At 40.8% G+C, this 72089-nt stretch overlaps 1 protein-coding gene across 2 annotated transcripts; it reads left to right on the top strand.

Moving 5' to 3' along the window:
- Window positions 1-6048: 6048 nt before the first annotated feature.
- On the top strand, window positions 6049-53917 carry DENND2C (DENN domain containing 2C). 2 transcript variants are annotated; one of them, XM_044288506.1, is made up of 19 exons: window positions 6049-6260; window positions 27230-28341; window positions 30399-30547; window positions 30630-30742; window positions 31190-31360; window positions 32394-32487; window positions 32647-32691; window positions 34005-34192; window positions 34299-34408; window positions 34778-34847; window positions 35686-35763; window positions 36395-36535; window positions 37363-37511; window positions 39005-39182; window positions 40631-40672; window positions 41709-41814; window positions 43032-43268; window positions 49430-49516; window positions 52976-53917. In XM_044288506.1, exons 2-19 carry the CDS (start codon window positions 27500-27502, stop codon window positions 53005-53007), a joined length of 2832 nt encoding a protein of 943 aa, XP_044144441.1. In that variant the 5' UTR covers window positions 6049-6260; window positions 27230-27499; the 3' UTR covers window positions 53008-53917. The 2 variants fall into 2 exon arrangements, with proteins under 2 accessions (XP_044144441.1, XP_044144440.1); XM_044288505.1 differs by having other exon boundaries at window positions 6050-6260; window positions 43029-43268.
- Window positions 53918-72089: the final 18172 nt, after the last annotated feature.

Genomic DNA, 72089 nt, shown 5'->3' on the forward strand with positions numbered 1-72089 from the left:
TTTTTACTATTGAGTTCTCCTGTAACAGGGGCTGACATAGTAGCCCCAGTTACAGGGGAAATATACCGGTAACCTCCAGATAGGCTGTACAGCATAATACAGCACTGTACAACCTCAGTGCAGGGCTGATCGAGGTCTATAGAAGACCCGGCAGCTCCTGCACTCACCCGGCCTCAGCGATCACATGACCACCGGGCCGGGACAGCCTGGAAGCGCATAGCGCTTCCTGATCTGAATAAACAGCGCTCATTGAGCGCTGTGTATACAGCGATCTAGAAGGCAGGGACATTCAGGAATGGTCCCTGTCTTCTCTCTGAGTAGCGTGCAGCTGCGATCTCTGAATGGACGCTCCAGAACATCCATTCAGAGATAAACGACCAGCCCAAGGACGTTTATAGTCAATGGGCAGTCGTGAAGTGGGTAAAGGGGTTTCCTTAGAGAATATGTCATCAATATCTGATCGGTGGGGGTCTGACACCTGGGACTCCAACCGATTAGTTGTTCGAGAAGGCGGTGGCGCTCACAGTATCACTGTGGCATTCTCTTAGCTCACCAAGCATTCAATGGCATGAATACAATCACCATTGTATAGCGCCTGTGCTTGGTCTCGCAGCTCAGCAATATTAGAAAAGAAATCCACATGTATCGCTAGCATAGGCAGTAGCGTAGCTCAGGAAGTTCTCCTGTATACTTCCCACACAATCCAAGCAACAAAAGAGCTTGCTGTATTATATTAACATATTCTTTATTTCAACATTATTCAGAAAGTGTAATCAACACATACCAAAGTCCATGTTTTAAAAGTCCAAATCACAGAGGCAGACAAGGCACAACGTACTACCACAACGTTTCGGGAACGTTCCCCTTCTTCATGTTTTAAAACATGGACTTTGGTATGTGTTGATTACACTTTCTGAATAATGTTGAAATAAAGAAGAAGATGTTAATATAATACAGCAGGCTCTTTTATCACAACTCACCCCTATTCACTTTAATGGGGCTGAACTGCACCAAGGTCGTGTAAACAGTGCCAAACGTTGCTGATCCCTGCCTTAGAGGGACATTCAATTCTGGTTGAGCTTTATGAAATGAAGTGGAGATTGTGGCAGAATAGCTCACGCTTTCCCTGTACAGTAAGTTGAATTCCCTATAAACATGGAAGGCCATGTGCTCCAACTAATACAGTAGTTGCCTCTGTTTATATATCAGCACCTCTGTCCCAGTACACACAGTTATGTCCCGTACATCAGTGACCTGCGGCACATTCCAGTAATTGTGACATTGTGAACACGGGGACACACTGCACGTACAGAAGTTCTGGCTGTGAATATTCTCATTCACGTTTTCTTCACGGGATCAAGTGATGCCATGAATTCACATGCATGTCTACCCACAACACATCGAAGCCACTAAGCTTTGAAATGAGTTATTGCCTGTTAGAAACACGTTTATACCACTGTGATGACATAGTCCCAAAAATGTTAATTCACTGATAACCTGGAATTTTGATAAATAGAAGAAGAATGAGCAAGGCCACCAATACACAAAGGATTTCCCATGAGGGAACATTTGCCATTAGACTAGTTTCACACTGACGCCAAAATGCTCCGGCAGGCTGTTCTGGGCTGACCAGGGAGTTAAATTGTTTTAAAAAACGGACTTCCTGGTCTTTGAGCACAATGGTGAATGATCAGGCAAATTTGGTCTATAATGCCGTAAACATGCAGTTTTAACTGACAACATTTGACATTTACCAGCAGGGCCACAATCGTTCGTGCTAGTTTGTCAATGATAGTCTTATGAAATGTTCAAAATCGGCCATTTTGTCTGACTTTAGTCTCATGTGTATGGCCAGCTATACGATCACTCCAGAGTCCTTTTTCACTCAGTAGCTAAATTAGACACATTTATCTTGTACTAGCAGAAGGACCCGGCTTCGCACGGGTATATTTCAGCTATTTAATTTAATTTATGTGTGTCGTTAAAATATATCAACAGTATCCCCCATAACAGTGACCTCTACAGCACCCCGCCCCCTTAACAATGAACTCCACAGCCCTCCACCCTGTAACACTGACCCCCCCACAGTGCCCTGCCTCCTTAAAATGGGACCTCCACAGCAGCCCACACCCTTAAATTTGACCTTCACAGCAGCCCGCCCCTTTAACAGTGAGTTTCACATCCCCCCACTCCCTTGACAGTGACCTCATCAATGGCCCGTCCCCTTAACAGTGACCTATACAGCACTCTGCCCCTTAACACTGACTTCCATAGGGGACCATCCCCTTATCTGTGACCTTCACTGCTCACTGTCCCCTTAACAGAGACCTCTACAGCACCTGTCCTTTTAACAGTGACTGCCACAGTACCCCATTCCCTTAACAGTGACCTCCACAGTACCCCGCTCCCTTAACAGTGATGTCACAGTACCCTGCCCCCTTAACAGTGATCTTCGCAGTGCCCGCCCCTTTAACAGTGACCTCCACAGCGGCCTGCCCCCGTAACAGTAACATCCACAGTGAACGCCCCTTTAAAAGTGACCTCCACAGTGCCTGCACCTTTAAGGCTACTTAAGTTCTGAACGGATCCGATCATATTAATGCAGACGGAGGCTCCGTTCAGTACGGATCCGTCTGCATTAATAACTTAGAAAAAATTCTAAGTGTGAAAGTAGCCTGAGCGGATCCGTTCAGACTTTCAATGTAAAGTCAATGGGGGACGGATCCGCTTGAAGATTGAGCCATATGGTGACATCTTCAAGTGGATCCGTTCCCATTGACTTACATTGTAAGTCTGAACGGATCCGCTCGCCTCCGCACGGCCAGGCGGACACCCGAACGCTGCAAGCAGCGTTCAGCTGTCCGCCTGTCCGTGCGGAGGCGAGCGGAGCAGAGGCTGAACGCCGCTAGACTGATGCAGTCTGAGCGGATCCGCTCCATTCAGACTGCATCAGGGCTGGACGGAGGCGTTCGGGTCCGCTCGTGAGCTCCTTCAAACGGAGCTCACGAACGGACCTATGAACGCTAGTGTGAAAGGAGCCTAACAGTGTTCTCCACAACAGCTGCCCCTTTATTAGTGGCCCCTGCACCCTTAACAGTGACCTCCACAGCACCCTGCCCCTTTAAGGCTAGGCTACACGATGACATGTGTCGCGCAACAATTTTTATAATGATAGGCTATGGTGTCGCACTGCGACATGCGACAAGCTGCGACTGTCCAAGATGGATTTTTCTGTGACTGTCGCCTCACAGTCGCAGCATGTCGCAGTGCAACACCATAGACTATCATTATAAAAATTGTTGTGCGACATCAATGTCGCAGTGTAGTGCCCTATGTGTCGTGAAACTTATTGTCACATGTCATCATGTAGCCCTAGCCTAAAAGTGACCTATAGTAGTGAAGAAAAATGGCTGGGTTGTTATGTAAACCTGGAAAACTGTGTGTATGTGGAGACTAAGGGCCTGCGAGTTTGTATTGGCTGATAAAGGACATGTGACCGTGTGTATGGCAGTTGGGATATGAGTGAAATACTTGCAGGGTTCTATCGGCTAATGCAGGTCATTTTTTTCACATTTGCATATAGTCCTGAATGGAGATCCATTCATGATGCAAACAGAACACTTCAAAGGGGTCAGTAACACAATAGAAAGCTCCCAGCTTACTCACTATTGCCAGTCTTGTTAGATGAAAGTGCAAATCGGTATATAGGTAACAAGAACGTGACCTTTTATGCATTCAAATATAATTAGATTCCATGTATTATGATAGAAAGTTATACTATTGGATAGTTGTCTGCCGGAGGCATGCAGCCTGACTGTCTCATACATATGCATGCTGGGTTTGGCCGGTTTGCATGACTTTTCAGAAGGGAGAGAGAAATAAGCTTCTACCCGAGGTGGGAACAAAGGATCTATGATATTGAAAGTCAGCATGCTCGATCCTTCTTTCTCCCTCCATGAGAGAAGCAGTTCTGCAGTAACCTGCCCCGGCCACTATATTGTGTAATTCTAGTGCCTTCTTCCGATGCTGGAGATCCGACAAACAGCTGATCAGTGGGGAACCATGAGTCGGACCCATGCCAATCTGATATAGTTGACCTGTCCTAAAGATAGCTCATCAATACTTCAGTCTCAACAGGTATAATTTTTCACGGATCCGTTGTTCTGTATCTGATTTTTTTTCTGATTTAAGTCCTCTTCCGTTCCGTTCTTGCACAAAACATATTTCCGTATTTGATCAGTTTTTTTGCAAAACGGAAACAGTAACTTATTAATCACCAAACACAATATGGGCTGGTCATAGCATTTCTACAGTATGGATCTGAAAATACGGATGAAATACGGATGACAAATACGGATGTGTTCCGTGTGCGTTCCATATTCGTATTTTTTGCAAAACCATTGACTTGAATGGGATCTCGTACCGAGATTTTTCGGACAATAATAGGACATGCACTACTTTTTTGCTGGACGGAAATACGGAAACGGAATGCACACGGAGTAACTCCTGTTGTTTTTGTGGACCCTTTGAAGTGAATGGTTCTGCATACGGTCCGCAAAAAAAAGGCAAAGGAAGCAGATAGAAAATACGTTCGTGTGCAGGAGCCCTTACAGGGAACCTGTCACCGGGATTTTGTGTATAAAGCTGAGGACATGGGTTGCTAGATGGCCACTAGCACATCCGCAATACCCAGTCCCCATAGCTCTGTGTGCTTTTATTGTGTAAAAAAATGATTTGATACATATGCAAATTATCCTGAGATGAGTCCTGTACGTGAGATGAGTCCTGTACGTGAGATGAGTCAGGGACAGGACTCATCTCAGGTTAATTTGCATATGTATCAAATAGGTTTTTTTACACAATAAAAGCACACAGAGCTATGGGGACTGGGTATTGCGGATGTGCTAGTGGCCATCTAGCAACCCATGTCCTCAGCTTTATACACAAAATCCCGGTGACAGGTTCCCTTTAAATGCAGATGAAAGATTACAACCCTCAGTGACCCCTCTCAGCTTGTCAGAATTACTGAAAGTACACACGTGATATCCTTAGACTCCAGCTATACTCATTACATAGCTATTAACAAAAAATCCCTGAATTTTCCCATGAAAATGCACACTCGGCTGAAAGGGCATGTTTACTCAGCAGGGAAGAAGTGAATAAGGTGCTGCTAGACACCTCATCGCAGACAAACCACCTTAAGGACAGTCATGATGAGCAGCTGATCTGGATCTCAAGACCTTCAGCAAACAGATTATCAAAGGTGCATAAGAGCAAAGTCAGCTGAGCTCACCGGGAGATACATTAAGATGCCATCATAGGTGTCTGCCAACAGGGTAAATGTGTATGGTGGTGTTGGTAAGAATTACAATTAGATATTAAAGGTATATGGGCAGCCTCCCTATACATATTGGGCTATTGTTGGCTGACCCAGACATTTTTGGTAGGACTCGCTGACTTTATATTATGTATGGTGAACTTCTGACTTCCCCCCCAGCAGATGATGTTGGCGGAGAGAAGGACTGGGTACTTTTTTACACTTAATATTTTTGTTCTTCTGGGAGATAACCAATCCGAATATGTATGTGTATGGAATAGCTGTCAGCTTTTAGTCTGTGGAGGTTGCTGTTGGCTGCAGGTGAGGAAATGTAACCAATGAAATGCATGGTCGTCCAAGTCATACCTAGATGGTCTAGCTCTGCAGGAGCTATAGCTTTTTTTTTTTTAAAACCTCCTCTCTCTAGTTCCTAGAGGGGTTCTTAAGTGGAATATGCTATGCTTATATAAGCCTATATGATCCAGTAGGGCTTATGGAGCCTTGGGCTTGCTATATTGAGACTCATGGTTCTACTCAAATGATCATTACAAAAGTTTCTCATGAATGGTGAATTCTGACCCATTTTCTATTAATAAGAAAAGCGATAAAAATAAGGGAAGCACGTGAATTGTGACCTCACATTAGAGCTGAGTTCCACGTGGGGGGAGGAATAGATGACAACACTTGGAGTGTTACAAACTTCCTCCCCACATCCACACTGCTATGTCAGGAGTCTCCACCCAACATTTCTCTAACATGTCCCTGCACATCTACACTCCTGACTAATGAGCCATCAACAGGGATTGTACTCAGTGCTCTGCTCTGGAGTGTCATACCCAGGACATTCACGCTGGCTGCATCACAGTATTGAGACTGGATTATTATATCCTCCAGTAATGTGGATTTTATACTGAAGCGTCCCTGTCTTCTGAATGCTACACTGGTAAGTAATGCTCCGCTGCCTATGTGGGGTGGAATGTGCCCAGCTGGGTCTGTTCACACAGATGGTCTCCTATGTGGAGACAATGCCGCCTTCATCAGTAAAATTGCTGACTGTACCTTCATATTGTATAATTTGGGGGGGATCTGTGGTACGGTTTATTTGGGAACTGCACAAACGTTACTCTGATGTATGCTCCGAGCAGTCCTATAAGATATGTGGGGAATCTAAAGTTCAGTATAGCCCTGAGGGTTATCTGATTGCTCCGAATGCAAAACAGGTTTTTCGATAGTTGGAAATTTTAGGGATTTGTTATATACGGTATATGATATTGAGCAACTTAAAGCCACTTTTCACGTGGTCAGTATTTGTAAGCCAAAACCAATAATTGTAATGATTGCTCAGACAGAAATATTCAAAATATTTGCTATATAAAGCGAAGCTTCAGACAATATGCACATACTCGGTCACCTTTTTGCAGATAATTGTAGAAGCATGTACAGGGCCAGCGATTAAAGATCCTCTTCAGGTTTGACCACTTTCGAATGGTCAGTATTTGGTCAGTATTCTTCATCTTCATCAGTCTTTGCAAGCCAAATCTTTCAGTTATACTTTTTCTCTCCAGGTTCCACTCCTGGTTTCGTCTCACAAATACAAATTCAAAATCCTTTACCGTGTGAAAGTGGCCTAAGTTTGATTAGTAGTAGCTCCCTCACTTTTGTTTTACAGCATTTGGTGTGCTTTTGCTGAATACGTTGGTGCTATAAAAATAACTGTGTTTTGTTTTTGACAAGTAGAAGGCTAGCATGCACGTTATGGTTCTCCACTTTTTGAGAAACTACAACTCCCAGCTGCTGTAATGTTTAAGTAGGTGCTAGAGATTAAGCACAAACATTAGTTGCTGGTGTGGGGGTTAAATTATCGGCAATGGATATTGGATGACATTTTTTTTTCATGGGGAACATTACTCAGAGCAAGTAATACGCATACTTTTTTGATATAGTGGCTCAGTTTAGTAGACATGCAAATTGTTTCAACTGATTTATAACTTGGTTCATGGGTAATCCTTATCTGGGGGATTGGCAGCAAAAATATGTGGATGGTTATGTATCAGGGATAATGATAAGATATCGGCTACAAAGGATAACTTAACTAATCTACTTTGAATTACTTGTTATAACTAGTGATGAGCGAACTTGTGCTTCAAGATCGGCGAACATGGTTCGGGTTATCTAAGAATTCCGTTATGGATTTCGCTGCCACAGACCATAACCTATGGTCCGTGATAGTGGAATCCATAACAGAATTTTTAGATAACCCAAACCTTGTACGTCGAACTTGAAACACAAGTTCGTTCATCACTAGTTCTAAGGGTTACTGTATTATGGAGTCCCTACTCTACCTGTATGGTGGCAAATGGACTCCCTGCTGTCCTGTAATACGGAGCTTTAGCCACTCAGTGTGCCTCAGTAAGATGATTCTTCCCTAGAAGCAGTGCTTATTAGTTATTAGAAATGTGGGGCATCCAGTATGAGATTATATTAGAAATATATTGCTGCAGCAAAGTCAAAGCTGACATCGTGCTATTCAATCCACAGGCATCAGGTCATCATTTATTTGGTCTTTCAGGCTTCGGGCCAGTGTACTGGTTTGAAAAGTGAAAGGAATGGCTGTTCCTGTTACATATTGATGAAGCCATTTACAGAAGTGAGTCACCTGGTAGTAAACGGCTAAAAATAATACATTATTCTGCTAAATCTAAAGTAGAAAGTTTTTTTTTTTTTTTTATTCCCCCGGAAGGACAATTCATTTCTAAGGATAGCCGCACATCTGCAGCGGGCTGTTCTGGCAGAGAATGCTGGGAATTGGCTGGAAAAAAACACTCCGTACAGTGATTTTTGTCTGGACGTTTCTTGGCATATTTGCCATGTAGTGGCCGGATCTCTGCCAGACTCCATTATAGTCAGTGGGGTCCAGTGGGCAGGTGGCAGTATCCGGCTATGCTGCCGATGTGAAACTAGCCTAATTCACTACTTAGGCTCCATTCACACGTCCGCAAATGGGTTCGCATTCGTTCCGCAATATTGCTGACCCATTAATTTTCTATGGGGACGGAATGGATGCGGACAGCACACAGTGTGCTGTCCGCATCTGCATTTGCGGAGCGCAGTCCCGATCTTCAGGTCTGCAGCTCTGCAAAAGATAGAATAGGCATTTCTATAGGGGTGCCGGGCAGGTGTGTTGCGGATCTGCAATTTGCGGGTCCCCAACACACCACGGACATGTGAATGGAGCCTTATGATCATCTGATGGAGGGATCACTAATCCCTCCTATTTATAGTATCATAGCTGGATGGTTCTGTTCACATCATGTTAAGAGCCTATGTTACAGGCATATACTCGCCACATATATATCGGATGGAAGGAGGTGATTAGGGATGAGCGAATCGACTTCGGATGAAACATCCAAAGTCGATTTGCATAAAACTTCGTTCTAATACTGTACGGAGCAGGAGCTCCGTACAGTATTAGAATGTATTGGCTCAGATGAGCCGAAGTTATTGCTTCGAACTCTGTACCACTTGGAACCAAATCCGAGTTCGGGAAATGTTTTTTTACAGTACAAATTAATTAATTCGCGAGACTTCGCTAAGCAATAACTTCGGCTCATCGGAACCAATATATTCTAATACTGTATGGAGCTCCTGCTCCGTACAGTATTAGAACGAAGTTTTATGCGAATCAACTTTGGATGTTTCATCCGAAGTCGATTCGCTCATCCCTAGTGGCGATATATCACACTACATAGTCATATAGTGGGATAAGTTTTTTTATTAGACCCCCATTCTAACAAAAAAATATATATGTTTTACTGCGTACCTCTTTATGGAATAATGTAGTCTACTATGTTATTCTATACCCCCAGAAAAGGTATACTGAAGTATACCGGTCCAACGCAGTGGGTGAAAAAAAGCCACATGGATATATTTGGTGTAGGCTCCTAACAGGATGTGAACAGAGCCTATATCCTACATGGTCTTCATGGTCTGGAAGGACTGGTTATCAGTAAAAAACAATCAGTGATCCCGCACATCCCCTCCACCTAACCACCACCAAATGTGACTGCTGCTATAGAGATCTCTGCTAACTATGGTCATGATCTTCACATTGGGAGACTTATAGCTATATAGATATTCTACGAGGACTGGAAGGAATGGTTAGCAGAATGAATATCGATTCCTCCCACTATATATAGTTATCCATCTGGAAAGTTCTTCATTACAGATAGCATCATTCACAAAACTGTATTAACTTCATAGAAAATCATCAGTAAATTACCTTACCTGTCATGTTAAAATGTATTGATTAGATGGCGGACCCGACTATCACTACAGGTCCTGCCAAGTATCTGGATAGTTTTGTAGATACAGGGACATGGGTATTTATTCTGTAATACAAAGTCACAGATCTGTTCTACCCTTGTCACAACTAGAGATGAGCGAAGTTATGAAAAATTTGATTTGGCTGCTTCTCCAATTTTCACAGAGAAATTCAATTTGTGACAAATTCCTTCGTACGTAGTGGGCGCAATGATGGGGAACGGCTATCATGCCGTCTCCCATCATTGTACCCCACAGATGCCACGTTCATCGCCAATCACTGCATCTGAGGCTACAATTTAGGTCTTTTAGGGGTTCACTAATCACAAGGACACAAAACCATGTGGTAAGACCGTCCATCTGCAAACGTTTGCCTGTTAGATGAATTGGTGCAGAATGTGCAGTAGCAGACCATGGTTCTTCATTGCTGAAAGTAGGCCAATTGCAGAAAAGCATGGGAAAAATGAGCAGGGTGACACATTATGAGCTTCAACTGTCAGATTATGCTCTTTAGTGTTCAGGGTGGTGACACCCGGGTGTTTATCTTGCAGACGCTTCCAGTCAGGCCATTGCTGACAGAAGTAAAGAGGGACTGCTCCCAGGGCCTTGGTTCTTAAGCTTTGGTTGCATTATGATTATATCAGTCTAATGACCTGTTAATGGTTGCGGCCTGCATGTCTGTGAATTCCAGTATTCTGCATTATAGTCAGTGCTAAAATTGCTTTATATAGTGGCTTGTGCACACAGGCCTTGTGAGGTTTCTTGCTCGTCACTATGTTCCTTGGACATTGATATATTGCTGGCAAGTCGCACAACTCCTGTGAAATAGACGAAAGAAAGAAATGGTGACTGCGTTTGGCTTTTGTCCACTTACTTCTTTATTATATGCAAATCAGCCAGCAGGCAATAAATACAGTAATTATCCCATTATTGTTTTGCTAATTTCCCCTTAAGTTGTGCATAGCAGACACATCCTCCCTTCATGGTTTGCTTCAATTGTATGTATGGTTTGTTCTTTCTATATCCTCTGCCATAGGGCCTTTTTACACTGGCTGACTGTTGGCAGCACATCTCCACATGTAAACAGGGGATGTGCTGCACACAGTGGTACTAACAATCATTCGTCCAGCAGTTTGCATTGGTTCATTGGTCCTTTAGATGAGATTGTCGATCAGCACTCATTCTGAGCTGTTTAGGCTAATGTAAAAGGACCTGTAAACTAAAGGCCCTCATGCCCATTATTGTCAGCCTGCTAGAGTCAGCTGACGATTTTCAGGGTATCGGGAGTTCCCAACTCTTCCTTGACATGATGGGGGAATTGAGAGAGATAGTTGTATGAGAACAATGCTTGGAAACGTTTGCACATCGATTGCAGGGCCAATCTACTCTCATCATATGACTTTTGAGTTGGACTGCTGTCTTTTTCCTTCCTTTTGCAATGGAAATTATGTATAACTATGATCACTTGTGATTTCTATTGACTTCTATGAGATGCATCTGTTGCACAATCATTATGACTGAAGATCATTGAGTTGCAACATACTGTGTTCTACTTTTTATGTGATTTTTGATAGAATTTGACAGTCCAAACTGTGTCTGTTTGCAAGGCAGAAGTCCTCTTTATTGTTTTCCATCCATAAATCTGTATAGGTCAGGGGTGCACAACCTGTGGCCCTCTATACCATTTTGTGCAGATTTCAACTATCATGTATGTCTTGTGGCTGCTCACGTGTATCTTTCATGTATTGTCCCATTAGATGGGAGTATAAAAGTGTAACTAGACACTTATGATATATACCATAAATACAATATGTTAGTTGGTAATACCCTTTTAAGTTTTATTTTCGGCCCTCGGAATTGGTTTAGTCTGACAATGTGGCCCTCAATCAGAAAAGGTTGTGCAACCCTGGTATAGGTCTTCAAAAGAACCCTATTTATGAGGTATAAATGAGTATGTCTCATATTTAAGGGCTCTTGTTTTACCTTCATTATCTAATTAGGATTTATTTCTGAATGTACCAATAGTGTTTTGTTGGCAGAAGATACAATGTTATTCAGATTTTTTCCTTTGCAATTAGCAATAGGAAACTCTAGGATCATACTAGTACTGTATATGCCTATTGGATCAGATCCCATGTCATTGGCATGGGTGGCTACTTTATTTACAAAGGTGTCCTTTGTATTCAGTGTTCTTTGAGTGTGGCCACTGAATATACCTTGAAACACTGAACGCTCAATGTGTTATTTGAGAACATAAATAGAGTTGAAACTGTTGCCTTTGGCCATGTAAACAGCAACTGTCTGCTTGTAATCTGTGAAAAAACCTTGGAGGTTAATCTTCATTGGGGGATGGAGAACATCAATATGCTGATCACGCTCATTGGTTTCCTGAATACCAATTGTGCACATTTCTATACAAGCTTCTATATACCGTAGTGGATATTTTCCTACTGAATAGTAATCAAGAGCTATCTAACAACTTGTTAATGTACATGGCTGAATTACAAGCATGTATGAGTAGTCTAATTTATATAAAGGTATTAGTGTTGAGCGAATCAAAGTCAAACGAATTGACTTTGATCCGAATTTCATGAAAAATTTGATTCGCTACGAAGCTGAATTTCCTTGCGCTTCTCTTCGTAGTAATGAATCTATTTTTCCTTAAATGATAGTAAAAAAAAACAAATACCATATTCACCTTATCCATTTGCTCGTGAAGAGGCCAACATGGCCATCTTGATTGAAGAATCCTCATGAAGCCTTGCGTGCAGTGATGTGTGACGTCGCCACACTGGCCGGGCGTAGTGACGTCATCAGTGATCATTACATCACTGTGTGAGATTTCGTGGGTTTCTTCAATCAAGATGGCCGCAATGGCCTCACCATGAGCAAATGGAGAAGGTATGCATTTTTATTTATAACCCTGAAAGGCCTCAATTTTAATGTCAGATGCCACGATCAGCGATGAACGAGGCATCTGCGGAACTCAATGATGGGGAGTGGCACGATCGCCGTTCCCAGTCATTGCGCCTGCTATAGACAATGGGATTCGTGACAAAGTAATTCATAACAAATTTAATTTCTTAGTAAAATTCTGCGAAGCAGCCAAATCGAATTCTTGATAACTTTGCTCATCTCTAATCACAACCTTCAAGACAAGCAAGAAATGCCTAATTTTCAACTGATTCAACTGAACTACAGGATTTGTATTATGTATTGCCATGATATGCTTTCAAATGTTAGAACCATCCTTGAATTCTATGGTTGCACCTTTTAAACCAGTCCAGCTTCCAGCCTATACAATACCCATAGTGCCAGATGTAGTCAGTTTACCTTCTTAGACGTTTCCTCTAGTCATGGAGGGGCACCATCTTAGGTGACATACTTCATCTCATGGATGGTTCACCTTGGGTATTAATAAATAGCACTGATACATTAATTCATAATACTTGTGTAATGCAAGGCACCAACAAACAGACCCGTGATGAAAGCAAAAAGGTGTTTATTCACCAGAAACATAAACGTCCAGGACACTTGCTGGTAACAAGGAATAATAACAAAAAACCAGGCAAGGAGATTCCAGGAATAGTCCCAACCAGTGCTGAATGATGCTGTGCACTTGGCAGTCGAGTCACTCCAGATCTTGGGTCCGCTGTAGGACAAAGTTCCTGGCAGTCTTCAGTCACTAGGAGTTGTGACCTATACCTGGTTGAGGGAAAATAACAGTGGGCACTGATCACCCTGAGAGACCTCCTTTTAAATGCCTGCTGACCAATCCCAGGGTGCCAAGTGTCCACTACCATAGGTGAACAAATTGCCCTGCACCTGAGTACAAGGCCTAAGGCAATCACAAGTTGATTAACCCATGGCTGGCTCCCTAATCCACTTTGCTCTTGTGAGTCAGTATAATATGCGCCACTGGTCGACGAAGTGCATAAGAAGCGCGTACTCGCGACCGTGTATCCCTTTGCGAACCTGCCCTCGTGCGTACGCACGGACGCATGATTGACTCAGCGCGAGTATGCGAGCGCGTGGACCCAGATGCGGAAACGGAAGTCGCAGGAGACACCAGAGACAACCCTGGCCGCGGCGTCTTGTCACTCGCCTGGCCACTCTGTCCCCGGGACTCCGACGGTCCTCCCCTCCGATGTCCACGCGAACGCATCTCCGCACTGGCTCGCAAAGGGGTCAGCGCTGGTGCATCAGAGACACGCATAACCTGTCCCGCAACTCCACGAGGACCCCTCTTGGTTCCCCTGGAGTGCAAAGCAGGTGAGGATCTTACAACTTGCTGTTAGTTTGCAGAACATATATGCTGTTTTATGGCAGTCTGTATCTGCAAAGAAATACAGACTACCATAAATTGCTATGATCTTCATAAGAGCGATACACACAGCCATAAATTGGACACTTCCAGGATATTAGCAAATTCCTGTATACGTGATTCACGGCTATACAAGTGTGGGTTCACCAAAGGTAAAAGGATAATCATTTTGCCTTTCAACATCTTCCTTTTCATTTGACTATTATGTGTTATTAGACACATAAAGTTTCTTTAATCCTTACTAAATGCATGCATGGTGTGTTTATTATAGTAGGTGTGTGTTCACTATTTATCTCTGTATAAGGATTTATAAGATGAGCAGCCGGGTAAAGGCTGCAGGCACTTTGAGGGATTTTGGTGTGACGTAGAGAACAAAGTCCCATTAGACAATAGTCTATGTCATAGATATCTTTTGTTGCGTAAAATAAACTAAAAGCCATAAATGCTTACATCTCTAGCGTTAATAATAAGGTTCATTAGATGTCAACCAGATAGCCTGGACCAAAGCTGGAGATTCTTCCTGTTATGATCACACAACAAATACAAATTGTAGAAATCGTGCAATTAACCCCATAAGGAGTCATTGCAATCCACTGTACACTACTGGCAGAAAGGATACTCCAGGAGCCAGAAGGCTCGTCTGATGTGCCCAGCGCTTATTTGTCAAACAGCTAGGTCTGCGAATAGATGTGTACTTTACAACCTAAGTAACTATATATAAATAGGATTACATTTCTAAATATTCCAAAGGGGATGCTTTCCTCCATGGGTTTTATGTTATTGAAGCCACCTCACACTGAAGTGAATAGGACTGAGCTGCAATATCAGATACAGACCATGGACAAGAGTAGCACTTTTTCTCGAAGAAGGCAGCCATCTTTTTCTAAATGGCTACTTTATAAGAATATACCCTAAATGACCATACAGTCCATGCTGTGCCACAATTATAAGACGCTGTTAAGAAGATCCTGACTTCCCATTCAAGGACTATGTAAGCAGAGCATTGTCATAGCCATCCCATCCTTGGTAAGATAAATGGTGACCACTTTCTTAGCTGCCCACTGCTACCTTCTCTTCTGCCCAGACACTGGATGGTACCAGTGCCTGTGCAGAAGAGGATGCCGATGTGGAATGCAGTCACAGTAGTGCCGCCATGTTGCTTTCCATGGACAGGTAGCGCTGTTTACATTGCCCATGGATAGGCAGCCAAGGGCCTTCTTAACAGAAGTTAAGGTGAGCTAAAGGCATTCTGTGAGGTTAATGTGGCACAGCATCGACTGTATAGACATTTAGCGTATATTGGGAGACACAGCCTCTAGGAGCCAACAATGGATTTAAACTTGCTTTCTCTGATCCAATCTCCATGACACATTTGAGGGTGGTTTCTATTTATCTACAGCATGAGTAAATTATAGGTTGTAGATCTCCACTGTATTGAATGGCAATGGGAAAACCTTGAGGCAGATAACCAACTGCAATAAAATATATATTTAACAGTATAAAATAATATTATATAAATGGAAAAGTCTACATAAAACTTGTGTGTTTGCATACAAATTCTAAAGCTGGCCATCCTTTACAAATAACCTAAAGGTCACCAATTTCAGAAGGAATCTGCCAAAGAACTAATGTGTATGGGGGCTTCGTGACTGTCCCCCTACAGAACATGTCTATGCCCACACTCATCTAAACTGGTTGAAAAAAAAAAAACAGGTGACAAGGTGATCATTTTATTACAACCTGTCACCTATTGGCTTTAATGGAACTGTCCGAATTAGATGTCTTAAATAGGTATACTGTCTGGTAGGGCTGATCCCGCTGATTAAAATGATACCTGTCTTGTAAATATCAGTTCTGGCATTCTTGAGAAGAGAATACTTTTATCTGAGGGCTTCAGTGCACTGAGGGATGTGGCTAGCACTGGAAAGCTGAAGAGCAATGAGGAGCTAGGCCCCACCCCTCAGTGCACTGAAGCCTTCAGATGCATAAAGAATAAAAGTCACGTTTCTCAGGAATGCTGCAACTGATTTTCACAAGAAATGTATCATTTTAATCAGCAGGATCAGCCCTACAAGGCGGTATGACTGGTTTAGTATGGTTGATCCTGATGACAGATGCTCTTTAATATGACTGTATATATTACATAAAAGTCATCATCCTATATCTGTGAAGGTTTTTTCCCAAAAAAGAACTGTAGGAGAAAGGGGGAGTTCAACATGCCCAACTCGTTGTTTCTTCACTACATAAGCCACTAGTAGAGGTCGCATGAAAAAGTTTATTATTGACTCTACACTGAAATTAAAAGGATCGTCCCATTAAGACAACTTATCCCCTTTAATGGTACAGTGGTAATGCATGCACGGGCTTTTGTTCTTGTGATCGGCGGGGTTCTGACTGCTGGGATAGGGTATAAGTTGTCTTAATGAGACAACCTCTTTAATTGACACTCAGCCAAGTATGCCTGTTTATAATGGAGTCCAATGAAGCTGTCGGCTGAATGCTCCTTTAGTGTATACTATGCATACTTTTTACAGAGTTATAAAATCTTTAGATTCACACACAAGACAAAAAAACTTTTGACTTCATAATGTACTGATTGCATGTTTTCACACTAGTTTTTGTACACGGTAGCAATTTTGATGGGTCGGGCCTATAATTATGAGTGGGTGTGAAACTTCTACTACAATGGATTCTTCCACAGTGACCAGACCTGATATACTAGGCAATGATAACTGAGTCATTTAAGTCAATAGTCACGTTTTCTAGCACATAATATTGTGATCAACTGTATGGAGACTTAGGCCGAATGCACACAGAACCGCGGCCTGGATTCCTGCTGAGTGCAGGAGCGCACGGCGTCATGGGTTGCTATGACGCCGTGCGCTCCCTGCTGCCGCCACAGTACAGTAATACACTTGTATGATCTATACCAGTGTCTTACTGTAGTGCAGCGGCAGCAGGGAGCGCACGGCGTCATAGCAACCCATGACGCCGTGCGCTCCTGCACTCAGCAGGAATCCAGGCCGCGGTTCCACGGACCGCTCACGGCCGTAAACAACGGCCATGTGCATTCAGCCTAAGGCCCCATGCACACGGCCGTTGTTCACGGCCGTGTGCGGGCCGTGGAACCGCGGCCTGGATCCCTTCCTGAGAGCAGGAGCGCACGGCGTCACTGGTTGCTATGACGCCGTGCGCTCCCTGCTGCCGGCACAGAACAGTAATACACTGGTACGATCTATACCAGTGTATTACTGTACTGTGCCGGCAGCAGGGGGCGCACGGCGTCCTAGCAACCAGTGACGCCGTGCGCTCCAGCTCACAGGAAGGGATCCAGGCCGCGGTTCCACGGCCCGCACACGGCCGTGAACAACGGCCGTGTGCATGGGGCCTAAGGCTGCTTTCACACAGTCAGTGTTTGATCAGTGATTACCATCAGTCATTGTGAGCCAAAACCAGGTCCAGGTAACAAAACAAAGAACAGGTGAGGATCTTTACATTATACCTTACCTCTGTGTAGGCTTCACTCTTGGTTTTGGCTCATAATCACTGGTGGATAACACTGACCAAACACTGACCAAACATTGGCTGTGTGAAAGTGGAGAAGTTGATCATACTAACCAATGAAATAGTACATGCAGATTGCACTATATTTTCATGAGACCCATTGTAGAATTGTTTAAACACAATCTGCAAATTGAAAGCTTTTAGATAAGAAACTCTAATATTAAGACTAGGAAATGTTGGTGGGAAGTGAGAGAAGAGGGTTCTTTTCTCGTGTACTTTAGGGTCTGGCCCTTACAGTAAAAGACATCCAGCTATTTTTAGGAATAAATTAAATAAAATACATGGATCTATAATTTTAGTTTATGCCATTATAGACCGCTATTCCATAATCTATAGAAACGGCAGAAATGATATGGTCTTTTCTCATAAGTTAAACTATTCATGGTGACAACCTCGAATGGTTGCTATCACGGTGTCCATTGAAGTTATTATCCAGGTTTTATTCAGACACAGAATAACATACAAATCTGCATTGTTGTGCAGAGTTACGGTCATCCAACTCCTTGTTTTCTCCGTTTTTTTTTTTTTTTTGTGGCTAGCACACTGACCTATTTATTGCTATGGGAACTGGCACACATCCATATTTTTTGGAGATCCATGTGGCCGTTCTGCAAATTATAGAACATGTCCTATTCTCGCCTCCATTGTGGATGAGAAGTCGGTTCTATTGATGGGAAACTAAAGCATTCGGAGTGCAAATTGATGGCATGTGTATTTTGTGGATCCATGGTTTGTGGACCAAAATATGGAAACCGTTTCTTGTAATCCCATTAACAAAGGTCACTGCAAGTTTAGAGTTGTGCTGGGCACGAATATTCAAATCGTGAATTTTAATCGTGAATATTGCCATTTCGAGAATTTGCAAAGATTTATAATATAGTGCTATATATTCATATTTGCGAATATTTTAGATTTTTTTTAAATCTGAACCCATGATCCCTCCCTGCTTCTTGCTTGTGGGCCAATGAGAAGGCTGCAATATCCCTATCAACCAATAGGAAAGTTGCCTACCCCTTACTATATAAGAACCTCCCCAGCAGCCATTTTCTGTAGTTTTATGAAGTTCTTAGAGAGACAGTAGTGTCATTGCTGTGCTCTGTGCTTTACTGTGTCATTACATTAGATAGTTAGTATATGTGTATATATGTGTATATATATATATATATATATATGTGTGTGTATATATATGTGTATGTATGTGTATATATATATATATATATATATATATATATATATATATATATATATATATATATATATTACAGATAGTTAGTAGGAGATAGTCGGTGTAGGTTAGATCGTGATATAGTGTAGCTGATCCAGTGCAGGGTGTTAGGTTCTGCTGTCCATACATACATGCTACAGACATAGTGCTGTGCTGTCACAAGTTCACAACAATACTTAGTGCACCAATCACTAATATGTAATCAGACCTGCTAAAATGTGAAGTTGCACGTATTGTGTAAAAATATGCGCGTTATTAATTGCCGATTTGTAATGTTCTGCCGTGCCAACCATTTTCCCCAGCCTCAGGAAACTTCTAGCAGCTTGAAAAATGTAGCAAAAGTGACCCACGCCTGTATTGCGAGCGCAATATGCGCATATTACATTGCCGATTTTCGCAATCAAGAAAATAATCGCAAATTCTCAAATGCGCAAATATATGATGAATATTCGCCCAAATATTTGTGAAATATCGCGAATTTGAATATTGCTCCTGGCGCTCATCACTAGTTTAGAGCCACAATTTTCAAGCAAGTTGGAGGACACCGTGCTAGAAGAGGTCGTGGAAGGGCTCCAGGAGGTGGTGGACAAGTGAGACCCCCTCTCTCAATGCCAAAAGCTGCAGAAAAGCCAGCATTTGGCTTTTTATCCCGTCTTCGATAAACACATCTGCCTGCTAACTTTTGTCTCGTTCTGACAAGCCCAGGATCCAGATAGTACTTTTGCTATTTAGGTTGCCCAGGTATTCAACTTTTCGATGCTGTAGGTCAGTTTGATCATTTCAGAGCAGCAATGTTGCACGGCACAGATGATGTACACTCTTCCATTTGTGATTAATGAGGTCTGGTTTACCCATTTGCGGAGAGAATGCATGTTCTGACGGACTAGCTCACTGTCTATCTTCACTTCTTCAAATTTCTTGGTCACACTAACTAGCTTTGGTATTTATAGTGATCCTAGTGACTTGCTTTTTCTGTTTTCAGCTGCTGATCCAATTCCTAGGCAGCTCTTTTGTAATCCAAGATGGCCACACGGCTTCTTAGACTACCTGATCCATACTGTATCAGTAGTCAGACACTTCCTGCTGGGCCAGCCCTACTCTTGGATTGCTCTTTTGAGCAGTACTGGCCAATCCAAGGCAACAGTATTCATCAGGTGGTATGAGGTGTATTGCAGCCATCTAGGATGGAAGAAGAGGAGCCTAGGAATTGGCAGATCTGGAGCTAAAATGACGAAAAGGTAAATGGTTCTGTTCATTCCTGAGGTAATGTGATATTTTTTTACTCAAGGGTCACTTTAACAAACTCAATGCTAGCTTTACAATCAAAATATTTCTTCACTAAGACTATTGTGTGACTCCACTGTTGTGGTTTCTTATGTACAGTATTATCCTATTTCCTTCAAGTGAAATTTGATGGAGCTATGTAGCCTATATAGCTCAAAGAATTTACAAGCCTGAAAGGCCATGTGCTGTTTTAGCACAGATACTCTAATGTACTGAGTGTTATAAATTGTGTTTCAAGCTTATGGTGTCTTTGCAGGATGGTGACACCAGCTAATTATTTACTGACTACTTCTTTTCATCAGCTTCAAAGCATATACCCAATGTCCTTGAGGCTGACAATTGTTTTACGTAAGTCATTGCAGTCTCCTGAAACAAAAGGGGCTTAGTGGGGTGCTGAAAGGCGACATGACAACTGTAAGATCCAAGGAAGTGAAGTATGTCGTCACAAGCAAGGGTTGCATGATGAGTTTATAACACATTATCACTTTTTTATTGCTTGTGAAAGCATGGTCTGCTAGACAACAATGTGTTTTTGGGGTTAAGCAACTGATTTGCTTAACATAACATGTTGATTCTTGGCTGTTTTAAATGGGTTTTACATGATTACGAAACATGACTTAATTCTTCCAGAAACAATGTGGTGTTGCAAATTAAGAGCTGTTTGCAGAAGAAAGCAGCAATTTTTCTCTATTCCTATTCCTCTAAGTCTACATTTGACAATAGTCATGCCTAAGGATCATTGCGGGTGATCTTGCTAAAGTTAAATGATAGACTTGTGCCATAAGACAACACTACTTGAACTAACTAACTAACTGAACTAAGGGGCAAAATAATAGCCAGTAGGTATGCCATAAATGTCTAAAATGGGAATACCCCTTTGAGAGAAACTGTTGCCAGAGGTGTCTGACTTCCAGTGGCCACTACACATTAGAGACATGTTGTCTGATCCTGCCGAATTTGGTGGTACTGATTATCCCCCAATGGCAGATGTTGAAGGACAGAAGGATTTGGGTGTTTGATTTCAACATGACCGGCCCTTTTTGTTTTCAGGAGATAAATCTCCTCCAGAAGTGTCTGGCAGCAGTTTGCTCCACTCTCCCTATTGAGTACGCATACACTTTCAGCAGAGTCAAGCAAGTATCTGTATGGGGATCAGGGGAAGTGGCTGTGGGCAACCGCTATCTAATTAGCTTAAATTCCATCTTTCCATTGATATACCATGCACTTTGGTTGAGCATATATGTTTACGGTGCAGAGAAATAGCTGTGGACCCCCAGCAACCTCATGTGAAAGGCAAAAACCAATGATGACCGATCCTGTTACGTCATTTATGATGATAGAACTAATGAAAAACCGTAGAAATTAATAGAATGAAACTGATTAATTTATTATTTTTTTAAACAAAAGAGATTTTTCTCTACTATTTGTAATTTGGTGTAAATGGATGACTATACTGATACAAGAATTGAGTGTTTTTCTTGGCATTCTAGTGCACAGATTGAAAGCTTTGGCACTTCAGATGGCATTGCTACATGGTTATTTATTTCATTGTATTCAGCTTCTAATGGAATGTGTCACCTAACTGTTAAATGTTACGACATGCTTCAGGCTGTGGATTCCTAATCCATAGGCAAAGTATATCTATGCCTTTATCTTCCACTTTAAGATCCCCACTTACATGAAACAGAGGTATCGTTTTAGAATTATGTAAAATATAACTTGTCTGCCCCTATAGGTAACACATGTGGCATATGCCCATAGAGAGTTCTGGATGTACCCTATGCACAGAGCTGCCTATATAGACAAGCAACTAAAAAAACGAATAATTCCCACAATGACTAGTCATTCTTAGCATTATTATTATTTAGTATTAAATGGCGCTGTACATATGAAAAAGGGTGCAATAAGCATGCACAAGACAAGTTACAAACTGGTACAGAGGGAGAGAGGGCCCTGCCCACGAGGCTTACAAACTACAAGCACTATTCATGAGCACCCTTTTTATTAAAGGGGTTCTGTCAGCAAGATTATGCATATAGACCTGATTACATGTTATTGGAGGTCTCTTATAGCATGTCAGAAATATACTAGTATGTAACTTATCATTGCTGTGGTTTTGCTGAAAAAACTATTTTATATATAAATGCAAATGACTTGTAAAAAGACCCAAGGGGCTGTCCTAACGTCAGTGGAGCCCAGCCACGTCTATTCCGAGTGAGCCCAGCACTTTCCCCTCATCCTTAACTCCCCTCCTAGCTCCTCCGATGTCATTCTGAGGCCACACTGTGATCTTGCGTGATTGTTTAATTGTCACCTAAGCGTCCACATGATCCCTGTGCTGGCATCAGCCTCACGGAAAAAACTGATAATCCGCCAGCTGAAAAGAAAAAAATACCGTAAATCCATTTAAGATATGAACTGCTCCAGCAATCTCTGTTTATTAAGAGACAGAATCCCTTTAAGATATAAAACCCTATAAACTGCTCAGTTTATTAAGAGATACATGTGAACAAATCTCATTTCTTCTACTTCATGTTGAGTGAGTGTAGATCAGTTTATGTGGAATTCATGCAAAGCTTTCAAAGTAGGAAGTAATTCCGGTAATTAGTAATATTTTTTTTTTCTACAGAAAAAAAATATATATCAAAACCATCCTTCCCCTGAGTCACGTCACCCATAGACAGCTGCTGCCACACCTGCCTATTATACTTTGGATTTAACTGGAGGTTTATATCATGTTTTTACTTGTAGTAGATTTATTACTTTCTGTTGAAATTCTCTTTGAAAGCGATTCATGCAGCGCACATCACAAAACAGGAAGCAGCCTGCTGGCTGTCATCTCACATCAGCGGTCTATTGCATAGATATTGCTTACAACAGTTAAAAGCTATTTTCCAGGAAGTGCTATTTTGATGGAACTGCATTCTGAAATGTTACTGAATTCAAATAAAAAAAAATAAAAAATTGGGCTTATCCACTGGCGCCCACTCATACAGGGAAGGCTGTCAATCAACGAGGTCCCATGAAAAATATTCAACTTTTTTTTCAAAACAGCAAATGGAACTGAAAACTTTAGTATTTGCATGGAATTAAAAACCACTGAGTAATTCAATAATACCTATCTATATAGCGCCACCTGTTGTTTGTTCTTTTCCTTTTTTCTCTGTCCACCTCACTGAGGTGGAGGCACATGCTCAGTTGCATCCTTCCACTGCCACCAGATGTATCTATTGTTAGAAGCTGTGACAGTTCCAGGGAGAGAACTGAAGCAGACAGGACACGTCCCCTGAGTAAGTGCACACCCCCACGGCTGCAAGCTTCACATAAATCCAGCACAGCAACTGGAGCAATGAATGGGGAGATCCCTGGACCCATGTGGGGTACAGGTCTGGTTTTAGTTTTGTAAGAAAGAGACTGTCATGTTCTGTATGATGCCTGATTGGGGACTTGGGTGCCTAGGGCCCACCAATAAAATGTACTTTGGGGGCCCACCATATGGATACATTCAAATGTAATAAATGTATAAACAAGTTTTTATATGAACATAGGCTGATTGAGGGGCTGTACATTGAATATGTGTATGTAGTGCAGTAAGTCTACTGTGTTATGTGCCACTTGTGCAGGGGTTGGGAGACTAGGAGCCCACCAGGGGGATTCACCTGTTCCCCTGTGGGCCAGTCCGACACTGATTACTAGAATTGCTTCATGTTCACTTAAAGGAGTTTTCCATGATTTTTATACTCATGACCTATATTCTGGATAGGTCATCAGTATCTGATCGTGGGGGTCCGACACCTGCGACCCCGCCAATCAGCTGTTTGAGAAGGCACTGGCACTCCTGTGGCCAAGTGATGACACGTTCATGTGTCACGTGGCCTAGGAGTAGCTCAGCCGCATTCAAGTGAATGGGGGCTGGGCGCGATACCAATCGCAGACGCTGTACAAGGTAGGGTGCTGTGCTTGGTGAGCTTCGAGAAGGCCTTCTCAAAACAGCTGATCGGCGGAGGTCCTGGGTGTCGAACCACCTCAGATCAGAAACTGATGACCTGTCTAGAGGATAGGTTATCAGTACAAAAATCTTGGAAAACCTTTTTAACTGTGCACAGCAGAAGGGAGAAAAAAAAATTCCCAGTAACTGCTATCCCCTCGACAGAGTAACAACGCTATTTACATAGTATGAATTATGTACACCAGAGGCGCACAAACTTTTCTGTTCTGAGGGCCACAAAGTTAGATTTTTCCAGAGCCAGAATAAAACTGAGATACTCCCATCTGAGTCATTATTGATATATAGACAGTATATATATCTTATAGGGAGTAGTCCCTGAAGTGTGTCGACTCACCTATTGGGAAAATGGGGGTCACCTGCTCCCTTGTTTGGGACTGGAATACTCCTTTAAATGAGCAAGCTAGGTACCTAGTTCAGAGCTTGAATAGATGATATTCAGAGGATTTCAGAGCAGAACATATTCATAACGGTCTGCACTAGAAATGAAGTACCAGTTTAAGTTGCCTAAAGGGAATCTGTCACCTGTAAAATTAGTTTCAAATTTAAGCATACCGCCATGTAGGATAGGTGCCCAGAAACATAACTATAACTTTATTGTGCGAATCCAATCCTCTAATCTTGAAAAACGCTTCTTTTTAATTTTATGCAAATACGGTTTTTAGTGCGCCATGGCCAACTGGCTTTCCTTGGCTACCAGCTCTGAAATATCAAGGGCTGTGAATCAAACAAAAGGGGGAAGCACTAGGTAGCATTATGACAGAGAAGCCCTACCCAAGGTTTCCCAAAAACCTTATTTCCATAAAATAAAAAGGAAGATCCAAAGGTATGATTATGCTTTGGGGCACCTAACCTACATGACGGTATGCTTCACATTACTAATTCTTCTTAGGTGCCAAACCCCTGCAAATGAATTATGAATAACCTGTGGATCTCTTTACTATTTGCAGCAAAAATCATGTGACAACACAGTTTCAGGTCTGGTATTCATGACTGCAACCCTTTAATCTCTCATTTGGATTGACTAACGCATTCAAATGCAACAGATAAATTCTCTCGCTTTCAGAAGCTTTTCAGGAAAGAAAAGCTGAGCTGACATGTTCAGGCCTTTTTGTTTCGTGCTGCCAGGAAAGCAGTTTATGAAACTATTTTAGGGTGTGGGCACAGCGAACATTGTAGGAAGCTGAAAAACATATCTTCTCTTCACATTCAAACCTTTCTTCCTGCCTCTCATATCCCAAGTAGGAACAAACCCTGTTATTACTTGTAGACATTGGTTAAAAGTCTGTGTGACTGTGTAGTCAGATAATTGCTAGCATCTGTCAAGTTGTGGCAGTCAGGCTTCCATAGAATGAATTTGTAATTTTTTTAGATTTTTTTAGATTTTTTTAAAGTAATGATTAGGTTGGCTGCAACAGGTCACTGCTTGTCTGGCCAAACCTTAGGAAATGCCTTATTTGGCCAAATGGAATTGGGCAATGCAAAAACCTAAACCTTTGCTCTGTCTATCTATCTACTTGTATCTATCTGTCTTTGTCTATCATCTATCTAATCTAAATGCAGGTAGGATTAGATTTCATATATTAATTTATTTCTTTTGGGCACATTTCTTAAGACCGGAGTTTTAGACGCATGTCTTAATAAAGCATTGCACTAGCGGTGGATTTGCCGGCGCCGGCCTCTACATAACCTCAGCGGATCCACCGCCACTTCTAAATGTAAAGACAGCTCCCTTGCTGTCTTACATTTTAGACCATTTTCTACGCCTTAAACAGCAGTAGAAAATGGCAATTGAGCCGGGCCGTCTCCTTCCTCACCTACACCCACTTTTTTAGACCTGGCGTGAGCAGGGAAAAGTTGAAGATTGAGGTGCAAAGGACCTTTACACCGTAATCTGCGCTAGAAATATGCCTAGTATTTCTGTTTAATAAATGACCCCCTTATGTTATATATGTCAACCTATGCAGCACCACTGTTGTAATCATTGACATCAGTTTCTATCCCATTATTAGCCGCATGGTTAACTTGTACCTATTTGTAACTTTACACTGTCTTCTTATCTTGAAATCTGCCATCATGAATGCATTATACATATTCTTTTTAGGATATCATGTTTCTGACTTCTAAAAGTAAATTAATAAGAGCATACTGGTATATTCTGTTACTGAAAAAAACAATTGTGCTCTACCGGTGTCCAAAATGCAAACAAAGACCAAATCTCCTCCTCATGATTTCAGAATTACAGTAGTTGGCAATTCAGACCAATGCACAACTCCACTCTGGTGTTTTCAGACAATACGTGAATATGGTAACAATGTAGTAATGAATACAAGTCCACAATGAGTTTGGTCATTAACCATCTGACTCGCATTATAACGCAACTGCCTTCTTCCACGGCAGATGAGTGGAGGCACCTACCAACTAATACCCATCTATATGGCCGTAGTACCTACAGGCCAGTCCTGTAGCCTGCCTGTAGGGTGATGTTCCGGGCATTGGTTTTCCTTTATAAGGAATGACTGATACATAGATGCAGAGTGTTTGGCAAATGGCTGAGCCTCCTTGGCATCAAGGACCTTGTACTAAACCTCTCATATAAAAAAAAATTAAATCCAAAGTTTGTCTTTTCTTTATTTTGGGTGTATTGTTAGGCAGTATGTTGTCCTCATTAAGCAACTGTTGTGGGCGGGGGGTAGTTTTTTAATCTGCCTTTAATTTTTTTTCTGTATTTTCTTTCCTCATGATTATTTATCCTGTTCCTCATCTCCCACACGTGTGACTAGCAAGCCTAGGGTTTTCCAGTCCTCCTGTTTATCCCTGGTCTGGACTGATTCATTCTCAGCTTTCACACCCCATTCCTTTGTTTCCTGAAATAAACTTTACAGATGATGTTTATCTGTTGCATAAATCTATGTTTATGTATATTGTCATCACCAGCTTTGTATACTCTGATTGTAGTCCTATTTATTACTCATGAAATAAAGCTAGTGGGAACATTTTCAGTAGTCAGTCTTACTATGGTCAGTGTTTAACTTCTGTAGCACAATTTTTTTTCTTTTAGAACTTTTGTCCTTCACAATCTATTAAACTTGATGTTCTCCTTGTATTCTGGAACAGTACAGTTATTGTTGCTTCTGCTCCAACCCTTATCTATAGGACACATTGTAACAAGATGCATTTGTTTTTCAGCTGGGGCCCTGGAAGAAAGACCTCAATATGCAAGCTGATGCGAAGCTCCTACGTATGACTTCATAGCTCTGTGAAGTAGTTCAAGATTTACTAGCTGGATGAGGATCTGAGAGATAAAGATAGTAAAGTCACTTCAAATAGTCACTTCATTTTTTTTATTTAAAGAAGCACCAAATACTAAACACAAAAACCTTTTAGGCAATTGGGCAGAAAGTTCCACTGAGTGGAACCAATAGAGGTCTGTCCTTTTTGAGCAATGATGAGGCTTTTATGACTACTGAAATGCCTGTGATGCATACCATGGGGAGCCCAGAATGTGGCTTGACCCGGAGTGCCCAACAAACTCTTTCAAGAAGTCACTGCAAAAATATCAAGCAGAAAATATCCCAGTGGGAAGTTAGGGTCAATAGTGGTTCATGTGGAGATCTGCTTGACCTGAAACCCAAAAGAACTTTTTGTGATCAAAATGGACTTAATAAATCAATAGAGGATGGTTTAAACAACAGCAAATTAGGTGTAAGTCGTGGTAAGAATTTGGCTTTAGATTTCAGGGAAGGTAGTAAGGGCAACTTAATAGATTATGAAAATAACAGGATCATTCCTAGTCAACCAAATTTTTATGAGCACTATGCAGAAAGTCCAACAAATTTTAACACAAAAGCAAGGACATTTTCAGACCACGAAATAGATCTTCCACCTGGAAACTTTTACACCTCAGCTAAGATGTTCAAGAAGAACAGTATGATTTCACAGGAAGATTTGACAGAGATGGTTTTAGAATTTAAAAGAAGAAGGGGTAAAAGCATTTCAACAGAAAGGGAGCTAGATTTGGGGCGCATGATGGATGAAACAATTACAATGAAAAGTACAGAAAACATTTATTATGATACTGAACCCTTTGATCTCAGTCCATCTATAAATCCTATCCCTAAGCCAAGAAGGACATTTCGATATGCTAACTGTAACCACCATGGGGAACGTATGGACAATTATCACAATCACAGGAGGAGAAAGTCTGTGGATGATAGTGACACAGAATCTTCTGACCCTTCTGTCCCACCACCTGAGCCAAAGAAATCTGGAAACAGAAAAATAAGACCCAGATCCAAAAGGTACAATTTTTAGACCTATATAAGACTAATATTTTGTACTGTGTATATTTTATGTCTAGTCTGGTTGAATTGTATTGTTTTATAACCATCACAAGGCTTTTGTGGTGCACTTACTGGTTATATGACTGGTATAATGATCTTATTATTTATGAACTGAAGTTTAACAGGGTTGGACAAATTCCAGGAACCTTTTAGCCAGCGTTCCTAAAGATTTGCTATTTTTGCACATGGTCCAACTTTTTGTTTTTTAACCTAGCTACTACAAAACCCCATCAAAGTGCCATCATTGACACCAACACACTTTCTGCTGTAACAAGCACCGATCGACGATCAGCACTTATTGATCTTCATTTGCATGGCAAAACCATTGTCATTGTATGTGCCCAAATAATTATTACTGCGTACTAACAGTTTCATTGTTGTTGGCAGCATATTCCAATTTAGACAGGACGATGTGCTGCCAGTAAGCAATGCTTTTAATGTCTAGATATAAGATGCAATCAGCTGACAAATGAGCAATTTGCTTGTTTGTCCACTTCTTACACAGGGCAGGTGATCTGGACCAAATGTTTGTAGAAACATACGCACAGGCATCGGTGTGTGTAAATGAGACTTAACACAGTAAAATCATTTAGACTGTAAGCTTTTATGGGCAGGGAGCTCTCTCATTTAATACCATTGATAGATCATTTGTCGTCATTACAATTGGGGAGGTAACAGTAAAATGAGGTAAAGTGATGCTAAATAAATAAAGATTATTATTATAAATGACAGGTAGAAAGAACAGGGTTGACTAGTTTAAAACCCCATTTACAAATACTATGTTAGAGTTTTCTAAGGTAATAAAAGGAGGTGACTTATGCAGTATCTTATTCAAACAGCTATTTTGTGGAACGGGTGCAGACACAAAAGCTCTATTCAGACAACCATTGGCCTTAGCAGTCACCTGCTTTACCCACTGATTGGTTGAGAAGGTCTTTCTTGGCATTTTACTCTTTTTATGTGGTTGCCCTATAGGGAAATTAAACACTACCTGCCAAGTTTCCCCACAAATTACAGTGGCCCATGCAGAATCCTTATAACAAAAATGGATTGACTAAAGCAGACAACCCTTTTAAGCCAGGTATACACTTCAGATGACTATCGACTGAAATCTCAGCTCCCCCATAAACACGCACGCTCAGATCAGACATAAATATATATGTCCTATGTGGAGAAAAATGTAATCTAATCTGATCAAGCATATCTGGGACTATATGCAGTATGCAAAGAATTCTGCAGCATTTTTGTGTACAATCTAGTAACCCATTTCACAACACTAGAAAAAAATGCATTACTAATTATATTATTATATCCACTAAGAGGATTTGAGTTTCGTTGGGGCAATTTAATGGTAAATGATATTTTACTTGAATAAATACTATGCAGCATAAGTATAAGCCAAACGATTTGATAGAGATTTATATAATTTAAACATTTTCATTTAAAATGGGCAAAAATGAATAATCATATTAAGCTGTAAAGTAATCTATATGCATTTTTGAGGAGTGACTTGTGTATATTGGCGATAAGGGGGGAATTATATTTTTTGCCTGTATTTTCCTTATTTATATATTGACAAATATAAATAAATACTTTATGATATAGTCAACTTATGCCTTGAGAATCTTACTATATAGATTACTTTTATGGTTTTGAACTGGTCTGTAGGCACCAGACAGGTGCATAATTGGTTTTGATGATATTATTATTATTATTATTATTATTATTATTATAATTATTATTATCATTATTATCCATATATATCACTGAGACATCCATTACTTGTGAGTCATATAAAGCTGTGTCTTTAATTTAGTGAATGAAAGGAAGGTGTCAGTTGCTATTTAACAGTATGAGGGTGCCTAGTGGCATTTCATTTTGCTCTTCAATGATAAAACCATATCAGTTAATTTCAAAACATGGACTTTTGTGTAAACCAGCCTTTCATCTTTGTCGATATTGCCTTTCCAGCATGGAATGCTGTGACTGATCTCTTGGCATCTGTTTGTTTCTAGGAAATCCTTTGAATATGAAGATGTTCAAACATTCAGGCGCTTCATACAACAAACAAACCACCCTCAGATCTCTGAAGAACCTATTGAGCCCTCACGATCCGCTCTCTACCACACAGTATCAGAGGACAATATCTATGAGGAAGTTGCATGTAGGTTTCCCAATACTTAGTACCTATTACACTTTGCTTACTATTTTTGCAGTTTTTCCATTAACTCCACTATTTTCTTTAGTTCCCCAGAAAGAAAATCCATATGAAGATATCAAAATATCTCCTATGCCTGTCTGGAGAGTCCCATCATCATGGAAGATCCCTCCTCCAAGATGTACAATTAAAACACCTAAGGTTGATTATTATATTCCACAATTCATAGGCATAGGCTATACCATAAGATCACCCTTCCATGATAATTTTAAATCGTTCTACTAGAAACTAGTGTTCAGAATGATGATGTCAGTAAATACCAAACAAAGCTGTAGAAAAGTAATAGAGGGAATACATTATACACCACTTTTCTGATGGTAAAAACATGCAAATTATGGAGCACAATACATTTCCAAAATACTTTTACAACTTTTTTCTATTTTGAACTTCTCTCACGACTTTTTAAAGGTAACAAAAAAAATGGACAAGATTTAGCAGGAGGGGCAAGGCCTCGTTTTAGTGGTCAGTGGAGTCTTGAAACCAGGAATCCCCACAGATATAAACTTTGGGCATGCCAGAAATGTTTGAAAATGCCAGGTATGATTTAATGTTACTTTGCATAGTAACGTAGTAAATGTCTTTCATCAGATCCCTTCAAAACCAAACTTTCTGAAAAGGCAAACACTGGAGCTGAAAAGTACCAAGCTCTATATTCACAAGAAAGCTCCCAAGGATTCCACACTACCAGTGACATTAATGGAATGGAAAGTGTTCCGGAATGGAGGAGAAACAGGCAAGAAGAGGAAGAAGTTTCCACGGGTAAGTTTCCTTATTGAAAATGGTGAAAAGGTGTACTCATTGTGCCATAAAAACATATTCATCTACCTCTAGACTTTTGGTTGTGATCAAAACCAAGCATTACACATTCTTAAGTTACAGCTGTACATGTGTGATGGTAACAGGAGTCATTCATGACTAGCAAAAGGTATGTAGCTGGAGGTACACCCAGGGTGTACTCACACCTAGAAAATTTGTTGCACAAATTTCTGTGACAATATTAATTCCCTACATCTGAATGGAGTTGGGCACTGACTTCTGCAACCCTATTTAGATGATTGGAAAAGTTGCAGAACTTTCTCCATCAAATCTGCTAAATGTGAATATACCGCTACAATGATATCATTTAGGCTCTAAAGAAGTGCTTATGGATGATGTTGACAATTTGAGAATAAAGTTTTTAAAAAGTTGGAAAGTTGTTGGATATGAAAATAAAGTTGTTGCAGTAAATATAATGCTAAGCAGGTTCTTGAAGTCATTGATACATCTTAATCTACCTTGACAAAGAACGGGTTTTGGACCTTTTAGGCAGACTTGTTCAAGTGCTAATTTTTTGAAAGATTAAAGCCATGGTTTAAATTTTGTATATATAAAATTGTGTAAGTATCTCGCAGGCAATCTCGGTGGGAACAGATTTAAAGTATATCTACTTTTTTATCACGACCTATAGTCTATAACATCCTAACTAAACATTATAATCACATTTCTCTGTTTTAAATGATAAATCTGCATTGTTCATCCTTGTGTTTATAGCAAAAGCAAAATAAAAAGTTTCCAGGCAGGATGCGATTGGTCTAACAAGGAAACACACTCACAAAATCCTTCCTGTCTTAATTTTGTAGCAGCTTAATCTCATTGTTACAGTTTTTGTGGTCTTCGTAGGCATATTTTCAGTAGGAGCAAGTTCCATGTCTCTTCTCGCTTCTCTTAATGTACGGGATTTTGTTCTTTACTACTGTTCATATTTTATTTTTTATTGTAAATTATTATATGCATATTTACTTTACTCTTCCAGCTTGTGATGAAGATACAAGACATTTTTGATGCTAAACGTGGAAAGAAGAAGGTTAAAATTCAGACCTCCACTAGCCATGATACTACATCAAAAGGTATGTTGCCTGTGTGTGGAGTAGGGAGGGGGTTGTCAAGTACATATGAATAATTTCTTCAAAATAATTTACTAGCCAACATTTGTATCTGAGCTGATATCAATAATCTGCATTACTTGTATGGTTTGTTAATGTTCTTTACTTATTTTCATTGTTTAGGGGAGGTGAGTGAATCTGAAAGTGAAGCAGAAGATAGACAGAAAAGTAAGCAAATGGATTCTGCCTTATATAATTTTGTGTGGATGGTTTTGGACGAACAAGGAGTTTCTTCTATTTTTATTGTTCCTTTGTCAAAATGTATGCTTTTCAAGCTGTTAGTTAAATGACTACTTTTTAATTTCCAACTGTCTACATTTCGCTATGTTTAAAGTAAATAATAATAATAATAATGGTAATATAACTGCACTCCATATTTTAGGCCTTCATTCATTTAGTGTGATTCAAAGTAAATTAGCTGAATAATTACATAGACCATGCATGAGAACTCGCTTCCTTCAGCACATATTGTGTGAAGTCACCACCACTTCCTGTGCCATTAGCGCCAGACAAGATTACTTTAGTACAAATTTCCCATCAGCTACTTCTAAATGCTAGTAATACAATAAATTGCCAATCTTCCCTTTTCATATAAAAGTTCAAACAATGAGGGAGAAACAATGGTCTTGCTAATCCAGAATACCTGGTCATTCTGGATGGACCAGCTGATTTATAATGGATGAGTAGGAACATGTACTTACTTGAAATCTGGGCAGGACTCCTAGGTTGTCTTCCTTAATCTCACGACGCCCATAATAATGTTTCTCAATACTTAATTTAATAGAAACACAATACATTTTTAGCACCCTCAGGTTCATAGACTCATGATTAGAATATAATAATTATAATAATAATAAAAAAATCCCTATGACTGGGAATCAGTACTAGAACCATCTTCAGATTAGTATCATTGTTTATATTCAATGAAATAAAACATGTGCCCTTGAAATGGCCCAATGTTTAAATTAAGTTTTTTTTTTTTACTTGATAAAAATAATTCTATGCAGTCTATAAATAAAATAATCCTGAAATTTTTCAGTTTTCACTTTGGTCACTATACTTCACAGTAGTCATCTTTATTATCATCACAGGCTGAATTACAAAGAAAGGTAACACGTATATAGATAACACTGGATCTACCATTCACAGTCAGTGATGGTCACAGCTTATCTACCCCCCCTCCCTGCACAATAACTTCTGCACAGAGCATATGTAAAACACTATCTCACAGAAGTCAATGAAAAGACACCAGGTTCCTATGGTCCATGTTGCTACTAAAAAGCATATCTGGCACATGGCTTCTCCATCATCTTGCACATAAAATTACACAATAATTACAAAATTTACACAAAATCTAAAATAAGAAAATAAAAATGATTCAAATAAATAGAAAATAATTATTTATCAGTATCTGTCTTTCACTAGTAAAGTATTATAGGTGGTATATTCCCATTAAATAAAACTGTTGCTTCTCTTTACAGAGCACAATAAGCGTTTGACTCAGTTCCAGAGCTCATTAAAGCGGAACCCTCACTACCAGACTTTGGAGAGAGACCTCATTGAACTCCAGGAGCAGCAGCTTTTTGAGTTTTTTGTGGTTGTTTCTTTGAAGAAGAAGCCATCTGGAAATGGCTATATCCCCTACATTACTCAACAATATCCCAATAAGGTAAAGGTCATTATTAGAATTTTCCTTTTCTTTTCACTACTAGTTTAGAGTATACATATGCATAATATATATGTATTAACGTTTGTCTTTTGGTATGTTTTAATAGAATGACCAGCCACTAAAACAGTCTAAAGATACAGAAGAGAGGCTCAACGTCATCCCCCAGTTTTGCTTCCCTGATTCCAATGACTGGGCTCCTACTTCAAATCTTAAAAGGTAATATTGAAATCAGATGAGAGTCAAGCTGGCATATCAGCATAAGAAGGGTGCATTCACACAACTAAATGTATTTTGTGGTCCACAAAACACGGATCTGCCAAAAATACGGACATCCATTTTATTTTTTGTGGACCCATTGTAATAATGCCTATTCGTGTCCACAAAACAGACAAGAATAGGACATGTTCTATCTCTTTTGTGGGGTTGCAGAACGGACATATGGATGTGGACAGCACATTTTTTTTGCAGACCCATTGAAATAAATTGGTCCGCATCTGATCCGCAAAAAATGTGTTCATCTGAATAGGACCTTACTTTGTCAGTTTTGTATAACCCTGTAACAGGATTTTTTATTTTGTTTTCCAGTGAAACATTTTCTTTTGTGCTAACTGGAGAAGATGGAAGTAGATGGTTTGGCTATTGTAAAAAACTTTTGGTAAGTATAATGCTGCATATACCTGTTGAGTTGTGAATATATTAATATAAGATTGAAGCCAATCTGTCAGTAAGTTCAGTTTTTTTTCCTAAAAGTGCTACATACAGGACTTTTTTTGGGTGACTCTTGATATTTTTAATCCCTCACCTTAGTCACCCATAAGTTTCCCATATTCATCTAGTCTCTAATATAACCTTCCATATCAAAATCACTTAAAGAGGCACTCCCACATTTTTTTTTTTAAAGAAATGTACTGGAAACTTAGAAATATACAAGATATAAATTGTAATGAAGTGGCCCTATTTGGCCTCAGCTGTGTCATGTGACTGACATTGACTCTCTGTGTGGACATATTCATTCCTATGACAGCCCGATGTCAGACTCATAGGAATGAATAATAGGAGACTCCTCATCACACCCCCCCCCCCTCCCCCCACAATGCCTGTCAGGTTATCATGTCATTAAGAGTGACAGGAAGTGAGCCTTGCCCCACTTCCTCCACAGTTTGCAGGTGTGTAAGAGGAGTCCACCATGGGCTAGTTCTTGCTTTCAGCTGACCATATGCCCTGGTAAACTACGAATATGTAATATTGCTGCATAGTACTCTAACTGCACTAATGTCTATGCTGCTATGGCCATCACCGTGTGTTTTTAATATAAATGAGACATCACTGGGGACCATGGGCAGACACATGTGCAGATAATGTTCCTTCACCTCCTGTCACTGTATCCCGTAAACTATTTAAAACTAAATTCTTCAGGAATAATTTAAATGTATTAAAAGTATTGATAAATGTAAGAAATGACTCATAATTACCTTTTTATTTTTCCATTATAGCCCCAAGGTAAAGGAAAACGTCTTCCTGAAGTGTACTGTATGGTCAGTCGACTGGGTTGCTTCAACCTCTTTTCTAAGGTAATAATGCAATACTGCTGCTGATTATTGCTGCCCCAGATACATATTGTCAGTATGTCGTATCTTTTTTGTAGGATCTGCAAACAATAGCACATGATCAGCATTGTTCTTGAGACACCAGATGTTTATGGTAGTCAGACACTCATGAATCCTCCATCCATAGACCTAATGTGCATGGTTGAACAACATGAAAATGCATGTGGATGGAGGGATTTGAGAAGATTATCTAAGACTACATGTACATTGCATTTTTTCTGTTTATATTCAGTATGTGCACCAGGAAACCTTGTGGTGTAGTTGAGGAGTATATCCATATGCTACTCACCCAACAGAAGCCACAAGAGTTTTGTGAAGGCCTTTTGGCCTCCATTGACTGGTATGGTCACCATCCCTTTTTGGTGTGTTTCTATACACTGAGCCACTAAAAAAGTGTACCTTTTTTTTTTTTTTTTCCTTTGGTGTTTAAGGATGATGTATACCGCTACATACATCGACATACGTCCTAGCTATCCTCTTAGGTATGTGGCAGGGCTTACTCAGATGTGGTGTACACAGAGCAGCATGTGTATGGGCAGACTCAGATTACATGTATTTCTTTAAAGTAATTTTGGCTTCTTTTATTTTTTGGTAGATTCTAGATGAAGTAGAGAAAAGAAGGGAGATGTCCCCTGCTTTGGTGTCTCCATTTATGCGCAGTGTCATGGAGGCTCCATTTCCAGCACCTGGAAGAACAATTACTGTGAAGAGTTTCCTGCCAGGATCAGGAAATGAGGTAGGTTTATCCGTTTCTAATGGATTTTAGAATATCAGATACAATTATGTCCTCTAGGGCAGCTTTTTGAGTAAATGAATGTTTTGGGAGAGTATGGGCTGTTTCACACGAGCGGATGCTGTGCGTGACATCCGCTCCGTGAATGAGAGCCAAGACCCGATGCGGACAGCAGAAGCACGGAGCATTAACATGATTGATAATGCTCTGTGCCTCTCTGTGATCTCTTTACTACAAAATCACACTGACAACTTTATCTCACTGTGATTTCATAGTAAAGAGATCACAGAGAGGCACGGAGCATTATCAATCATGTTAATGCTCCATGCTTCTGCTGTCCGCATCGGGTCTTGGCTGTCATTCACGGAGCGGATGTCACGCTCGGCATACGCTCGTGTGAAACAGCCCTTATAATAAAAATAGTACTTTTTACACACTAATGGTGTCATTTATTAAGATAGTATTAATACCCCTTGTGCTGGTGCTTGATGCGTTATTTAAAGGCACTGGCCTCTACATAACTTGGGCGCCTTCACTGCTGGCCTAAATTTTTGGCTGCTCCCTAGCTGGCGTAGATTTAGATAATTTTCTATGCCTAAAACAGGCATAGAAAATGATAAATTATGTGGGCCAGCCCACCCCCGTTACACCCCCTTTTTAGACCCGGCATGAACGGAGAAAAGTCGCAAATTCGGCTGCAAATCCCCTTTGCGAACAAACCTGCAAAAGATATACACCAAAAAAGGTGTATATATAATTTGTCAAAATAAAATAAAACATATATATACACACCTTATTCAGTAGGTATTATACTTGCTTATCTTTTCCAGGTAATTGAGCTGTGCAGGCCCATGGATTCTAGACTGGAACACGTTGACTTTGACTGCTTATTCAGCTGCCTCAGTGTCCACCACCTCACCAAGGTTTTTGCCTCCCTTCTACTTGAGAGACGGGTTATCTTTGTAGCTGACAAACTGAGGTAAGTTGTCCTGGGTATCATAAGTGTTTTCGGATATATTACACATGAAATGCTAGTAGCTTGCTGGGAGTACAGTTGCGCACATGTCCTTATGGGTTTCATATTTTTCTTTCAGTGATTATACCACCCAGAGTGCTAGTAACGCCTCTTTTTTTAACCCCTTAAGTACCAGGCCCATTTTTTGTTTTGCATTTTCATTTTTTCCTCCCCACGTTTCAATAGCGATAACTTTTTGATTTTTTTTCCGTTCATATAGCCATAAGTTTGCTTATTTCTTGCGAGACAAGATGCATTTTCCAACGGCACCATTTAATTTACCTTTTCTGTTATTGTAAAAGAGGAAAAAAATTCTTTGTGGGGTTAAATTGAAAAAAAAAAACACAATTCAAACGGTTTTTCAGATTTTGACAATACGGATTTCACTGTATACTAAAAATGACATGATGTTCTTATTCTGAAGCTCAATACCAATCCAGTGAAGCCAAACTTGTGTAGGTTTTTTATTCTTTTACTACTTAAAAAAAAAAAACTTTGAAAAAATATTTTCTTTGCATCGCCATATTCTGACAGCCATAACTTTTTAGATTTTGGTTTACAGAGCTGTATGATGGCTTGTTTTTGGCATAATGAACTGTAGTTTTTAATGGTACCATTTTTGCGGTACATATAATTTTTTGATCACCTAAAAAATGACGAATTGTGTGTTTTAATTTTTTTTTCTGTTATGGAGTTTACCGGACAAGGATTTTTTTAAAAATATTTAAATAGTTCAGACATTATCGGACGTGGTGATATCTAATATATTTTTATTTATTTATTGTATATATGTTTTTATATGTAAAATTGGGAAAGGAGGGCGATTTTAGACTTTTAATAGTTTAATCGTTTAGTTTTTTTTTTACTTTTTATTTTTTACCTATTAGCCCCCTTAGAGGACTAGAACCTGGCATCTTTTGATCCCTTGTCCTATTCACCCTAATAGAGATTTATTAGGGTGAATAGGACTTTACACTGTCCCTGGGCTTTCTACACATGGCAGCAGGGAGCATACCATGGATAGCTTTAGCAGCGTCCAGGCTGCCATGGCAACCGATCGTAGCCCCACGATTTCACTGCTGGAGCTCCAATTGGAAGGCAGATGGAACCCCATCCCTCTGTCTTCACTCGCAGGTGCCGCAATCATCATTGATCGTGGCACCTGAGGGTATGATACAGCCGACACCCGCTGTGTATGGAGCATGTACTGGTACATCACGGTGGCTTAAGGGGTTAAATTCATTGGTTATGTGATGATCAGTCATCTTACCAAATATTCTGGGACAAACAGCTGTTAGAGAGTCACTTTATCTGTGATTGTTGTCTCTTGATTTGTTTTTAATACATTTTTATTTCAGACTTAAATAAGATATCATTTTAATCATCCTTTTATATAAAGAAAAAAATGCATGCATATTCATGTAATCTGATGATTTTCTACTTTTATTTCTCTCTAGCACGTTGTCTAAGTGTGCACACGCTGTGGTTGCCCTACTTTATCCTTTCACGTGGCAGCACACTTATATCCCAGTCCTTCCAGCTTCCATGATTGACATTGTCTGCTCTCCAACTCCATTCCTTACTGGAATCCTGTCTTGTTCATTACCTCTGCTCAGTGATCTTCCTATTGAAGAGGTGAGTCTTAAAGCTGCGTATCTGAGTATTTGGGTTACGTTGAATTGCTCGTAGAACACTCCGATTTCACAGACCACTTAATGTGTATCAGGCCTCCTAAGATGTTGAGGGAGATAAGACTCATCATGTTGGATTTCAACTGCTTGACCTTTTCATTCTTGGGGGATATTCCAGTGACAGAGTCTGGCAGCGGCTTCATCCCCTCTTCCGATGGAGAACACATACATTTTATGCTGAGTCATGCATACATGTGTTTGGGGTGATAGGGGTGATGGCTGTTGGCCAAACTAGCAACTCATATCACTTGATTGCTCTCTCATGTCTTTGTACATTGACATAATTCAGTATGAAGGTTGTGGAATGCCATGTTGAGGGAAAACTAGTTTCCACTAAGGATCAGAGAAATAATATTGTAGCTCAGTACTGTAGTTCCTTTTGCTCCTTCTATATATTCTGTAGGATGATTACATAAGAAATGTACTGTATTAACATTATATTGTTGTACCGCATTCAAAGGACTGTCCAACTTAAAGGGGTTGTCCAGGTTCAGAGCTGAACCTGGACATATCACCTTCTTCCCCCACTCAGCCCCTCATTTCATGCTCTGATGCTCTCCCTTGCCCTGCGCTGAATCACGCAGGGCAATGGCTTTTTCTAGAGACCCGGTGACGTACCAGGCTCTCCATGGGTAAGCTAGGTGGAGGCTTCCGCCTAGCAGTGGGACAGACCGGCACTAATAGGCAGGTTTTAGTGCTTCCCTAACCTATAAAACAGCTAGAGTAGCGCTAAAGCCCACCCATCAGTGTCAGTGAAGCCACCGGGAACACTGTTGGGCAGAAACCTCCATCTAGCTGTGTAAAAATGTAAACAAAAAAGCCTTTGCCCTGCGCGATACAGCAAGGGAGAGCTTTGTAGCATGAAATGCACTGATGCCAGAGGGGCTGAGTGGGGGAAGAAGGGTTCAGAGCAACCCCTTTAAATAAAAACTCAGGCAGCCCATGTAAATGATAAAATAAAATAATCTATATTCGCCCCTTTTCTCCCTTGCCGCTTCCTGTGCTTTGGTCCTCCCTGCTGCTGTTTGTTTTTTTTGGCTGCAGCATTGCAGACAGGTCAACGCTGCCTGCAGCCAATCACTGTCCTCAGCAGTGATGTCCCATATACTGCTGAGGCCAGTGATAGGCTTCACGGTGTCCTGTGTGTACAGAACATCACCACTGCAGCTGTGAAGATGACGTTAGTGGAAGAGAGGACCGGAGTGTATTGTGGCAGGGGAGAAAAGGGGTATGCTTCTTTTAGTTATTTTAGCACATTTACAGGGGATGCCCGAGTTTTATTTAACCTGGACAGCCCCTTTAAGCATCTTTTATAATAACATGCACTTAAAGGTGACTAATATGCAGTATTTGGATAATTATTTATTTACTTGTGTATTTTTACTTTTCTAGGTATTAATTGTAGACCTATGTGCAAACAAGTTTCTTCAGCAGGTGAGAACTCTTTGATGTCTAAGCCAAAGATTGTGTTTCACCCTTTACTAATTCATATTTATAAACTGTAGGATGAAGGTAAACAAGAATATATCGTCTCAGTTGAGATGCAATTTACTGGCAATTGTTTACCATCATGGGGAGGGGGGTCTAAGAAATACAAATTTGTTGGGATATCTTTGCTTGGATACGGGATATTTGATGTCAACTGTGATAATTGACTTAATGCAAATCAACACGTTAGTCTGTTTTTGTTGGTTATGGGTGGTGCTATTCAGTCTAGGTGTATCCTTTTGTACAACACTCCATTATGTGCATTTAGGTCATCTTCTTTCACCTGGGCTCAGGAAGATGTAAGTCCCTGCCCTGTGATTGCATACAAGGCCTATTGTAGAGTGGTTGCAAAATGACAGCTCCAATCTGATCTATGGGCAGTCTGCCAAAATTAGGGAGTTTCCAGCTCCTCCACCCTTTAGCACAGTCCACAATGTACGTTTTTCTTGCCTGGCTTCATCCTACCCATTTGATGATTATCATTTGGACACCTGGTTTGAGGTTGCCACCTTATCAACATATATTTCTGTATACATACAAATGATTGACTTGGGAAAAAAATCCTACTACAGTAGGTTTTTCAGTTGGTGGCATTTATTTATAAGGATGTGCAATAAAATAAACAATTGAAGATAGTATGTGTATCGGAGGTGGTCACAGACGGCAGTGAGCACCTGTTCAAGAACAGTATATAGCTGATCATGAAGTAGCTTCCATGCTAACAATCCGCCAGCGATTGTGAGCTATAATAATTTGCTAGTTCAGTCCCTTACCAGCAATCTAATAGCGCCGTTTTTCGGGTGGCACTGAGCTGCTTACCTCCTGGGCCCCTGTGCAGCTGCAGAGGTTGCACATATGGTTTGTCTGCCTCTGGTGTTTATATACCATTTATACGTCCTATACTGATCCAAAATGCTCAATATTGCACACGTACTGTTTCGCAATACATAAGACTTAAACAGTTCGTCTTTATTTTTTACAGGCATCAGATGAAGATGACATTTTACCTCACAAGCTCCAGGCTGCTCTGGTTCAGATCTTGGAGCAGAGAAATGACATCATGTATCATGAACAACATTTCACAGAAGGTGAGCAAGAACTTTGAGATGACCAATAGATTGATGTTGTTGTTAAAGTGGTTTTCTGAGATGACCAAAAAAGTTAACAGCAAGGAGTGCTATACAATTGTAAAAACCAAAAAAATGTCTCTGATACATTGCCTGGACTTTTGGCGCTGCTGGTCCTAGAAAGTGAAGTGGGTCAAAGTCACCATATAATTTACTGTATTTCTTGTATAGGACTGCGCTGCAGATTTTCTGGGATCCCTCTTTATACCATAAGGCTCCTTCTTGTTAACCCAGACATGGAAAAAGGTAGATTCCACAGAAGCTTCTCCCCTAATCCACACAACCTGTAGAATACCAAGGGGGTGCAAGATAGTGAAGCACTTCCTCATCCGTTTCAAATAAAATTAATTTATTATACTCCCAAGCATCCACTTGCTAAAGGCATATCACAAAGATAAAATCACCACGCTGCCCGACCAGGGTTTTGCAGTTATGCTCCCTGATGAAGCATAATTGCTCCCTGATGAAGCACAGTGGATGCTTGTGAGTATAATAAATTAATTTTATTTGAAACGGATGAGGAAGTGCTTCACTATCTTGAGACCCCTTGGCATTCTACAGGTTGTGTGGATTAGGGGAGAAGTTTCTGTGGAATCTACCTTTTTTCCATGTCCGGGTTAACAAGAAGGAGCCTTACGGTGTAAAGAGAGATCCCAGAAAATTTGCAGTGCCGTCCTATACAAGAAATAGAGTGCTATAAAATGACTAAAGACTTGCCTATCTGACCCCCCCTTCCCCACCTATCCAAAATTGTCCCTTCACAGATCCCCACCTTTCTTCTTTGTTTCTGGGCTGCAAGTTTTTGCAGCTTATTTGTAGTTTTAAAACTAAGCTTCACTTTGGAGGCAGATCATCCACTATATATTAGAAATATCTGATTCTAGACCTCCCCAAATATACATTTATTGGCATATAATCAATTTCAGTAACAGAACCATCTTTTTTTATGGAGCCAACAGCTGCTGTAAATATCTGACGTAGCAATACCCCGTAAACACAATTTTTGTTGCGCAAGTTTGCAGAACTTCAGTATTCATTTATTTAGATTAACCATGAAGTACCGTATTTCTATTAATGCTCTTGTAAAATGTGCCAAACATGCATGTGATATCTATTCATTTAAGTCTACTTCTACTACTGTTGTCATATTTAATACATTATTCTTTTCTTTTCAGAAGATGTTAGTCTGAATTCTTTAGTATCAGAAGCCTTTGTATGGTTCTTTGTGGAGATCGTTGGGCATTACTCTTTGCACATGTATGTGAATGAGAAGGGCGAGCGACTTTTCCAAAGAGAACTGTTCCGCAAGTCCCACACTTCCAGGAGTGTACGCCAGTTCCTTGACCTCTTCATGGAGACTCAGATGTTTGCAGGTTTTACCCAGGACAGAGAACTAAGGAAAAGTGTTGTGAAAGGTAAGGAAATGCCTAGCAGGATTAGACAACTCAATACGATGATGAGTCTTCCACTTCTCCAGTAGCATTACAGACAGGTGATCTCATTGTAGATACTACCAGTAATTTCTCTTTTTAACCTTAGTGTCACCAGCAATGGAAACACTAGGCTAGAAGCAGGTGGTTAAATTAATTTCCAAGTGAAAAATAAAGGGTCCACGCGGCCGAGCCGCAAAAGATAGGACACGTCCTATCTTTGCCCATAACATGTGGATCGCGCACCCATTGAAGTCAATGGGTCAGCACAGCGATGTGGGGTGCACACAGCCAGTGTCCGTGTTTTTCAGATCTGCGATTTGCTGTCTGTAAAACAGAAACAGGCATGTGAATACAGCCTTAGACTGTGCCAATGGTAGACTACTAGCAAAAAAAGTTTTTTGCCCGTCAAATGATATGACAAGTATTTTTTTTTTTGGGTGGTGTGTTATTATGCAAAAGTAGTAAAGCAAAAAAAAAATGATGCATATATTGCATCATTGTAATTGTACAAACCCATAGAATAAAACTAACATATTTGTTATGCTGCATGATAAATTCAAAATAAATATAAGGGTGCCACTGAAAAATACTCATCTTGCAAACAAGCAAACAAACCTTCATATAGCTATGTCAATGGAAAATAAAAATTAAGGCTCTAAGAACGCAATGACATAAAAATGAAAAAAATAAAATAAAATCCTGTTGAGCCTAATGTTAAAATGAAAATATAGATAAAAAACAGGCACTCACCAATTGGTATGTCTATAGTGAATATTTTATATTCATTAAAACATATAAAATATAATATATGACTAAAAATATAAACAATATAATATACTGAGGTCCGGGATCCGCTTACATGGATAAATTCATAAATGGATAAACAGTATATACAAATCAGATTGTGCAAGAATTAATGATGTGATCTGGTATAACAGTGTCCTGTGACTGTAAAATATAATAAAATTAAATAAGTGTTCTGTGAAAAATAAGTGCAGTTCTCCTGTAAAGAAAGTCCTCCTCCAAAAATAAAAATTTGTGATAAGGATTTGTATAAAGACCTTGCAGTAGTTTGATATCTTCTTATGACTTTTTTGCATATAACATGTATCCAATGCTGTTGTTATAGAAAAGAAAGTCTTCCAATTGCAGCAGCATACAAGATCCACACTCGCAGTAGTACAAGGTATAAGTTAGTTTGTAACTCAAGATCGGGTTTGGTTATTGGGGCGTCCCCCTCTTCCTCAACCCTCTTACCTTGTCTTCAGAGTGTAGCTGCCCTGAAAGATTGCTGTTCCAGCGCTCGCTGAGTCCGGTACTATATGCTTGCTGTTTCGTGTTCTCTGGTCTCAGCGTTCCACGTGGTGTAATTTCGTCTCGCTTTCCAGGAAACACTCAGCTAGAGTCGCGAAATCTCGCGATAACTTTGACTGGTTTCAGTCGTATCCAGACCAGCGCATAAATCTTCTAATGACTGAATAGTCTCTCAGATTCGGCTCGGGTTTTAGATGGGTAGTTTATCGCTCTCAGGTCCAGCCAGACGCGTTTCGAGGGGTCTCCCTCTTCCTCAGTGGCTCAGTTAGCCACTGAGGAAGAGGGAGACCCCTCGAAACGCGTCTGGCTGGACCTGAGAGCGATAAACTACCCATCTAAAACCTGAGCCGAATCTGAGAGACTATTCAGTCATTAGAAGATTTATGCGCTGGTCTGGATACGACTGAAACAGAAACCAGTCAAAGTTATCGCGAGATTTCGCGACTCTAGCTGAGTGTTTCCTGGAAAGCGAGATGAAATTGCACCACGTGGAACGCTGAGACCAGAGAACACGAAACAGCAAGCATATAGTACCGGACTCAGCGAGTGCTGGAACGGCAATCTTTCAGGGCAGCTACACTCTGAAGACAAGGTAAGAGGGTTGAGGAAGAGGGGGACGCCCCAATAACCAAACCCGATCTTGAGTTACAAACTAACTTATACCTTGTACTACTGCGAGTGTGGATCTTGTATGCTGCTGCAATTGGAAGACTTTCTTTTCTATAACAACAGCATTGGATACATGTTATATGCAAAAAAGTCATAAGAAGATATCAAACTACTGCAAGGTCTTTATACAAATCCTTATCACAAATTTTTATTTTTGGAGGAGGACTTTCTTTACAGGAGAACTGCACTTATTTTTCACAGAACACTTATTTAATTTTATTATATTTTACAGTCACAGGACACTGTTATACCAGATCACATCATTAATTCTTGCACAATCTGATTTGTATATACTGTTTATCCATTTATGAATTTATCCATGTAAGCGGATCCCGGACCTCAGTATATTATATTGTTTATATTTTTAGTCATATATTATATTTTATATGTTTTAATGAATATAAAATATTCACTATAGACATACCAATTGGTGAGTGCCTGTTTTTTATCTATATTTTCATTTGCTTTACAATTGATGAATAGGTGATTCATCTAAAAAACAGTGCACCTTTACCATATTGATAGATACGGGTGAGCCACGATATAAATTTAATTAATTTCTATTAATGTTAAAATGAGCTTGGTACTTAAGGGGTAAAATTAAACTCTTCAGAACAATTATCTGTGAATAATTAATGACATTAATTATATACAGGTCCTTCTAAAAAAATTAGCATATTGTGATAAAGTTCATTATTTTCTGTAATGTACTGATAAACATTAGACTTTCATATATTTTAGATTCATTACACACCAACTGAAGTAGTTCAAGCCTTTTATTGTTTTAATATTGATGATTTTGGCATACAGCTCATGAAAACCCCAAATTCCTATCTAAAAAAATTAGCATATCATGAAAAGGTTCTCTAAACGAGCTATTAACCTAATCATCTGAATCAACTAATTAACTCTAAACACCTGCAAAAGATTCCTGAGGCTTTTAAAAACTCCCAGCCTGGTTCATTACTCAAAACCGCAATCATGGGTAAGACTGCCGACCTGACTGCTGTCCAGAAGGCCATCATTGACACCCTCAAGCAAGAGGGTAAGACACAGAAAGAAATTTCAGAGCGAATAGGCTGTTCCCAGAGTGCTGTATCAAGGCCCCTCAGTGGGAAGTCTGTGGGAAGGAAAAAGTGTGGCAGAAAACGCTGCACAACGAGAAGAGGTGACCGGACCCTGAGGAAGATTGTGGAGAAGGACCGATTCCAGACCTTGGGGGACCTGCGGAAGCAGTGGACTGAGTCTGGAGTAGAAACATCCAGAGCCACCGTGTACAGGCGTGTGCAGGAAATGGGCTACAGGTGCCGCATTCCCCAGGTCAAGCCACTTTTGAACCAGAAACAGCGGCAGAAGCGCCTGACCTGGGCTACAGAGAAGCAGCACTGGACTGTTGCTCAGTGGTCCAAAGTACTTTTTTCGGATGAAAGCAAATTTTGCATGTCATTCGGAAATCAAGGTGCCAGAGTCTGGAGGAAGACTGGGGAGAGGGAAATGCCAAAATGCCAATAAAAGAAAAGTGTTTTTAATACAAAAAAAGTCAGCCTTCAAATAATTATGTTCAGTTATGCACTCAATACTTGGTCGGAAATCCTTTTGCAGAAATGACTGCTTCACTGCGGCGTGGCATGGAGGCAATCAGCCTGTGGCACTGCTGAGGTGTTATGGAGGCCCAGGATGCTTCGATAGCGGCCTTAAGCTCATCCAGAGTGTTGGGTCTTGCGTCTCTCAACTTTCTCTTCCCAATATCCCACAGATTCTCTATGGGGTTCAGGTCAGGAGAGTTGGCAGGCCAATTGAGCACAGTAATACCATGGTCAGTAAACCATTTACCAGTGGTTTTGGCACTGTGAGCAGGTGCCAGGTCGTGCTGAAAAATGAAATCTTCATCTCCATAAAGCTTTTCAGCAGATGGAAGCATGAAGTGCTCCAAAATCTCCTGATAGCTAGCTGCATTGACCCTGCCCTTGATAAAACACAGTGGACCAACACCAGCAGCTGACATGGCACCCCAGACCATCACTGACTGTGGGTACTTGACACTGGACTTCAGGCATTTTGGCATTTCCCTCTCCCCAGTCTTCCTCCAGACTCTGGCACCTTGATTTCCGAATGACATGCAAAATTTGCTTTCATCCGAAAAAAGTACTTTGGACCACTGAGCAACAGTCCAGTGCTGCTTCTCTGTAGCCCAGGTCAGGCGCTTCTGCCGCTGTTTCTGGTTCAAAAGTGGCTTGACCTGGGGAATGCGGCACCTGTAGCCCATTTCCTGCACACGCCTGTACACGGTGGCTCTGGATGTTTCTACTCCAGACTCAGTCCACTGCTTCCGCAGGTCCCCCAAGGTCTGGAATCGGTCCTTCTCCACAATCTTCCTCAGGGTCCGGTCACCTCTTCTCGTTGTGCAGCGTTTTCTGCCACACTTTTTCCTTCCCACAGACTTCCCACTGAGGGGCCTTGATACAGCACTCTGGGAACAGCCTATTCGCTCTGAAATTTCTTTCTGTGTCTTACCCTCTTGCTTGAGGGTGTCAATGATGGCCTTCTGGACAGCAGTCAGGTCGGCAGTCTTACCCATGATTGCGGTTTTGAGTAATGAACCAGGCTGGGAGTTTTTAAAAGCCTCAGGAATCTTTTGCAGGTGTTTAGAGTTAATTAGTTGATTCAGATGATTAGGTTAATAGCTCGTTTAGAGAACCTTTTCATGATATGCTAATTTTTTTAGATAGGAATTTGGGGTTTTCATGAGCTGTATGCCAAAATCATCAATATTAAAACAATAAAAGGCTTGAACTACTTCAGTTGGTGTGTAATGAATCTAAAATATATGAAAGTCTAATGTTTATCAGTACATTACAGAAAATAATGAACTTTATCACAATATGCTAATTTTTTTAGAAGGACCTGTATACTTGCCTTATGCATTTACATTGACTTTTGGTAGATGTGATGTCTTCTATGTCATTATCCACCAAACATTGAAAAGCATTCTTTAAAGGGAACCTGTCACCGGGATTTTGTGTATAGAGCTAAGGACATGGGTTGCTAGATGGCCGCTAGCACATCCACAATACCCAGTCCCCATGGCTCTCTGTGCTTTTATTGTGTAAAAAAAATGATTTGATACATATGCAAATTATCCTGAGATGAGTCCTGTACGTGAGATGAGTCAGGGACAGGACTCATCTCAGGTTAATTTGCATATGTATCAAATCGTTTTTTTTACACAATAAAAGCACACAGAGCTATGGGGACTGGGTATTGCTGATGTGCTAGTGGCCATCTAGCAACCCATGTCCTCATCTCTATACACAAAATCCCGGTGACAGGATCCCTTTAAATATAAAGGTGCACTAATTCCCATGCCATTTATCATTATAAATGACAACTATTATAATGGATATATTACACAGGTTCTATAGCTCCTTATTGACATTTTTTTAAATAATCAAATACCTAAAATATATGTTTTTCATGTTAACGCATTCCTTCCCTTGTTCTCAGTATCACTGCATCATGGCAGTTTGTTTACATGCAGAACTTCCTGCTTTCATTAGCTTCCTGCTGGGTTTCCCAGCTGAACCCACAATGCTTTGTGCTATAATGTTTCACAGGGCTTGCTCAGCCTGCCACACCATTCCCTTTCCAGTAGTCACGTTCCCTATACCTTCCCTCTTCATGTAAGTAAGGCGGAGTAAGCCTACTACAAAGCAATGCATGTTGGGTTTGGTTAGCAAATCCAGCAGGAAAGTGTTGAGAACAGGAAGTTCTGCATGTAAAAACAGGGAAGTAAAGTGCTGACATGAAAAACAGGTATATAGGGGAAAAATATGCAGTATTTGGGATACTCTGGGAAGGCTTTAAAAAGGAAAAGTTTTTAAATATATCTTTATATCAATTGATTTGAACGAGATCCAACAGAAACACTATACTCAAAAGTCCCACTGAAATCAATAGGCACATCAATTAAAACCTTTTATCTATGTTTTTCTGTAAAAAAGATAAAACGATGACATGTAGAAAATGTGAATATAAAAGAACACCTACGAATGCAAAATGTGCAAGTACATGTAATTAATGATGAGACTGTTTCTCTCCAGTACTGTGCAGCCACTAGGACAGAAATATTTATATCAAAATGTTCTCTTTTTCTTATTCAGGACTTTTCGAGGTTCGGGCCTGTGAATATCTGAAGACTCTCCCTGAAACAGAGCCCAGCGGAGTTAACAAGTTTTTGAAAGGCCTAAGTATGTCTGATTCCATCCTATGCATTATTCTTCCTTGTAATTCCTTGGTGTTGATATTAGAAAGGACTAGTCAGCTTCAAACACAACTGTCACATTAATGTACTCAGAATTGTTGGTACCATACCTTATTGGTAATTGATAAAATGTACTTGTACACCTTGCAGCTGAGCCTTGGAAACCAGGTATGGATTACCGCCAACTGACATACTTCCTCTGTACTTGCTGAGGTTTCAATCTGCAAGAACAAGTGAAGTATGGCATTTAGCAGTATACTGTGTATGGTTACCACAGTTTGGTCGCCATGTGTATGGGCACCCAAAAGGTTATTATAGCCAAAATAAAGAGACCTACTGAGGTAATACAACATTCCTTTCATAGCACTATGGCTAATATAGATGATTGCAATAGATCTGATTCTACATTTTTCGCAGCATTAGATACAGGGTCTTACATCATAAGCACCTATTCTCCACGCTGTTCATACAGCTCCTTTAGTTGGTTATTACACTCCTTAATCTTTAGGTAAAGTGATGCGAGATCTGCAAATGCAATGTATTAATCCAAACAAAGTGTATTTTATAGTTTAATGGTTTCTAAAGAAACCATGGGCATTATTTCCTGTTGATCTAGATCAGTCTCCATCTGTCCCTGGTTGAATTGCATGCTTAACATTAGTTTATAGTTCCAGCTTCACAGATTTTTCAGTTTATTTTTCAATTTCTCAGTTTTGAAATGTAGTATTAAATATGTTGTGACCCAAAACTTTCTATCATGTAGATTTAGAGCCATGGATGGATCTTATTTATTCTAGTTCTGGCTTATGTAGAATTTAATATACCCTACAGGGCATATAAATAGACAATACAAATTGTGAGTGGTATTAGGTTGTTAATGAGCGTTTCACACTTGAAGCCTATTCACACTAGAATTAAAGGTTATAGACAACAAACGGTGGCAATTTTTAGCATTACATTTTTCACATTTTGGGCTAAAAATATATATATTTTTCAATTTGTCTTTATTAAAAATGTTCAACAATTTTTCATCTGCAGCTTTGTGCTTCAGTGCATCTACAGACTATTCCTCTCTGCCCCACACTGAATCTGTTAGGTAACTGCTCTCAATGGTCGATCTGTGACCCTCATCTTTGAGCTCCTGATAGCTCATAAACACTCATTTAGGCCAAAGTTTATATCAAACTGATTCAGAAATGGGGGCTACAGATCAAGCCCTCAGATCAGCTCCTTGACTGATTCAGTGTGAGATCAATAGTTTGTAGATGCTCTAAAACTGAACGCTGTAGAGGAAAGACTGTTGAAAATTTTTAATAAAGACCAATTTAAAAAAAAAAATTCCCTTAAAAGGTGTCCATGGCTTTTAAAGGCTATGTACACCTTCGGAGGCTATTTTTTTATGACTGCATTTTACTCATTTTGGGCTACTAGAGCATGCAGCTGTGTACATAAGAAAAGAACACACTTTTTTTTATAAAGACAAATTTAAAAAATTATTTTTTAGCTCAAAAGGAGTGAAATGATTTTTTTTTCAGGTGGTCTTTACTAAAAATATTGAGCCGTTCTGTGACAAAGGGTTAACTGTTTTTCTAGCTGTGTGAATGGCACTTTCACTTTGTGCCAGTCATGGACTAAACCTTATTTCTAAATTACTAAGAGGTCATAAACACTTACTTAAGCTACATTCTTATCAGTAAGATAAGAACTGAGCTATAATGAGCGTTTATAATGTCAGATAGCAGAGATAAGTAGCCCCTCAGCTTCCTGCCTGATGGAGCAGAGAGAAAATACAGAACCTACTCGTAGATAAACTCAAAGCTATGCAAGGAAAATAGCTCATCATTTTTATTAAAGACCAATTTAAAGGCAATGTACACCTTCGTAGTAATTTTTTTTAGGATTGCATGTTACTCATTTTTGGCTAAAAATAATTTTTTCAATTGGCCTTTATGAAAAATATTGAGCTGTTCTGTCATAAAGGGTTAACTGTTTTTCTAGCTGTGTGACTGGTACTTTCACTTTGACTTTGTGCTGGTCATCTAATAAACCTTATCTCTAAACTACCGAGTTATTATCTTACCATTCTTATTGGTAAGATAATAACTGAGCTATAATAAATGTCAGAAAGCAGAGATAAGGAGTCAGTCTGCTCCTGGTCTGATGGAAAAGACAGAAAATCAAAAGGGTGCTACTAGAGCATGCAACTCTGTACAGAAGAAAAGAACACCATCTTTTTTTTATAAAGACAAATTAAAATATATATTTTTAGCTCAAAAGGAGTTAAATGAAATAATAAAAAAAATGCCCCCAAAGGTGTATATAGCCTTTTAAAAAATGATTTTTAGCTCAAAATGTGTACAAAGCAAAAAAAAAAAAATTATTGCCCCCAAAGGTGTACATAGTCTTTAAGCAGCTTGTTATTGAAGAAGGTATCCAAGAAGTCTATAATGATGCCCTCCTCCTCTCACACATTTGCTGCATATTATTCAAATTAAATTTTTTGGGATATTATGTCAACGATTTTAGGCTACTTTCACACTCGCGTTTTGACTTTCCGTTTGTGAGATCCGTCATGGGCTCTAACAAGTGGTCCAAAACAGATCTGTTTTGCACTAATGCATTCTGAATGGAAAAGATCCGCTCAGAATGTATCAGTTTGCCTCAACTCTGGAGGCAGACACCAAAATACTGCCTGCAGCGTTTTGCTGTCCACTTGACGAAACTGAGCCAAACGGATCCCTTCTGGCACACAATGTAAGTCAATAGGGACGGATCTGTTTTCTCTGACACAATCTGGCACAATAGAAAACGGATCAGTCTCCCATTGACTTTGAATTGAGTTCATGATGGATCCGTCTTGGCTATGTTACAGATAATACAAATGGATCAGCTTATGACGGATGCATGCGGTTGTATTATTGTACCTGATCCGTTTTTGCAGCTCCATAATGGATCCACCCAAAACGCAAGTGTGAAAGTAGCCTTAGCCAATTGCTGTCAGCTGTCTGTTTTTGCAGCTGAACAACACGCTTCTATGTGATACCATTAAATATGATTAATCTTTGGCCAGACAAGAAAATATTTTTCTAATGTAGTACTGTGTTCAGCGGAACCTTACACTTCAGCATTTTTGTCTGTTCCAACATATCAGCAATGTTCTATCAAGCTGGTTGATTCTTGAAGCTCATAAAATTGTGGTGGATTTCAGGGAAAAACAAAGATTCTGAGGGTGTCAACAGCAGCTTGGAGACACTTTTCAGGTGTTTTTTTTTTTTTTCTCTGAGGAAAATTCATAATACAGAGACATTACAGATCTACTCGCCCAACTTCTATAGCCTTCAGTCTATAGAGGGAACTGAAAAAGTGTAAAAATAGAGTGAATATAATTACTGTGTTAGATCTAGCTAACATGATATTCCTATAACATGTCATGCTTGTTTTGCAGGTAATAAAATGAAGTTTCTTCAAAAGAAATAAAGGAAATGAAAATACTGCTTGTCTGAGTTACGGAGTTGTCACTGTTGGACTCTCCTAGAGGAATGCCAATAGCTTCAATCAGAGTTCCCAAGCGAAGAATCAATAGTGTCTTCATTTCAGTCATTTGGCTTATATTGGAATGAGTAAACTGTTGAAGATAAAGACATAAATGACCCATATCCTCCTGAATTATCCAACCACCAGAAAAAGCTGGATTGCTTTAAGATATATTTTTTAGAAGCCAGGAAAGGAAAACATAGAATTTGCTGGAAATCCCCTGGATGCTTATACAAGCATTTATGTGACTAGTTATTCTTGGATTGTGCTACATTTGGGTTGACCAAACGTTCCACCCTGAACTAAAACCTGAAGAAACAGGAATTTATTTTTGGTCAAAACTCAAATCCAGGCAGCTGGATTTGCAAATCAGAAGCTGGACAAAGGGAAAAAAGCCAGTGAAATTTTATGAAAGCACTTCCTATAATTTATATGTAAATAATGGATGAAACAAAACGATAATGATCTACACAAATCATTCTGCACTTATGTATATAATAATGCTGTATTACACTGGATTTCCACAATATTGTGGCAGATATATAAACTCTTAAAGCTGGTGTCACGTATCACTGTGAAATGTACCATAATGGACTCTGCTCTGTAAATAATATTACTGTATGACACGTGGGACAGTGCTGTTCTTAATACAAGTTGCACACGTTGGCAATGCAAAGGTTACATCTGCATTTGGATGTGTTTGTAGAATATATGATTAAAATATAGAAATGCACTTTATTTAGCATATTAGAAACTGTTATATTATTTCCAGGACTAAAACGGCAATGGTGTATTGTTAAAATAGTCCATCAATGTTCGATCGGAGGTGTTTTAGCCCCAGGACCCCTGCTGTTCAGCAGAAAAAAAGGGGGTTGCCGCAACCACAGCTCCTTCATTATTAATATACTGTAGGCTCAGCGGCTTGTCCATACATCTTGTAAAAACACTTTAAAGTGAAGGTTTAGGCAAGGGCCACTGGCCCTTGAGGCTGCCCCATTTGCCCCCACTTTATCTCAACTCAATGGCCCCACCAAGGACATCTCTGTGTATTAAACTGTAAATGTGGCGTCTCTTTAAGTGCCTTTAAGTGTTAGTTGTACATTTACTGAGATATTGCTTTCCTTAATTCTACTTACATTTATATCACTGTAGAGTTTATATGAGTTCATGAAACAAAGTCAATAATGAATATTATTTAGATAAAATACAAAAAATTTACTTTGGCAACTTACTATTTTACATTTGCTTGTTGACCCTTGGTCTTTTATAAATGCAACCCCTACATATGGACTATGGATGAATCACACATCATTGACAATCACCATGGCCTTACAGTGACCATTTTTGTAGGGTTTAGGATTAGGATTTATAGTGCCATTTATATAGTTTTCAATTTAAAAAAATTCTAGGTAGAAATATTTCTTGCCCAGGAATTTGTCAAACATATGGATTCTGTTGATGTTAACCATTCCACCTAAAGAAAACCAGCTTTTTATTAAAGAAGGTATCCAGGAAGTCTATGATAACACCCTCACCCTCTCGCACATCTGCTGCATATTATTCAAATACTACATTTTTGGGGATATTATGTCAACGATTTTAGCCAAATGCTGTCAGCTGTCTGTTTTTGCAGCTGAACAACACGTTTTGTGTGATACCATTAAATATGATTAATCTTTGGCCAGGCAAGAAAAATATTTTTACAATGTAGTATTGTGTCCAGATGAACCTTACACTTCAGCGTTTTGCCTGTTCCAGATCAGTCTGATAAACATGGGTGCATCCCTTCTTTATGTTGGATTTGGCAGCCTTCGCCTCTAAATGCATATCATATTATCCTGCATATTAGAGTATAGCAACATATCAGCAGGTTAATTCTTAAAGCTCATAAAACTGTGGTTGTTTTCAGGGAAATACAAATATTTTCCCAAGTCAAGAATTTTTTTATTACCATAGTGACTCCTGAATTCCTAATTCTACGTCCCTCGTTGGTTCTGGATTCTCAGCACTGCCTTGGACTTCACAAATCTAAAATCTGTCTGGTTACCAGTTGTTTGCCCTTAACTGTGTAGACAGCAGACAGCATAGAGAAGATACATGTATTATAGCAGCTGGTACAATTCTGGAGTATCAGTTGTTACAATAAATCAAGACCACTAAACTGAGCTTATGGCCAGGGGTGGCTTAGAACAGGCATGCTCAACCTGCAGCCCTCCAGCTGTTGTAAAATTATAACTCCCACAATGCCCTGCTGTAGGCTGATAGCTGTAGGCTGTTCAGGCATGCTGGGAGTTGTAGTTTTGCAACAGCTAGAGGGCCACAGGTTGAGCATGCCTGGTTTAGAAGATGTAGACTGGGGTAATAAGGGACAAGGTTAGGAAGATCTCCATATCTGAGAAATACTTCTGAGCGTGCTTCAATGATTAAGGCTCCAAACCGCCACCCCAATATACTGTATTTATGAAATGCTGCAATCTTTAGACAGACTTAGAGTAAACATTCAAGGTCATATACCTTTATGTTATTACAAATGATAAAACGGATTATGTAACTGAGATAAAATGCTATATGTGGGAAAGATATTACTATACATAACAAATTACACTGCATCATACCTTAACATATCTAAAGGTAATATTATACTCCAAGGATTTCTTTAGAAGTTTATGTCTAGTTTTTACAGCTGTATTGCTACCGGTTCACTGTACTAGCCTAATATCTATTAGCCAGATGCTATTTAACCCTTTCAGTGTCTGCAAACATAGTGCATATGCTTGAACACATTTATCCATTAATTCAATTGTGAATGGCACAACTTGATACAGTAATAGTTGGTTTCACATATGTGGAAAACATGGCTCATATTGAGCTTATGTGTATATGTCATATTATTGTTATTACATGCAGTTTTTCTAGGTAATATGTAATACTTTATTTTACCTGTATAATTCAGTCTAATGCTTTTATACTGGTGCAGAAATATGAATAAAGTGTTACATGAAACTCTTTGATCCTGTGTTAACTCAATGTGGCCAGTGCATTTAAAAAGGGCCTGTCATCACTCTGTGTTGTTCCTTGCTTTGTTCCTCGTGCTATAAGTTCATGAATGAATTACCCACTGCATGTTACCAGTTGCGGGAGTGTTCACACTCCACACTCGCCACTTTCACACTGTCCACCCTGTACTGACATTGTCAGAATGTGTAGGGACACATCCCTTTTACAAAGGAAATTCTAACACCCAGTTGACAATTTAGTTGCAGTGCCTGAGATTGGGGTGGACCCAACAAAATGCTGTGTCCTCCGGACACTGTCAACGTGTCCCCACGTGTTGCTGCTTTCTGGAGAGGATGGTAAGGTGTGGTGTACCCTAATGAGAAATAAGTCCAGAGAGTCAGGGTCTGCAAATAACCAGTGTGCTTCTTTACTGGAGGAACTCAAGTGCAAAACAATACAGGCAAGGCATAGATCTGGCTTCTCCAGTCTCCTCCCAGGCATAGGAAGGGTTCATTGCTGAAGAAAGGCCTGAGCTAGCTGTATTGCTCTCTTGGAAGGCTAGTACCCTGGCCAAAAGCTGGAGGCCCACAGTCTGTGGCTCAGTAGTCCAGCTGGCCCCTCTGTCAGAGGGCTGGTGAATCATGGCCTGTGGCTCAGCATCCCCATCTCAGCATCTTCTTCTGGTCACTCATGCAGAGTGTTAAGAGTCTCTTCTTCTTAGCACTGACCCCTAACTGCAGAACAGTAGAGGTTCTGACTGCTTTCCTTATATACAGTTTCTAGTTGAACTAGAACCTTCTAGTGGGAGGGGTGGAGTGGAGAAACTCAGCACAAACAAATACAAAGTTACAACCTTCTGTCTGCCATAGACTTGCATTATCACTTCAATAATAGCTAATGGGAATGACCAAGCAGTTTTTCCAGACAAAACCAAGTCTTCAGACATAAAAACATATAGGTCAGTCTGGTTTTGGTGGTAAAAAAAATTGTCTGTATTTTTCCCTCCAAAACATGCTCTTCTTTAAACCTTATGGTAACTAGAAAATAGTGTCTCATTATTAGCTAGAAAGTCCCAAAAGTATTTATTAACCCTTTCCATGGTGCTGTGCAAATGAATAGGATATGTATCTTAACAAACATATAAAATGCAGTTACACAGTATTAAACAGTACAAGTCAGTGCAAGTTAACTCTTTAAAATTAAATAAAGTAAGGATTGATGACTTTGCATAGGAGAAACAGGGGTAAATGTCAACAAATGTCTAGACTTCAAAGTATTCCTGCTCTAGGGCACTACATATTCAGAAGTGGAATAACAGCAATGGCACAACACAGTCACTAGAAAAGATGATCCAGAACAGTTGTTTTATGGGAGTGATAGATCCACTTAAGTAGGTTGTTCCATCTGGAAATCCTACAAAGAGCATCTCTTGCTCTGGCAGACTAAACCTGACCAGGGGTGCCATGTTATATTAAATTTGTCCTCCAGCGATCACCAGTAACTATCTGGAGCACTATGGTGAGCAGCAGGGAGAAGTCTCACTTGAGATATACTTGTTTGAAGTCATTCCATGTATTCTACTTCCTTCTCTGTCTATTTATCTTCCTCTTTGTTTGGACTTTTAGCACTGCAAACAATCCTGCTTAACATTTTTAGTCAGACCATCACTGTGACCAAAGAGAGCTCCCCATAGTGTCTCAATTGAGCATCACACATTACGCTAATGAAAGCAATGGTCTTCCATGGGCATCTAGAGAACAACCAATCTGTCGTACTGTTATCAAAATTCTACACCTACTATTATCATGAGGATTACCTTGCAGATAACAGATTTTCCTCAAAGCAACAGTAAACGGACAATGGATTACCTTGTCTTATCATTTGTGTTGACTGCTACAGAAGCACAATATTTTGTTTTTAAATTTCAATGTCCTAGTACTGCTAACATGAAAAAAACTGGCAAAAAAAATCTATGAATACTAAGCTTAAAAAAAAAACACGCCTTTCTGATGAAAGTGTCCTTTTTAACCACCTCCGGACCGCCTAACGCACATGTGCGTTCCGGAGGTGGCAGGCTGGCGCACAGTCACGCATATATGCGTCATCTCGCGAGACGCGAGATTTCCTGTGAACGCGCGCACACAGGAACGGAAGGTAAGCGAGTGGATCTCCAGCATGCCAGCGGCGATCGTTCGCTGGCAGGCTGGAGATCCGAATTTTTTAACCCCTAACAGGTATATTAGACGCTGTTTTCATAACAGCGTCTAAAATACCTCCTACCTGGTCCTCTGGTGGTCCCTTTTGTTAGGATCGACCACCAGAGGACTCAGGTAGGTCAGTACAGTCGCACCAAACACCACACTACACTACACCCCCCCCCCCGTCACTTATTAACCCCTTATAAACCCCTGATCACCCATGATCACCCCATATAAACTCCCTGATCACCCCCCTGTCATTGATCACCCCCCTGTCAGGCTCCGTTCAGACGTCCGTATGATTTTTACGGATCCACGGATACATGGATCGGATCCGCAAAACGCATACGGACGTCTAAATGGAGCCTTACAGGGGGGTGATCAATGACCGGCGGGTGATCACCCATATACACTCCCTGATCACCCCCTGTCATTGATCACCCCCCTGTTATTGATCACCCCCCTGTAAGGCTCCATTCAGACGTCCGCATGATTTTTACGGATCCATGGATACATGGATCGGATCCGCAAAACACATGCGGACGTCTGAATGGAGCCTTACAGGGGGGTGATCACCCATATACACTCCCTGATCACCCCCTGTCATTGATCACCCCCCTGTAAGGCTCCATTCAGACGTCCGCATGATTTTTACGGATCCATGGATACATGGATCGGATCCGCAAAACACATGCGGACGTCTGAATGGAGCCTTACAGGGGGTGATCAATGACAGGCGGGTGATCACCCATATACACTCCCTGATCACCCCCCTGTCATTGATCACCCCCCTGTAAGGCTCCATTCAGACGTCCGCATGTTTTTTGTGGATCCGATCCATGTATCCATGGATCCGTAAAAAATCATGCGGATGTCTGAATGGAGCCTTATAGGGGGGGTGATCAGTGACAGGGGGATGATCACCCTGATCACCCCCTGTCATTGATAACCCCCCTGTAAGGCTCCATTCAGACGTCCGCATGTTTTTTGTGGATCCGATCCATGTATCCATGTATCCGTAAAAAATCATGCGGATGTCTGAATGGAGCCTTATAGGGGGGGTGATCAGTGACAGGGGGGTGATCACCCTGATCACCCTGATCACCCCCTGTCATTGATAACCCCCCTGTAAGGCTCCATTCAGACGTCCGCATGTTTTTTGTGGATCCGATCCATGTATCCATGGACCCGTAAAAAATCATGCGGATGTCTGAATGGAGCCTTACAGGGGGGGTGATCAGTGACAGGGGGGTGATCACCCTGATCACCCTGATCACCCCCTGTCATTGATAACCCCCCTGTAAGGCTCCATTCAGACGTCCGCATGTTTTTGGTGGATCCGATCCATGTATCCATGTATCCGTAAAAAATCATGCGGATGTCTGAATGGAGCCTTACAGGGGGGGTGATCAGTGACAGGGGGGTGATCACCCTGATCACCCCCTGTCATTGATAACCCCCCTGTAAGGCTCCATTCAGACGTCCGCATGTGTTTTGTGGATCCGATCCATGGATCCGTAAAAAATCATGCGGATGTCTGAATGGAGCCTTACAGGGGGGGTGATCAGTGACAGGGGGGTGATCACCCTGATCACCCCCTGTCATTGATAACCCCCCTGTAAGGCTCCATTCAGACGTCCGCATTTTTTTTGTGGATCCGATCCATGTATCCATGGATCCGTAAAAAATCATGCGGATGTCTGAATGGAGCCTTACGGGGGGTGATCAGTGACAGGGGGGTGATCACCCTCTGTCATTGATAACCCCCCTGTAAGGCTCCATTCAGACGTCCGCATGTTTTTTGTGGATCCGATCCATGTATCCATGGATCCGTAAAAAATCATGCGGATGTCTGAATGGAGCCTTATAGGGGGGGTGATCAGTGACAGGGGGGTGATCACCCTGATCACCCCCTGTCATTGATAACCCCCCTGTAAGGCTCCATTCAGACGTCTGCATGTTTTTTGTGGATCCGATCCATGTATCCATGGATCCGTAAAAAATCATGCGGATGTCTGAATGGAGCCTTACAGGGGGGGTGATCAGTGACAGGGGGGTGATCACCCTGATCACCCCCTGTCATTGATAACCCCCCTGTAAGGCTCCATTCAGACGTCCGCATGTTTTTTGTGGATCCGATCCATGTATCCATGGATCCGTAAAAAATCATGCGGATGTCTGAATGGAGCCTTACAGGGGGGGTGATCAGTGACAGGGGGGTGATCACCCTGATCACCCCCTGTCATTGATAACCCCCCTGTAAGGCTCCATTCAGACGTCCGCATGTTTTTTGTGGATCCATGTATCCATGGATCCGTAAAAAATCATGCGGATGTCTGAATGGAGCCTTACGGGGGGGTGATCAGTGACAGGGGGGTGATCACCCTGATCACCCTGATCACCCCCTGTCATTTATAACCCCCCTGTAAGGCTCCATTCAGACGTCCGCATGTTTTTTGTGGATCCGATCCATGTATCCATTGATCCGTAAAAAATCATGCGGATGTCTGAATGGAGCCTTACAGGGGGGGTGATCAGTGACAGGGGGGTGATCACCCTGATCACCCCCTGTCATTGATAACCCCCCTGTAAGGCTCCATTCAGACGTCCGCATGTTTTTTGTGGATCCGATCCATGTATCCATGGATCCGTAAAAAATCATGCGGATGTCTGAATGGAGCCTTACAGGGGGGGTGATCAGTGACAGGGGGGTGATCACCCTGATCACCCCGATCACCCCCTGTCATTGATAACCCCCCTGTAAGGCTCCATTCAGACGTCCGCATGTGTTTTGCGGATCCGATCCATGGATCCGTAAAAATTATACGGACGTCTGAATGGAGCCTTACCAGGGGGGTGATCAATGACAGGGGGGTGATCCGGGAGTCTATATGGGTGATTACCCCCCTGTCATTGATCACCCCCCCCCCCCCCCCCCCCCTGTAAGGCTCCATTCAGACATTTTTTTTGGCACAAGTTAGCGGAAATTTTTTTTTTGTTTTTGTTTTTTCTTACTAAGTCTCATATTCTACTAACTTGTGTCAAAAAATAAAATCTCCCATGAACTCACCATACCCCTCACGGAATCCAAATGCGTAAACATTTTTAGACATTTATATTCCAGACTTCTTCTCACGCTTTAGGGCCCCTAAAAAGCCAGGGCAGTATAAATACCCCACATGTGACCCCATTTCGGAAAGAAGACACCCCAAGGTATTCGCTGAGGGGCATATTGAGTCCATGAAAGATTGAAATTTTTGTCCTAAGTTAGCGGAAAGTGAGACTTTGTGAGAAAAAAACCAAAAAAATCATTTTCCGCTAACTTATGCAAAAAATAAAACATTTCTAGGAACTCGCCAGGCCCCTCATTGAATACCTTGGGGTGTCTTCTTTCCAAAGTGGGGTCACATGTGGGGTATTTATACTGCCCTGGCTTTTTAGGGGCCCGAAAGTGTGAGAAGAAGTCTGGGATCCAAATGTCTAAAAATGCCCTCCTAAAAGGAATTTGGGCCCCTTTGCGCATCTAGGCTGCAAAAAAGTGTCACACATCTGGTATCGCCGTACTCAGGAGAAGTTGGGGAATGTGTTTTGGGGTGTCATTTTACATATACCCATGCTGGGTGAGAGAAATATCTTGGTCAAATGCCAACTTTGTATAAAAAAATAGGAAAAGTTGTCTTTTGCCAAGATATTTCTCTCACCCAGCATGGTTATATGTAAAATGGCACCCCAAAACACATTCCCCAACTTCTCCTGAGTACGGCGATACCAGATGTGTGACACTTTTTTGCAGCCAAGGTGGGCAAAGGGGCACACATTCCAAAGTGCACCTTTCGGATTTCACAGGCCATTTTTTACAGATTTTGATTGCAAGGTACTTCTTACACATTTGGGCCCCTAAATTGCCAGGGCAGTATAACTACGCCACAAGTGACCCCATTTTGGAAAGAAGACACCCCAAGGTATTCCGTGAGGGGCACGGCGAGTTCCTAGAATTTTTTATTTTTTGTCACAAGTTAGCGGAAAATGATGATTTTTCTTTTTTTTTCTTTTTTCCTTACAAAGTCTCATATTCCACTAACTTACGACAAAAAATAAAAAATTCTAGGAACTTCCGGGCATAGGTCATCAATAGTAAAATCCTGGAAAACCACTTTAAGTGAAACGGTGAGATCTTCCATGCTGTTACAGGCAGTGGGTGTGTACCCACTGTGCCAACTAACCAGTTTAACTTTGGGCTAAACCTAAGGACTTTGTCCTGACAGTTCCCTGGTTTTCAATCTTTAACACCTGTACAGCGATCTGGACTTCACTGCTGCGGACTAACCAGGTTGCTACCTCCTGGAGCAGTCCTGGTGTAATTGGCTGCTGATCCACAGGTGGATCAGAGACACTGATGTGAAGCACCAAGCAATTAGGTGAAATACATAGTCTGAATACAGTCCAAAGTCTGGGCAGGCTGAGTACGTGTGTAATCCAGATAGAATTTCCAAGTTTTGGGCAGGCAGTAAGGAGCAGAATTGATAATCAGGCAAGGTATGGTATATGGGCATCCAGACAACACAACACACCTTCGCTGGTTATGGTCTCCATAACAGGATATCACAAAGATGCAACAGAAACAAGGAAGAAGATTTTGGTAAAATCGATCAGTAAATTTGGACAACATATGCTAAACCTCTGTCCAGAAGCTAGCCAAACAGTGGTCATTCCCAAAATATATGCAGGTGAGTTCCCTGTTCCCATCAACACCTCCAACACAGGGGTAATACAGAGGTAATGCAGAGGGCACAAGTGCATAATGTTTGGGGGCACCTTATACCACCTAGGGAGGATTTTTTATCCGATCTGAATCCTGCTGGCACGACATAACTTGTGTGTTAATGTACCTATATAGAATGTCACTCTGTTCTGTTGAAAAGATAACTCTCAGATCCTGTTCCTAATAGGGAGAACTCAGGGAATCGGCTGAAGATATCAATATTCTATATGGTAGTATGGACAGGGTGTGGTGGATAGTGCCTGTCACTTAACACAGATGATCAAAGGACATTTTGGAGTGTGCTTAATGAGAAGGGCTGGGTAGGGAGATCAGGTAGTGTCTGAGTTGGGAAATTCTCCAAGTTGAAAGAGAATGAGACAAGTTAAAAAATTAGACTGGGTAGACAACCAATTACAGTTGTCACAATAGCAAATTTTGATTTAGTTTCGATACCAAGAAAAAGTATTGCAATATTTCATACCACGCAAAAAAAATTAAAATAAAATACTCACACATTAACCTCATGTTGCCGGCTCAATATGATTATGGCAATACCAAACTTGAATATCTCCACAGCGCTCAGCTCATAGCCTGAGAGAAAAAAAAACCTTTCAGGCTATGAGCTGAGCGCTGCGATTGTCCAGCGCTACAGCCTGGGAGAAGGAGACATCGGCAGGCTCCACCCAGTTGAGCCAAAAATATGAAGATACCAGAGCCTATACCGGGAGAACGGAGCGGCGCCCAGGGATAATAGTAAGTGCAGGGAGATCCATGGGCACTGCTTAGTTTAAATTTTTTATTCTAGTGAAAGGTCCTCTTTAAAAATAAAAATAAAGAAAAAGCTTTGAAAAAAATCAAAATTTTCTTTGCATCACCATTTTCTGACAGCCACAACTTTTTTAATTTTTGATCTACAGAGCTTTATGAGGGCTTGTTTTTTGCAGGACAAACTGTATTTTTTATTGGTACAATTTTTGTGGTACATACAACTTTTTGGGGGGGACAAAGTGACAAAAATGGCAAATTGCATGTTTTTATTGTTTTTTTCCATTACAGCATTCACTGCACAGAAACATTTTTTTTATATTTTAATAGTCCAGAAGGCTCAACGAAACATGCGTCAGGGCTGGCGTCATCCTGGCCTCATGGGTGAGTTACATCACTGTTTTGGTATTTTTTGACTGACTTTCTATAGACTGTCTAAAATTAGAGTTTGTTGGGGTTTCAGCTTATCTTATATACTGCATTCCTAGGTGGCTATAGCTGTGGAGGCTATTTTGACCATTGTGACTATATGCTAAATGGTGTATGTATGGTGTATTTTCCCAGTGATGACGCCTCTTTTCCTTCTCTCTTATTTTTAATCGGTGTCTTGTCACATTTTTTACTGAAAGGGTTTGTTACACCTGACAATTTATAGGTTGTGGTGCTATCAGGGGAGGATTGGCCATAGACCATACAGGTAAATGTCCCTGTGGGCCAATACCCAAGGGGCCACCAGACAGGTAAGTAATGATCTGATGCTCCTCTCCAGAGTCTTGAATTCCACTGTATTGCTATCCTGAGGCAGCTGGAGTAGGAGGACAAAACATGGCAGCTGGTGCTGTCCACCACAGAGGGGCAGGTACTGGGAAGGTATTTTTTGTTGCTTGAGAATAATTTTGTGATGAACTGTGGTATTTGGCTCTACTGGGGTGGTATTATGTGCCGCTATATGGTAATTCTGGCCCTGCCAAATTGTGTTTCCCCCGCCTTTTGTCAATTTAGACCTGCCTACAACATGGGGCCACTTTTTGTTTTTTTTCCTGGGCCACTTTAAGTTCCTGGACCGCCCATGGGTGTTATATAGGGTATAGCCACACTTGAGATCCTTTACGCTGGTTAGATAAGCACTCTACCTTTTTTTTTGTATTATGAGTGTCTCTACTGCATGGTTTTTCTTTTGTTGTAAAGAATGCTGCACATGTGTTACACAAGCAAGTCCATTGCGGGAATCATGCTCCGTGTGTGAGCGTACTTCTCCGTTCTGGACTTGCAGGACCGCTTGGCATGATCATGATTTATAATGCTATGTACCTCTGCTTGACCTTACTTCTACAGAGTCAGGCCTCATGCACACGACCTTGGTGTGTTTTGCGGTCCGCAAATCGCGGATCCGCCCGTGCGCGTTCCGCAATTTGCAGAACGGCACGGACAGCCTTTAATATGCCTATTCTTGTCCACAAAGCGCGGCCAAGAATAGGACATGTTATATTTTTTTAGCGGGGCCACGGAGCAGAGCAACAGATGCAGACAGCACACGGAGTGCTGTCCGCACCTTTTGCGGCCGCCAAAACGCCGGCTCGGATGCAGACCAAAACAACGGCTGTGTGCATAAGACCTCATAGTGACATAAAGCTGTCACACAAAAAACAGTAGCAGAATAGCTGAATTTTTTCATGCCAGCAGTCAAAACATAAGATATACCCCAAATGGTACCATTTAAAAATAAAACTCATTCCGCAAAAAAGAATTCCTCATATGGCTATGTCGATAGAAATATAAAAAAGTTATGTATTTTAAAATGTGGAGATAAAAAAAAAAAAGCCACATCCTGAAATCCAAAATAGTGCACAATAGGGGTTTTCCAGTATGCTGGCCATTTAACTTTTATTTTATTTTAATCATGATTTTGATTAGAAATTTACATTTTTATGAGTATACATCTGATGGTATTATAAGAATAAATATGTAATATCTGAATGCCTGTCAGAGATCTTGTATGTCTTCTTGGGGGACATATCATGTGAAGAAATAAAAAAGTGAAAAAAGCACATCACCCACTCCAACATAACTGTAAAAATTAACAGTGTTGGAATGGGGTTGCTTGGGCGCACCAGAGGAAATTATTCTCGGGGGCCCAACCCTCATACTATCAATAATGTCTAATAGGTTTTAATTCAAACAAAACAGATCCTATGGATCAGAGTCTGGGCCCACTGGAAGATGCTTTGGTACTCTAATGGGCCAGTCTCATGTTGAAAATGAAAGAAACTAAGTAAGGTACCCGTTTTAACACTTTATTTAAGGCCAGTTTTACATGAGCGAATTATGGAAGCATTTTTGCGCCCGTATTATTTACGTGTGGCCCATGCACAGGTTTACAGGCCAAAACTCATAGCCTCATAGGGATTTAGTGTGGAAAAAATATGACTTACACAACGTATTTTTGTTCTTATTGTACAATTTACCATAAAGGAAAAAAATATTACTATATTGCTGTGCACATGAGCACTGACAAATAGAAGAACTATTTGGATGCCTTCCCGGCCCAGTCCTCTTGGCATACTGACAGCTGAATGGCCTGACCTCACATTCACAGCACACACCCGCATGACTGTTCACAGCCCAAACTCCTACAGTGAGGAAGCTTGGCTTGGGGGTGGAAAGTACTCCATAATTTACAGCCAACGCTTTGTTTTGGAAAAAATGTAACTGCTTTATCCCCACTAAAGGTTTTTGACCGGATGAACTTATTTTTACACAGTGACCAAAACTGAATGAACACTATGTAATGCATTTAGGGTTTCTGACTTTTCTAGAAGCTTAAATTTACTGACGTACAGTCTGGATGGTACAGTTGTGTGAACCAGTCTCTTGGTGTCCATATTTTGATGAATCCACTGTCACTCCTCTTTTAGGGTACCTGCATACATAAATCAGCCATAACATTACTACTATGTGAGGTAAAGCGAATTACACTGATTATCTTGTGACAATGGCAGCTGTCAATGGCTGGCATATATTAGGCAGCAAGTGAACAATCAGTTTTTGAAGAAAATGTTTTGGAAGCTGGAAAAATGGGCACACATAACAGCTCTGACAAGGGACAAATTTTCATGGATAGATAATAGAGTCTGGGCATCTCCAAAATGGCAGGTCGTGTGCGTTGCTGGTATGTAGTGGTTAAAGGCCATCTGGCAGAAGATTTTTTCCTATGAAACTGGCTGACCTATTGCATGTGAACTTGGCAGCTGAAGGCATCTGTGTTGGTCCCGTGTTCATATGTGCCCGCATTGCTGAAAAAAACAATGTGTTGCCATTACACCTAGAGGCTCTGCTGTCTCTGCAACTGCTTCGCCCTCTCCACTTTGATTGACAGGTCTAGGTGTGATGATTTTTTCACTGCCTGGTCCTGTCAATCAAAATGGAGAGGTCACAGCAGTTGCAGAGAGAGCAGAATCCCTAAGTGTAATGGCAACGCCCCTGTTGCTCCTAGAGGCTCACTTGCATATTGTAAAACTAAATTTTTTCTCAGCAATGTGGACAACATATGAACACGGGACCAACACAGAAGCCTTCAGCTGCCAAGTGCACATCTAACAGGTCAGCCAGTTTCATAGCTACAAATCTGCTGACAGATGCCCTTTAACAACTACCAAACGTGGTCCAAAGAAGAATCACCGGTGAGCCAGCAAAAGGTCAAGTCAATGCTGACTATTAGGCTTGAGCGAAGGGAGCTTCGGACCACAGATTCGTTCAAACACTTCAGTTTTAATGCTGTCTGAAACCTGTCTCTGTACAGCAGTAAAATGTATTGCCTCAGTGTAGTTTGGTTCCATGGAGCTAATACATTTTAATGCTGTACGGAGATAGCATTAAAATCGAAGTGTGTGACCGAATCGACTTCGGATCTATGACCCGAAGCTCCATTCGATCAACGCTACTGACTATGATAGTCCGTTTGACAAAGACTCGAAACGCGTCACTTGTTGTCCTCCATGTGGCAATAAAACAGAAGCTTTTTTCATCTAATCCAGCGAGTGCCGGTCTTCTTCTTTATGTGATTGTGGGGACGCCGATCCTGGACACGTGCACCGCGTATGAATAGGTAAGGAGTGCCGACTGTTTGACTTCATGATAGAAAGGTGTCAGAAAAAACTGTGCATCGCAGCTTGCTGTATAGCAATGTAATATACAATATTAAGCAGGTGGCTTTAATGTTATGGCTGATCGGTGTATGTGCTGATTTTGATACAGTACACAGCTACACCACTTCTGCACAGAAAAACCTGTAGTAACTAAAATGGATATAGAAAAGCATCTAGATTATGTTGTAGTTTTGCTGATATTGCTTCATCAACAAAGCAACTCACTTGACTAAAGCAATGCATATCCCATGGATAGCGAGATTAATATGATTTTTTTTGTACCATGTCAAAAATCCCAGCCCGCGAGTATTGAACTGTGTGAGTTGTATAATCTTATATGCAGTGAGCTCCCCCTAGTGGCAGATGCAGGTATCATCATGCACTTCATGGCCAGCAGGGGGAGCAGTGCAACACACTAAGGTCTCTTTCACATCAGCCATACCTAATGAGTCAGCGTGCAGAGGAAAACTGATAGTTTTGCACACAAGTTTAATCAGTTTTTTTCTGCAATTGCGTTCAGTTTGTGTGTTTTATTCTTTCCGGATTGTATCCAGATTGCATGTGAAGATAAAACTGAAGAACACAAAGATGATGAGTGTAAAATGACGTTCATGTACACAGACCCATTGAAATGAATGGGTCATGGTTCAGTCCGGATGCTTTGCGTTTGCTACACGCTCGCATCCACACGGAAAAACATGCTTGTGTGAAAGAGCCCTAAGGCCTCTTTCATACGACGATATTGATTGTGTCAGGATCTGTTCTGGAAAAATGGATGGTTTTGCATGCAAGTTTAATCAGGTCTGTCTGTGATTTTGTTAAAGGGGTTGTTTGGGTTCAGAACTGAACCCAGACATATCGCCTTCTTCAACCAGGCAGCCCCTCTGAGATGAGCTTCAGATTATTTCATGCTCCGATGCTCTTCCTTGCCCTGCACTGAATCGCCTAGGGCAAGTGCTCCTTCTGTAGATTCGGGTCTCTGCTAGGCGGAGGCTTCCACCCAGCAGTGTGACGTCACCGGCACTAATGGGCGGGCTTTAACGCTGCCCTAGCCTGTAAAATGGCTAGGGCAGTGCTAAAACCCGCCCATTAGTGGAACTGGAAGCCTCCACCTTGTAGTTTAAAAATGTATACAAAACAGAGCTGTATCGTGCAGAACAAGGGAGAGCATCGGAGCATGAAATTCTCTGATACTCATCTCAGAGGGAAAAAGGGGATATGCCCATTTATTTCTACGGAGCCAGGGCTGCATGAAAACCGCACAATATAGAACATCCTGTGATTTTTCCTGAATGCAGAGATGATTCGTGAAAAACGCCGCTCATGTACACAGACCTATTGAAATTAGTGGGTCAGGACAATTGCTTTTTTAAATAGCAAAAAGTCATTTTTACACAAAAAGGGTGTGCCCCAAAATTAGCATTTTTTTTTCCTGCTAGATTTGTAGCCCAAAGAGAAAGATAAATTCCGCCGTAAGGGCTCTTTCACGCGAGTGAGTTTTCCTTCTGGATGCGATGTGTGTAGTAAACATCTGGACTGAATCCTGACCAATGCATCTGAATGGGTCTGTGTACATGATCGTCGTTTTTCACGTATCATCAGGAAAAATTGCATCATGTTCTATATTGTGTGTTTTTCATGCAGCCCTGGTTTCATCCAAGTGAATGAGACTCGTGTGAAAAACGGAAGGCATTCCAATGCAACGCCTTTTTCACTGATGGTTGCTAGGAGATGTAGACTGTCATTCTTCAGATCTTCTTCACGTGTGTGAAAAACACATACAATCCATATCACTCATGTGAAAGAGGCCTAAGGGTATTCTGGTGCCATGGGCTTTAACCCTTTCAAGACACAGCCTATTTTTATTGTTTTGTTTTCATTTTGTTCTTCCCCGGCTCCCATGAGCCATAATTTTTTTTTTTTTCGTTTTCAGTTCACATTGCTGTATGCAGGCTTGTTTTTTGCAGGAAAAGTAGTATTTTTTAATGACACAGTTAAATAACTATATCTTGTACTGGAAAATGGAAATAAAATTCTTTGTTGCAAGAAACAGTAAAAATGGCTTTCAATGTATACTAAAAATAACATAATGACCTTAGGCTACATGGACACGACCATATGTGTTCTGCGGTCCGCAAATTGCGCATCCGCAAAAAAAGATGATGTTCCATATGGCATCCGTTTTTTTTGCGGATCTGTTTTTTTGCGGATCCATTGTAATAATGCCTATCCTTGTCCGCAAACTAGAAAAAAATAGGTGCTGTCCGCGTTTTTTGCGGACCCATTGAAATGAATAGGTCCGCATCCTATCCGCAAAAAAAAAACGGATCGGACACGGAAACAAAATACGGTCGTGTGCATGAGGCCTTATTCTGAAGGTTAGTATAATTATGGGCAAATGTTTGTAGTATTTATTGTTTTGAAAAAAATTAAAGCCTTTGAAAAAACATTCACTCATAAGGCCTCTTGCACACGAACGTGCCGTGTTTTGTGGTCCGCAAATTGTGGATCCGCAAAACACGGATGCCCCCCGTGTGCCTTCCGCATTCTAGACATGCCTATTCTTGTCCGAAAAACGGACAAGAATAGGACATGATCTATAATTTTTGCGGGGCCACAGAACAGAGCAACGGATGCGGACAGCACACGGAGTGTTATCTGCATCTTTTGCAGCCTTATTGAAGTGAATGGGTCCACACCCGAGCCGCAAAAAATGTGGCTCAGATGCGGAACCAAACCACGGTCGTGTGCAAGAGGCTTAACTTTGCATGCCTGAAAATGCAGCTGAAAAGTCTGCTGTGGTTTATACTGGAAAAATAGCTTTGTTAGAGGTCTATAGTATAAATTTGCAGATTTCACAATCGCATTGCGGGTCAATGTAGTGTCCTTTAAAAGAATTAAAACCTTTAAAAAAAACATTTTTTTAAATTGCAATATTCTGGCACTCTTTTTTTACATTTCTGTCTACAGAGCTGTGTGAGGGCTTGATGTTTTGTGGATCAAGATCTAGTTTGCATTGTAGTACATATGACTTTTTGATCACTTTTAATTTGTGGTTGGCCAAATTTTTACTTTTTTTTCCATTACTGCCTTTAGCACGCACAAAACTATTTTTTTTATATTTTAACTAGAGATGAGCGAATTTCATATTTTAAAATTCGCTCACGCTTCGTTTGGTGGTAAAAGCAGAATTGCGTTATGCATTCCGTTACCACGGACCATAACACAATTCTATGACGGAATGCATAAAGAAATGCCTTTAGAGGCATTCCGCTATTCATTCCATCATAATAGAAGTCTATTGGCTGCAAAACGGATCCGTCCCGTTTCCGTTATGCAGGGGAGTCCTCTCCTGCATAACGGAAACGGGACGGATCCGTTATGCAGGCCATAGACTTAAATTATGATGGAATGAATAATGGAATGCCTCTAAAGGCATTCTGTTATGCATTCCATCATAGAATTGCGTTATGGTCCGTGGTAACGGAATCCATAATGCAATTCTGCTTTTAACACCAAAGCAGTCTGGATGCATCTTCGACCAGGTTGCTGCTGAAAACGATGTTGTCCGAGTAGTATGCCACTTTTACAGACTGACAATAATACGCACAAACCGAAGATAAAATCGATTTTAGAGGAAAAATTGTTAGGAAACATTCTTTCCTGTATATTTACTTGTATATAAAGTGCAAGTGCTGCCAACAATTACGAGGAAGAGGCACTCCGATAAAACCTGAATATCACATAAAGGAGGGCCTCATTCACATAGCGGCACAATTGTTCAGGTAGTGGGATCTTACACTCATAAATTACAAGGAACCGGCACTCCAATACACCCTTTATTACACATAAAGGAGGGCATCATACACACCCTTGAAAAATTATGATTGCTGGCCTGCTGGTGACCCTCAAAAACATTAGGAGCAAGGGCATGCTAGTGACCCTCTAAAACAATAGGGGCGAGGGCCTGCAGCTGATCTGACCATCTACACCATTAGGGGTGAGGGCCTGCTGCCCAGCTGAACATCTAAGAAATTTTGTGGGCAAGGGCCTGCTGCTGACCAGACCATCTAAAACATTATGGGCTAGAGCCTGCTTCCGAGCTGACCATCTAACAAATTTTGTGGGCGAGGGCCTGCTGCCCGAGCTGACCATCTA

This window comes from Bufo gargarizans, chromosome 3 (assembly GCF_014858855.1).
Source record: "Bufo gargarizans isolate SCDJY-AF-19 chromosome 3, ASM1485885v1, whole genome shotgun sequence".
Taxonomy (NCBI): domain Eukaryota; kingdom Metazoa; phylum Chordata; class Amphibia; order Anura; family Bufonidae; genus Bufo; species Bufo gargarizans.

Bases quoted from the DNA above. Each gene is read 5' to 3' on its own strand.
- DENND2C (XM_044288505.1), top strand. From the start codon at position 27,500: ATGACTACTGAAATGCCTGTGATGCATACCATGGGGAGCCCAGAATGT. The intron at 39,183-40,630 runs GTGAGTCTTAAA...TTACTTTTCTAG, and splicing joins GTGATCTTCCTATTGAAGAG to GTATTAATTGTAGACCTATG. The intron at 41,815-43,028 runs GTGAGCAAGAAC...TTTTCTTTTCAG, and splicing joins TGAACAACATTTCACAGAAG to AAGATGTTAGTCTGAATTCT.